The sequence below is a fragment of the Coffea eugenioides genome, unplaced genomic scaffold, assembly GCF_003713205.1.
Source record: "Coffea eugenioides isolate CCC68of unplaced genomic scaffold, Ceug_1.0 ScVebR1_2084;HRSCAF=3048, whole genome shotgun sequence".
In the NCBI taxonomy this organism is placed as follows: Eukaryota; Viridiplantae; Streptophyta; class Magnoliopsida; order Gentianales; family Rubiaceae; genus Coffea; species Coffea eugenioides.
In genome coordinates, this window is record NW_020862538.1 from 102,760 (window position 1) to 166,506 (window position 63,747).

The 63,747-nt window shown below is 38.1% G+C and overlaps 1 protein-coding gene across 1 annotated transcript; it reads right to left on the reverse strand.

Moving 5' to 3' along the window:
• Positions 1 to 29,657: 29,657 nt before the first annotated feature.
• On the reverse strand, positions 29,658 to 59,489 carry LOC113756217. The gene is made up of 3 exons (XM_027299981.1): positions 58,140 to 59,489; positions 30,201 to 30,397; positions 29,658 to 29,805 (listed from the first exon to the last, which is right to left on the reverse strand). The coding sequence occupies exons 1-3, from the start codon at positions 59,487 to 59,489 to the stop codon at positions 29,658 to 29,660; spliced, it is 1,695 nt and encodes a 564-aa protein (XP_027155782.1).
• Positions 59,490 to 63,747: the final 4,258 nt, after the last annotated feature.

The following is a 63,747-nucleotide window of genomic DNA, read 5'->3' on the forward strand; positions in this document are numbered from 1 at the left end:
GTGGCAGTTAAAAGTGCTAGCATAGCCTAGCAACTTCGACAATATCCTAACACTTTCGATTGTCAAGAAAAGAGATTTGTGTTGGCAGATGGGATGTTATAATAACATAGTTTTCCAGACATATTTGAATGCTTCGAGCCTATCCCCACATTGGAAGGGACGACACTCATCCGAGGTGTGAGGAAAGATAAAGTGTCAGTTTAGATTATCTATACTGACATCTTTGAATGCCATTAAAGGTCATTTTTGTTGTAGTGATTGTACAATTTTCATTTATCTTAAAGAAATCAAATCTAAAAGGGTCAAAGACAAATTTTGAATTTTTGTGAGAATTTTTCCTTTTTTAGAAATTTAATGCAAAAATACTTTAAAAATGAAAATGATAAACCAAAAATAAACATAAACAAACATTAACTATCATTTAATTAATAAAAATAAAATAAAATAAAATAAAACAAGAATAAAGCTAAACTTGAATAAAATAAATGAAATTTTGGTGTCTACATAATGTTCAAGAATTTAGATCTATTAGAAGGTAACTTTCATTGCTCAACAATTGTCAAATCATTCATAGTTATTTGCCAAACAACTATAAAGCATAAGCACAAGTTATCAAACTAACAAATTATGAAAATGCATAATCACCCCCTAACTACTTCAAATCAAAACTATAACAAGTTCATTTTCACTATAGGATATGAAGAGTTTAGTTAGACATCATATTAAGAACATCTGAGCATGAAACAAACTTATAATAAAGCATGGCAAATAAGAGCAAGACACAAAGTTTAGGAAGAATAATTCTTACTTAATGTCTTGAAGTTTGAATCCTTGAATTCCTTCACAAGTTGATCTCTCAAATAAGATTGATACAAGAGAGTTTTCTTCTTCCTCTCAAATCTCTTAAACTAATTTTGAAACTTACAATATGAAAGTACAGTTGAAACTATTCCTATCTCTACTTCTACTCTATACTATAAGGTGTTTCAAGCTACTACAAGGTATTACATGATTCTCAAATGAATGACATAAAAGGGGTATTTATAGATATTTTTGGATGAGAAGATGTACTCATAATGTGGTCACAGTGTTGTTTTTCACTTCTCCAACTGAAATTTAGCTGGTTTTAGCCAGATTTCTTGCAGACAAATTGGTCAAAATGTTTGTGTGAATAGAATGCAAGTTGCAGAGCAACTTACAGAAGCGACTTAGGAACCATAAGGTGTGCCTCACAAATCTGTCTCGCGGTTCTTCTTTAAACTTATTTCTACACTTTCTGCTCAAAATTCAACTTTGCTCTATTTTTTGACCAACTTCAACTGCAATTTTCTTAATGATGGAGGCCAAATTAGTTCTTGCACACAATATGAAAGTTGTAGGTTTTTGAGTTAGCTTTCAAATGCACCAAGATCTTCTCATTTGGATCTTTGTAGGCTAAAAATGACCAAAATACCCCTGACTGGTAAATGCTCTATTTCAGCTTTTGACAAAAAAAAATTTCCGACTATATTTCGACTTTTTGACTAGGAAACTTAATGAACTGGATTTTGATGTCTTCGTATGAATTGTAGAGCTATGTCTTGACTTCAAAATAGATCAAGAATCACCTCAATCTGATAATTGCAACTCGGGATATTTCCAAAATATCAAAGTATGTCAAAATTGTCAAGCATTCCTTCATTTGAATCAATTCATAAGCTAGCAAAACCTACAAAAACAACACAAATTTGCATATTAACCCACGCTTTTGCATGTTTTGGTTAAGAAATACTACTTGTATGAAAAATGACTTATAAACGAATTCAAATCTTCCATTTTAACTTAAAACACACCAAAAACTTAAACTATAACCCAATTAAAAATAGGTAAAATAAATGCTAATCAAACTCCCCCACACTTGAACTATTGCTTGTCCTCAAGCAATGAAGAATTACAAACCATCATAATAGTTCAAATATATCCCTTTGTGCTTATATATCTTTCAAATTCACTTTCTCAATAATAACGTAAACCACCATTATTCAACCATTCATTACACCACAAATACTCATCATACCAAATAAAGGAGAGATAGTTATAGCAAGATTTAAGACTTGTTCGACTCATTTCCTCCCCGCAACTGACGGGTTTTTGATACAAGTGCAAGTTAAATATAAAATATACTTGTTTTGGCTACAAGTATACATGTCAAATAGTAGTTCAGGGCATATATCGGATTGATCCCATGAGGAACTATTAATGCAAGTACTAGATCCTTTCTTACTCTATTATTTAGACTAACTATCAATAAAAACAATAGAAATTACTATACTTACTAACTAACTAACTTAACTAGATAACTTGCAAGATAACAATGGAGAAAATTCACTAAATACTTGAATCTAGGGATATAGAGTCCATTTATGGCACAATAGATATAAGTGAATAGATTTATCTCTTGTTACTACTCTTGTATAACCGGGGATAAATTTTCATATATACTAAAACTCATTCTCATGATGTGTTGGCTTAGACTAGACTAGTTTTCCCTATTCTCATGGTGAATAATTGGATCAACCCTTTTGTTCTTCATGAAATGCAAAAACAATCCACTCAAGTGTACCTCTAATCTCATGAGTATACTCCCTAAGTTCCATTTATATTGTTCCATCATTATTACCAATTTTCATTGAGTAACAACAACTAAAAACTTATTATTGGTGATCAAGCAATAACAAGTGATAAGCATGCATAAATGGAAGAGTTAATACTAGAGGTAACAAGTTCAATTCATATCAAATAGCCATATGCTTCATCTACAACTTAGATCTAGGAATTTAGCTATTCAAATGATATAAAGCAAGAAAGAACATAACTTCATTGCATGAACACATATTGAATCACAAGTAAAAGACAGATAAAGAAAGCTTAGCCAAGGTGATGAACAAGCTCCCAAGATCTTCTATTTCTTCAACCAAATGAGTTGTACAATGAAGTCTCCAAGTGTTTCTTACAAGTTTCTAGCTAGAGAGAATGAGAAAAAGCTATAACTAAGCTCTTGAGTTAAAAATTAAGAATTCTTGTTAACAACTAATCATCCCCTCTCTCTTCAATTATTCTTATATATATAATGTTAAGAGAGTCAAAAAATTACTAAATGATATAACATAAAGCTCCTTTTCACTTCCTTAAAGATTCTTGAGCATGTGCAGTCGAAATTCTATGCTAGAATTGAGTTAGAAAATTGCAGAGAAATAGGGGACAATATGTGACCTCCGAATACGCGACCTGAGCTCGCATATTAAAGGTCGCGTATTCAATTCAAGTTCATTTTCTTGCTTCTTTTCTACTCCAGTTCACCACTAAAATCACAAGCAAGATATCCATGTTGTTGTTCATGCATTACACCAATAATACTTGCATGTGATGCCCTATTTCCTTTCCAATTTGTCATTGAATCATGCACTCATGGAGTTTAAGCGGCATGATCTCAATCTAATGTTTATATTATGTCTCAAATCCTGCAAATATAACCAACTTTGCACATTAAATTGCTCAAATGAATCTCACAAAATTTAGAGACTTAGAGAGCAAGTTACACTATAAAAACCCTAATTTATAAAAAAAATAACCACAGAATGCTGCTAATAAACACATATAATAAACACTTATCAAATTACCCCATAGCTAAATTATTGCTTGTCCTCAAGCAATAAGAAAACTCATCCAACAATGATTTAAGAAGTGAAATAAATCAAGTGAACTCAAAATTCAATCTCTCTCAACTTAGCAAGCTTTCATTATGCAACCATTTCTATCACCCAGAATACTCATCATACCATATAAAAGAGAGATAATTATACCCAAAATTCAACCAAACAAGTTTAACCTCTCTATCTCCCCTTAATACTGGACGAAACTCCCTGCCAGCAAACCCAAAATTCAACAATTTCAAGCACAAGATAGGTTATCATCATCAAGTCCAAGAATATTAAACCATATATGCATAAAAGTAACCACTACTTAGCACCATTTCCTCCCCCACACTTAACATACACACTGTCCTCAATGTGTACACAAAGAAAATAACAAAACTAAAAACAAGTTACTCCCCAGTTCAATGGCTTAAATCCAGTTCAACCATGATTCACGAGCCATTTACGAATCTACTATCAACATCTACTAATACTGCCACAAGTACCAGATGCACAAGTATAAGTCAAAGTAAACTTGTACAATAAAAAGAGTTAAAATAAAATTACTAGGAAACATGGAAGCAAAAGAAAAATGGAACAAGAAGTCAGCGCTTCAGCTTCTCATGCAACACGTCGCTGTCACTCTAAATGCTCATCTATACGATGTGTGCAAGCATCAATTTGAGCTAGATGAGTCCCTATGTCATTGAGACGATTGATTAGTCACTACCAATTGGTTTGTGAAGAAGAAGAAACTCGTGGAGCAAAGGTAGAAGGTCCAGCTTGTGAGGACTCATGTTTTATCTCTTAATTTAGTCATTTTTACAATTATTTGCCCTAGTGTTATTTAATTATACTAGCATTGCATGAATTTTCCCTTAAATTTCGCTTTATCGCGTGCGCGTCGAAAGTTTCTCGAAAGTTGTGTCGGTACGACTAATTGGAGATTTGAAGATTTAATAGTAGACTCGTAAGTATGAGTAATTAAAGTGTTAGAGGAATTACCTTGGAGGATTAGTGTATAAGTGTGTCAAACAAGAGAGGAAGTGGTAGTGCACAACACTATTGAGCACTATTGGAAGTTGACTTTCTTGCACAACTTAAAGCTACTTTTCTTCAATCTTCCCACACAAGATTCACAACTCAAAACACTCCCTCATACTCCCTCATTCGGCCGAAACAAGAAAGAAATAAAAAGGGAAGAGAAATCTTCAATCTTCTTGCTCCAATCTTGCTCAAGTTCTTCATCCAACCATCGAACCACTTGGAGTTTCACTCTAGCTTGAAGGAAGGTACCATCTTCGAGTTGTTTGGTGAAAAATTGGAGGAAACCCTCACTTACTACTAGGGTTTAAAGCTTGGAGAGGATAACCATTTCATCTCCTTTAACCTTTCAAATTTTGCTAAGATTGATGGTTAGTTTTCATGGGTTTGAAACCCTAATCAAGTTTATAGGCTAGCGGACTTGAGGAAACTTTTATCTTGCTTTAAATCCTAGGCTAGCGGTCTTGAGGAGGCATTTAGGTAGCTGACTTGAGGTCTTATTGCTTGATTGTTGTTGTTTATGTGGATTATAGCTTGATTATGGTTTGATAGTGGAGAGAAATTTGAAGGAATCCGTGAGAGTGAGCTGGCCGAAATTCTGCTCTTGTTGTCCTGCTTTTAATTCAAAATTTTGTTGCTTATTTGGCTGCTAAATTGATTGATATATGTTATATTATGTGTGTAGAAAGTGTCTTTCAAAAATCATCTGAAATGGTTGCACATAACCTGAGTTTTGGAAAAGTTTGAAATCTGGAAACTGGTTACCAGGGTAGCCAGATAGGGGTACATTGTCTGAACATAACTCTTTGTACAAAAAAAAGTCAAAATTGAGTGTCGTTTGTGGTATTTAAAACTAGACATTCAAAGCTTTCAAACGGTATAAGAATCTCCTGCTAGTTCTTTTTGGGGAAACCGTAGCGAATCGGCAAATTGGACTGTCCTGCTTTGCCTGTTTGTCCGAATGAAACTGGGAAGCTGCATCTTGTAGCTCGATTTTGTTCCAGTTGTCAAAATATTTTGAAAATGATGTCTACTGATAAATTGTAGTATTTTGAATCTAGTTTCTAACGCCATAAACCATTCTCAATTTGGATTTGTGTAGAGTTAGGTATGGTCTGATTTCAAAACTGTGTTGAGGCTTGGTGACTAGAAATCTTATGAACAGGTTGCCAAAACCAGTCAACTTCAAACTGTTATATGTTGTTACTCAAAACTCCGAATTTAGTTCTGCTTATTGTGTTTGAAACTTGATTTGGAACTCTTGTTGTGTTACAAATTTCAGAGGCTGATTCACTTTCTGTGAATTTTACCGAATTTCCAAACATTGCTGAAAAACCAAGACTGGTTCTGTCCTGTCTTCATGAAACTGTGATTTTGATCTGAAATTTGAATGCTTTATGGTTGGAATCTTGGAAAAATGTCTTCAGGGAAGTTTTAGTACTTTTAATCTGATTTTTCTAAATTTGTCGCATAAAGCTGAAAATTTTCGATTTGTTAGGAAATGAACTTCTGAGAACTTTCCACCTTCTTTTGATATTGATAGACCATTTTAAAATTGATTTCATAGGTGATAGAAGTTTTTCCTTATGACTTTAAATTCTCACTTTTGAACCTCGATCTTCAATGGATTAAAGTTCTCTTTTAAGACATTGTCTTAAATTTTAAGCGAGTGTACTTTCTTCCTTGAATGACAAGTAGTTGTAAGTATATGTGAGTGATGATTGGTTGCTATTTCTTCAAGCGCTCAAGAGGATTTTCAAGGGAATCTTGGAGCGAACAACTAAAGACCTTATTTGCTCACTTACTCACTTGTTTTGAATTGGTGAGTGTCAAGTGCATGAATCGTGCTAATTACTTGAATCGTTTCTTGTTAATTTAGTGAGTTGGAATTGTCGAGACGAGTGTGTACTTTATCGTACTCATTCTCTTTTAAGTGAATTTATAATTGAATTGTTTGAAGTGAATTGATAATTGAATTGAGTGAATTGTTGCAATTGTAATCGTTCATTTGGGGACGCCCAAAACTCATCGGCCAACCTTGCGACTCGAGCCGGCATGGGCTTGGTCGAGAAGCCTGGTAAACCATGAGAAAAATATAAGTTTGATCTTTTGAGATCTTGCTTGGCATGCTCGAGTAGTATCGTCCACCCAATGACTGTTTGGTTACGGATCAGAGAGGGTGAAATGATGGATGGGGGAAGTAAGTGGAGTTTCTACGGACTTAATATCTACCTGATTGACGGAGTGTCATCACGTGGAGGTATTGCATCGAGCCTTGGCAAAGCAAGTGAAAATCAGCTCCTAAAAGCTCCGTATCCTTATTGATTGTGTTTTATTGTTAATTGTGAATTACCTGAACCTTCTAGCTTTATTTCTTGTACAAGTGTTATTGTTACTTGAACTATGTGTTTGCATACTTTTCTTGGCCTCACTGAGCGTTAGCTCACCCCATTAGTTTGTTTTCCTTAACAGGAGCTCGGAATGAAAAGATTTTGGAGAAGCCGACTTGATTACTTTTTGATTAGAATTTTGGATATAATTGATTAGTTGACTTTTGGTGGTTGTATTTTTGGGAAAGTTGATGTCCCTTTTGGTAACTTGTGATGTAAGATTTGAATATTTATTTTAAGAAAGTGGCTTTTTTTGACTTCAACCTTTATTATTGGTTGTTATCGTTAAGTTTAAATTTGACTTGTTTCGAATCCTGGCGAGAGTTAGGTAGGCGATTCGCGGATATTCTTGGGTTCGCCCTAGGGAGAAGTGGGGGTGTCACAGTTGATATCAGAGCCTAGGTTTAGAGATCTATTTGGGAGATGTTTTAGAGGCTTTACTCTCGAGAATAGGAATGAGATAATTTAGTTATACTTTAAGTTGAGTTTTGAGTAAGTTAGTGACTTTAAGTTTCTAACCTAGAATCTGTTGTTGTTTTGTAGGAATGGAGAACAGAAATGGAGGTCATGCTGCTAATGGTAATGGAGAGGCTACTGGTTTTGTGGAGCCTCTTTGGCCTATCCGATACTAAGTACTGGGTGGAGGACCTCGCGTCTAATACTCATCTTCCAATAAGTTCCTTCGTTGTCCCTGTAGGGAGACGCATGCCTACCCTAATGATCTTGTATTATCTATTGATGATGAGCGCTGACAGTTGGTGGCTACTAATGGGGCATTATTTCAGGAGATCGAGGATCTGAATGCTATGGTAGATGCCCAGGGTCCTAGGATTTTGGAGCTCGAGGGGACAGTGATAGATAAGCGCACTAGGGTTGAGGCCTCTAGTGACGAGATTCAGAGGTCTAGGGCTCGACTGGGTAGGGTAGTCGAGGAGGTCCGGAATCGGGCCGCTGGAATCTTAGCTGACACCACCATGTTGATAGAGAAGGTGATAGATGCCGTCGAGAGCCCAGTTCATGAGGGCACTCCTGAGAAGGAGCCTTTCGATGAGGATTCGGAGGAGGAGGTCCAGACTGGTAGTTCGGATGCGAACTAGGCTAGGATTGATGAATCTTTTGACTTTTGTAACTGGGATTAGTTGGGGTGATGCTGTAAAACTCTTGACTTGCACTGCATGACTAATTATACTTTTGTGGCAGATGTGTGCTATTTTTTGTAAATGTCCCATGACTTGCTGATTATGTATGAACCTTTAAATGTTAATATATGCCAGTTATTGTTATTTCAAGCGTTTTTCATGTTGACTTTTATTTTTGAGTATTCTCTCACGTAATTCTTTTTATTCTTGTATAATAGACATAATTTAGATCATGGACGGCCGAAAAAGTGGTAGGGGCCGAGGACGTGGGGTCAGGCAACCCCAAACTGAAGAGGATGATCAAGGATCGGCTACTGGACCGAACCAAGGGCAAGTAAACGAAGAGGATAACCAAGTAGCTACTGCTATCAACCGCATGATGGATATCTTAGAGCGGTTAGCAGAGCGACAGGATCCAAGACCTGTTAACCAACTCGGGGCTTAGGATAGAGGGAAGGATAGAGCCTTGGAGCGATTTTTGAAATTTGCTCTGCCTAAATTTATTGGAGGACCTGACCCTGAATTAGCGGAGAACTGGCTGGAGAGAATGACTAATATATTTGCCGCCTTAGATTATACTGAGAAGAGGCGACTGACCTTCGCTGCCTTTCAATTTAAGGGTGCAGCACGTGCTTGGCGGAATGTGATAAGGAAAAAATGGGAAAGAGTACAAACCCCTTGGACCTGAAAAAACTTTATAAGAAAGTTTAATGAGAAGTTTCTCCCGCCTTTGATTCAAGAAAAACGGGAGGACAAATTCATAAAGTTGAGACAGGGGGCCTCTAGTGTGGCCGACTATGAAGAACGATTTACTAAACTTTCTAAGTACGCTCCAGAATTGGTGGTTAATGAATGGAGAAGGATAAGGTGTTTTGTACCAGGACTTAATGTGGAGATTCAAGAGGGATTAGCAGCAACCCAAGTCTCTACGTTCACTAAAGCTCTAGAGAAAGCGCAGAGAGTCGAAAGCGTAAGGCTGCAAGTTAGAGACTTTTATACCAAGAAAAGAGGTGCTCCTAGTCATCCTTCTGGACAAGCAAGTAAAAGCGCCCCACCTCCCAAGATGGGAAGAGGAACGGGATGAGCAAGGACTGCTGGAGTTCTAAGAGGGGCTTTATCAAGAGGAGATCGTAATGGGTAAGGTCAAGCGAGAGGAACACCTTCTAGTGGTCAGGCCTTGACTCCTCAAGTTGGTGGTGGCTACTGTGGCAAGTCCAACCACACGGAGAATGATTGTTGGAAGAAATTGGGGAAGTGCCTGTATTGTGGCAGTACCGAGCACCAGATCTCAAAATGTCCAACTATACCAAAAGAAAGAGGTAGTAATCAAAGGCCAGAGAAGTCAGCATCTAAGCAGTCTAGTGCTGGAGGGAGTCGACCTAAGCTGTCGGCTAGGATTTACGCGTTGGACCATCAATAGATCCCCGATTCCACTGAGGTGGTTGAAGGTACGATCCCTATTTTTCACTGTTTAGCTAAGGTTTTGATTGATTCGGGTGCAACACATTCTTTTGTAAACCCTAAATTCATGAGTGGGGTAGATGTGAAGCCAATTAAGTTACCTTATGATTTGGAGGTTAGAACGCCTACTGAGGATCAAATTTTAATTGCTAACTTGGTGTATAGAGATTGTGAGATATGGGTTCGAGAGCGGAAATTACTGGCCAACCTGATGAGCTTAGCTATTAAGGCGTATGATGTCTTCTTAGGTATGGATTGGTTAGCTCGTTACCGTAAGTTGAATTATAAGACGAAAACTGTAGAGCTGTGTATTCCAGAAGAGGCAACCCTAAAATTGGATGTAAGGGATAAACTAGCCTCATCTGCCCTTATTTCAGGAATTCACGCTAAAAAAATGTTGAGTAAGGGAGATCAAGGGTATTTGGCTTTTCTTATAAATACTCCTAGTGATAAGGTAAGATTGGAAGATATACCCGTGGTAAAGGAGTATCCGAATGTTTTTCCCAAGAAACTAGAGTTTTTGTCGCCGGAAAAAGAGATAACCTTTAAAATTTTTATGTAACTCCAGCAGTAGCACATATCTCTAAGACGCCCTATAAAATGGTCCCAACCGAATTGAAAGAGTTGAAATTGCAATTACAGGACTTTCTAGAGCGAGGATTTATAAGAGAAAGTGATTCACCGTGGGGAGCTCCGGTGTTATTTGTTGGAAAGAAAGATGGGAGTTTAAGGTTGTGCATAGACTACCGAGACTTGAATGATGTTACCATTAAGAATAAGTACCCTTTACCCCACATTGATGAATTGTTTGACTAATTGCAAGGGGCGGTAGTATTCTCAAAGTTGGATTTCAGATAGGGTTATTATCAGTTGAGAATTTTGAAAAAAGATATACTTAAAACTACCTTTAATTTGAGGTACGGACACTTTTAGTTTGCAGTAATGCCGTTTGGGTTGACTAATGCACCTGCAACTATTTGTGGTGGTATTCATTGATGATATATTGGTGTATTCTAAGACTTTAGAGGATCATGAGAAACATTTGAGGATTGTTTTGCAAATCTTGAGGGAATATCAGTTATATGCTAAGTTTAGCAAATGTGAATTTTTGTTGAAGGAAGTGACTTTCTTAGGTCATATAATTTTCAAGGACGGAATTAAGGTGGACCCGACTAAAGTTGAAGCAGTTTCTAAGTAGAAGCAACCAGAAATCCCTACTGAAGTTTGAAGTTTTTTAGGGTTAGCAGGGTATTACCGGAGATTTATCAAAGATTTTTCTAAAATTGCGGGACTCATGACTGAGTTGACTAAGAAAAGTGAGAAATTTATATGGAGCCCTAAGTGTGAAGAAAGTTTTCAGGAGTTAAAGAAGCGTTTAACAAGGGCACCTGTTTTAGTTTTATCCAATGGAAAGGATAGTTTTGTGATCTATACAGATACTTCAAAAGAAGGCTTGGGGTATGTATTGATGCAGAATGATAAGGTGATTGCGTATGCCTCTAGAAAGTTAAAACCTCATGAGAGAAATTATCCAACTCATGATTTGGAATTAGCGGCTGTAGTATTTGCATTGAAGAAGTGGAGACATTACCTATATGGGGTGACGTTTGAGGTTTTTACCGACAACAAGAGTCTTAAGTACTTGTTTTCCCAAAAAGAATTGAACTTGAGATAACGTAGATGGGTGAAATTTTTAGAGGATTATGATTGCATGATTAATTATCACCCAGGGAAAGCTAATGTGGTAGTTGATGCTTTAAGTCGTCAAGTGCAAGTAGCAGGATTGATGATCAAAGAATTGCACTTGTTGAAAGAGATTAGTATTTGGAACCCTCATCTCAAACAGAGAAAAGTAATTCTTGGGAACATTGTCGTGAAATCCATTTTGTTAGATCGTATCAAGGAGGCATAAGAGAAGGATTCCGAAGTACAAAAGTGGATGGAGAAAGTTAATAAGGGGGAAAAGTCGAATTTTAATTTGGGAGTAAATGGTGTACTAAGGTTTCGAAATCGCATAGTGGTGCCAAAGGATGAAGGATTAAAAAGGAAAATCTTAGAAGAAACGCACCGTTCTAAGTATACGGTACATCCTGGAGGAAATAAAATATACCAAAACTTGAAGAGTTTGTATTGGTGGGAGAACATGAAAATGGAAAGTGCTCAGTTTGTCCAGACTTGTTTAATTTGCCAGCAGGTTAAAGCCGAGCATCAGAAACCGTCTGGCCTATTGCAACCTTTAGAGATACCCGAGTGGAAATGGAAAAATATTACCATGAATTTGTATCTGGATTGCGGACACAAAGAAGTCATGACGCCGTTTGGGTGATAGTAGATAGATTGACCAAATCTGCTTACTTTTTGCCGATTAGTATGAAGTACTCACTGGAGAAGTTAGCTAAGTTATATTTGAATGAGATTATAAGGCTACATGGGATATCTGTAAGTATTGTATCTGACCGAGACCTTCGATTTGTTTCTCGATTTTGGCAGAGAGGAACTAAATTGAATTTAGCACTACCTACCACCCACAGACTGATGGACAGTCAGAAAGGACAATTCAGACCCTTGAGGACATGTTGGGAACATGTATTTTGGATTTTGGAGAGAGTTGGAGTAAATACTTGACATTGGTGGAATTTGCTTACAATAATAGTTTCCATTCATCCAATGAAATGGTTCTGTATGAAGCTTTTTATGGCCGAAAGTGTAGATCTCGGATTTGTTGGGATGAAATAGGTGAAAGAAAGATTTTAGACCCAACTGCAGTACCATGGATTGAAGAGGCGCGAGAAAAGGTGAAGTTAATATGCCAAAATATTTAGACAGCTTAGAGCCGTCAAAAGAGCTATGCAGATAACCTGAGGAAGGATTTGGAGTTTGTGGTTGGAGATCAAGTTTTCCTTAAGATCACTCGTTTAAAAGCAAGTTTGATGGCAGGGAGACGAAAGAAGTTGCAATCTAGATTTGTAGGACCTTATAAGATTTTTCAACATGTGAAAAACGTGGCATATAAGTTGGAATTGCCAACGAGTTTGTCTCGAATTCATAATATTTTCCATGTGTCTATATTCAAGAAATATCACCCAGATCCCTACCATGTACTGCAACCAGAAAATATTGAGATCGACGAGGCACTGACTTATGAAGAGAAACTAGTGAATCTTCTGGATTGTAAGGTGAAGGAGCTAACCAATAAGCAAATCTCTTTGGTAAAAGTTCAATGGAGGAACCACGGAGTAGAGGAAGCAACTTGGGAAGTAGAAAAGGAGATTCGAAAGAAATATCCAGACCTATTTCCAGATCAAGGTATGAATTTCGTGGACGAAATTCTTTTAAGGGGGAGAGGATGTGAGGTCTCATGTTTTATTTCTTAATTTAGTCATTTTTATAATTATTTGCCCTAGTGTTATTTAATTATACTAGCATTGCATGAAATTTTCCTTAAATTTCACTTTATCGCGTGCGCGTCGAAAGTTTTTCGAAAGTCGTGCCAGTGCGATTAATTGGAGATTTGAGAATTTAACAGTAGACTCGTAAGTATGAGTAATTAAAGTGTTAGAGGAATTACCTTGGTGGATTAGTGTATAAGTGTATCAAACAAGAGAGGAAGTGGTAGTGCACAACACTATTGAGCACTATTGGAAGTTGACTTTCTTGCACAACTTAAAGCTACTTTTCTTCAATCTTCCCACACAAGATTCACAACTCAAAACACTCCCTCACACTTCCTCATTCAGCCGAAACAAGAAAGGAAAAAAAGTGAAGAGAAAGCTTCAATCTTCTTGCTCCAATCTTGCTCAAGTTCTTCATCCAACCATCAAACCACTTGGAGTTTCACTCTAGCTTGAAGGAAGGTACCATCTTGTGGAGTTGCTTGGTGAAAAATTGGAGGAAACCCTCACTTACTGCTAGGGTTTAAAGCTTGGAGAGGATAACCATTTCATCTCCTTTAACCTTTCAAATTTTGCTAAGATTGATGGCTAGTTTTCATGGGTTTGAAACCCTAATCAAGTTTATAGGCTACCGGACTTGAGGAAACTTTTATCTTGCTTTAAATCCTAAGCTAGTAGTCTTGAGGAGGCCTTTAAGTAGCTGACTTGAGGTCTTATTGCTTGATTGTTGTTGTTTATGTGGATTATAGCTTGATTATGGTTTGATAGTGGAGAGAAATTTGAAGGAAGCCGTGAGAGTGAGCTGGCCAAAATTCTGCTCTTGTTGTCCTGCTTTTAATTAGAAATTTGTTGCTTATTTGGCTGATAAATTGATTGACATATGTTATACTATGTGTGTAGAAAGTGTCTTTCAAAAATCATCTAAAATGGTTGCACAAAACTTGAGTTTTGGAAAAGTTCGAAATCTAGAAACTAGTTACCAGGGTAGCTGGACAGGGGTACTTTGTCTGAACATAACTCTTTGTACAAAAGTCAAAATTGAGTGCCATTTATGGAATTCAAAACTAGACAGAGCTTTCAAACGGTATAAGAATCCCTTGCTAGTTCGTTTTGAGTAAACCGTAGCGAATCGGCAAAGTGGACTATCCTGCTTTGCCTGTTTGTCCGAATAAAACTGGGAAGCTGCATCTTGTAGCTCGATTGTGTTCCACTTGTGAAAAGATTTTGAGAATGATGTCTTCTGATAAATTGTAACATTTTGAATTTAGTTTCTAACGCCATAAACCATTCTCAATTTGAACTTGTGTAGAGTTTGATATGGTCTGATATCAAAACTGTGTTGAGGCTTGGTGACTGGAAATCTTATGAACAGGTTTCCAAAACCAGTCAACTTCAAATTGTTATATCTTGTTGCTCAAAACTCCGAATTTAGTTTTGCTTGTTGTGTTTAAAACTTGATTTGGAACTCTTGTTGTGTTATAAATTTCAGAGGCTGATTCACTTCCTGTGAATTTTGCCAAATTTCCAAGCATTGCAGAAAAACCCAGACTGGTTCTGTCCTGTCTTCGTGAAACTGTAATTTTGAGCTGAAATTTGAATGTTTTCTGTTTGGAATCTTGGAAAAATGTCTTCAGAAAAATTTTAGTACTTTTAATCTAGTTCCAACGGTATAAAGTTTTCCATTTTTGGACTTACCAAACTCAAGATATGATTTTTCCAAGTTTGTCGCATAAAGCTGAAAATTTCCGATTTCTTAGGAAATGAACTTTTGAGAATTTTTCACCTTCTTTTGATGTTGATAGACCGTTTTAAACTTAATTTCATGGATGATATAAGTTTTCTCTTGTGACTTTTAATTCTCACTTTTGAATCTCGATCTTTGACTGATTAAAGTTCTCTTTCAAGACATTGTCTTAAATTTTAAGCGAGTATACTTTCTTCCTTGAATGATAAGTGGTTGTGAGTATATGTGAGTGATGGTTGGTCGCTATTTCTTTAGGTGCTCAAGAGAATTTTCAAGGAAATCTCGGAGCGGACAACTAAAGACCTTATTTGCTCACTTACTCACTTGTTTTGAATTGGTGAGTGTCAAGTGCATGAATAGTTGCTAATTACTTGAATCGTTTCTCGTTAATTTAGTGAGTTGGAATTGTCGAGATGAATACACTTACTCACTTGTATTTTGATTGCACTTGAGATAAGTTTTAATGGTAAAAGTCAAGGCGCGGAAGATTCTAACACTTGACCTAGTTATTGGACTGATTGAGGGAATGGATCTCGGATGTTATCATGGATTAATTTAGAAATAGTCTGTTAGGGTTTCTATAGACGGTGCTAGATTGTAGCGTACGTCGAAAAATTTGCACTGAATACCTATTTCCTTCTCCTATGACTGTGAAGACTTGATAAGTGTTTATTTCGAATGTGAGGCGGTTTGATTGCAACTATATGGATATTTCTACCCCTCTTGTGATATCCTTTCCTATACTTCCTTGACACCTATCCATTAATGTCTAAGTATGGACTTGACTCGATTATTATCGTGGCGAGATTGTGAGTTTTGTAATTATGCATAGGGATTTGAAAAAGGAATTGGGTTCTATACTTATATGTAAGAGCTTGAGATAGGATGTGGAACTTTCGACATACAAAGTACGCTTTAGGGATTCGTTATGTATATAAGTGGCAATGGTACTCCTTGTGTTAAGACTCCAGAATAGGAATAAGTGACACAGTATTTTGAAATATTGTCCCACTTGTGTTCTACTTTCCCATCTATCTCATTTGAGAATAGCTAAGTTTAATTCCTCGTGGTTGGATTGGAAATGAACGAACTTAAAAGTTATATGACTAGAGCTTCCATGAAGCCAGTCGTAATTAGAGTTGCCTGGCAAGCTATCATTATGTTAAGTAAATTGGCAAGGTGACAAATGTGATTGATCTGCAAAAGAAAATAGAGATTATTTGAAAGGAAGTAGAGTTCCGAAAGAGAGTAACTGAGCACTAGGAAGGACGAAGGAAACAAGAATACTTGGAGAAAATTGAACTACGGCACCAGAACATAGAATTGAAAAAGAAATATGAAGGGATTCCAAAAGGGGTACGCAATAAGTTTGAATTAGTGCATTTGCCTAGTCGAATAGCATCTCAAGACATCCCTTGTCACGTTAGCCCTTAGTGAGTGGTTGGGCAGTATTGGATCCTTGCCCATGAGTCTATTGCTTTAATTTAGTCTTTAAGTTAAGTGAAGATTTTCGTTTGTTGTTCCAAAGGAATAAACTATTTAACGTATAGTGTATGGGTTTGAGAGCTAGCAAGAATAGTAGCCAAGTTTTAACTCTTCTTTTATCGAGATTAAAGTTTGTGTCACATTCTTCACCTTGACTAAATCAAAATTTGACCAAATTATTTTCATTTTCCTCTTGCTTGGCTGAACAAATGGAGAAGAAAAAACCAAAGAGAGACCCTCAACTCTAACCTCAAATTTGTACTTGAATCTTGAGTTTCAACCAACTAATTTGCAAACTACTTCATAGAAATGATAATTAAGGTAGATTTTAAGGTGTTGGTGGGGTGATTTTGGAGGAAGAAGCTCTAAGTTTTCATCTTTCTTGAGGTTACAGGGTAACTTTGGCAATAAACTTTCCTCTACTTTAAATATATGCAAACTGGTGGTTTAGGGTTTCAATTTCGGTTGTTTTATGAGAAAATATCATGGTTTGAAGTTGTGTTGTGAAAATTTCAGTTTTATGATACTTTTCTGTCCACACATGATACTTAAGTGTTGGCTATGGTTTAGTAACTTTGCTATGTGAAATATCTAGCTTTTATATGCTAGTTTGACTTGCCTAAAGAAACTTCCAACTTGTGATTAGGAATTTCAGCTTAGGGTTTCATTTTCTAACTTGAATAGGTGACAGTTATATGCTTGATGTAGTGAGTTGTTGGCTTGATATTTATATGCTTGAGTTGAAGCTATTTCATGGGAAGAATGAAGTCTTGAATGGGTTGGAAAAAGTTAGTAAACACAAAGGAAGTGCCGCTGAAAATTTTTTCGCAGGGAACCTTGGAAAGTTTTACGAAATCTGTTATATCTTGATGTAGAAAAGTCAAAATTGAGTTTCGTTTATTATGTTTGAAACTAGGTTCAGAGTATCAGAATTGATCTCAATTCCCATGAATATCTACAATTTTTCAAAGTTGACTGAAATTGTATACCTGTTCTGTCTGTTACTGGGTGAAGCAGCAACTTTAGGTTGGAATTTGACTAACTTGTAGATTGGATCTTACAATGATACCTTCTAGAAAGTTGTAACAATTTGAATCTATATTCTGACGGTATAAAGTTTATAAATTTTGGACTTAAGAATCTCGAGATATGATTTTCAAATGAGATCACGTAAAACTAAAAAATTTCTATTTTCCTAGGATTATTCCTACTTACATTTCCAACTTTAGGATTGGAGTTGGTAAACTATTTTGAGGTTGGTTTATGAGTGGATTGAGGCTTAAATAAAAAGAAAATGAGTTCTTCAAATCATTTTAGGTCAGACAGTTTACAACTTTGCATTTTGAACGTCTTTTCTACTTTCTCCAAACGTTTGGCTATAAGTGATACTTTTCTGCTCTAAATGACTATTGCAACATTGATTAGTAAGGACATGAGGATTATTCCTCGATTGGAACAAGCTAGTATTATATTTTGATAGGTTATACGAGTATGAAACTTGTAAATTAATACATGTTTTAAATAAAGATTTGGAGCCTCAATTCCTATATAATATGGCTTTGTATTGCTGGTCTTTTACTTAAGCATGTGCTCACAGGACTCGAGAGAGTTAAAAAGGATATTCACCGAAACTATTTTGAACTACTCAGTAATCAAGCTGAGAATTTCGAGGGCGAAATTCTTTAAGGGGGAGAGAGTGTGAGAACCCTCATTTTTACAATACAATTTCCCCAAACTACATGCCTTGCACCAAGATTTAAACCACCTCTTATATGCCCTAGCATTATATTTTACAATGTGTTACAACAAATCCCTTGTATTGACCTACACTTTAAAACATAATTTTCTTATTTACATGCTTTATTATAAGATCTAAACCATTTAATATATGCCCTTACAATATATTTCCTATGTATTATAATAATTTCCATGCATTTCATTTCAATTCATTTTACTTGAAGTAAAATATTTCCTTGAGCTAGGTAGTAAATAATTCACCACTTGTAATTGTCCAAGTGCTCTTTTATTAGTGGTAGAGACTTTATGTGAGAGATTAGAGGTGTTGAATAATTATTGGTGCATTTGGAAAGGTGAGAATGGCATTAGTCAAAGATTAAGAAAGGTTAGGACAATAATGGAGCCATGTGGCAAAACCCTAGCCATGGGTTTGGTTGACTAAGGATTAGAAGACAAAATAAAAACTAAACATGGCTCTTTTCTTCCCTTAGATGGCTGAATTCCTTAGCAAAAAAAGAGAGAGAGAGAGAGCTCCATACACTTGCTTTTAACCCTAGTAAATCAAGAACAAAAATCCAAAGGAGACAGATCTAGAGTTGTGAGACAACTTTCTTCAATCCTTGAGGTTATTCCAAGCTTAAAGTTTCCGTTGTGGTGGATTGATTGGTGACTTGGGCGACTTGTAAGTGAGGTAAGTAATCTTTAAATTAGGGTTTTATGATGTTATATCATCCATTTTAAGCCTTAATGATGAATTGCAAGTTATTGTGGTTGATATTTGGGGTTAGTCCCATGAATCAATCAGGTAGTGGTAAACCTTGTTAGTATGCACACTATGTGTTTGATGAAATGCCTAGCCTTGTTCATGTGTGTATGAGGTATTAACTTGTTTTTGAACCCCTTTTTAGTAGATCTAATACTTGTTATGTGATTGGAGTACAAATCATGAAAGGTTGAAAGTTAGAAAACTTGGGGAGGTGCTGCCCGAAAATTTCAAGGGCTTGCTGCCCTGTTTTGCTTTGATAATTTCGTGCTTAATTTGGCTACAAGTGTGAGGGATATATGTTGGGTTATGTGTGTGGAGGTTGTCTACAAAAAATTAGCCAATTTGGTTGGATAAATCTTGAGTTATGAGCAAAGAGGCAAAACTGGACTAGGTCCAGGAATTTTCTGGCCAGTGATCTTGTGAAGGTCATAACGTTTTACTCAATGATCGGAATTGAATGTTGTTTGTGCCATTTGAAAATAGACTCTTAGAGCTTTAAAATGATACCAAGCTCATTTTCTGGTTCGTTCCGAGCGATTCGTGGCGAGTCTTGAAAGTTGGCTGCCCGGTTGTACTGTTCATCCGAGACTGTCCAGAAAATTCATTTGGTTGCATAATTTTGAACTACTTACGTTTGGATTTTGGAAATGGTTTCTTCTACACAAATATAGCCTTGTGAATCTAGTTTCTAACGGCACCAACAGAACCTAATTTTGACTTTTCTACAGTGAATTATAACCATTTTCCCGAGACTGCCGGGCAAGACTGTTTAATCCGAATAAGGAACCTTCAAGTCTAAATGAAACATTTCTTTTGCCGAGCTTTCATGTACACATTAAACTTATTTGCTCATGAACTTTTACCATGGTATGGACCTCATTGCATGCCGGATTAAGTAGCCTAGACTACTCACTTAGTTTCTTAATGAACCTATAATTTAGTGAGGAATAAATCTAATTGTTAACAATTTCACTTGTTGCCCTAGGTTTGGAGAAACAAAGGTGACCGTAACTGAGACGTTTGACGTTGATTACTACTTTTACTTGACAGGTGAGTGTTCCACTACCTGCTACCTATTATCTGAATACTTGAAATACTTGATTTATGACTGTTGGAGCCAAATACTGTTTTGATAAAATGGAGGCGAGCGTGTACTTTATCGCACTCGACCTCACTTGTTTTCCAATGAGGTTCTGTATACTATTATTATGAGATGTGATTTCTCTATATATGACTGTGTTTAAGTTGTTTGGGTGATATCCTATCAACTACTGCTACTGTTTGGGTACCCAACCTCTTAGGTGAGTCAGTTGTATCGAGCCAGCAAGGGCTTGGTCGAGAAGGCCGATAAACCTTGGGGACTGATGTTTGGAGGTCCCTGGCGAAGTATAGCCGTTGTGCTTGCTTGTTGTGTTGCCCATCACCACCAGTGGTAAAATCCTCGACTTGATCCTGTTTCTTTTGAATCTTGAATTCCTGGTATACTCGAGTATTACCAAACTACTGTTATGAAGTGCGGGCCCGGTAGGGGGTTGATTGGTGGACGGAGACTGGTGAAAGTGGTGTTCTACGGACCCTTTTATACTATGCATACAAGTGTTGACGGAGTATCAACAGGAGGCAATTATGATCAAGCTCAAATGGATCTTTGGCTTTTGGAAGCCACCCGTATCCTTGAATTGAACTGTGATTAAACTGTTATTCTACTGTACGGTTTTTATTTAATTATTTTGTGACCTTATGTGACTATGTGTTCACTTGTTTTACTTGGAACCTCACTGGGCTTTAGCTCACCCCATTCCCTTTGTTTTCCTTAACAGATCAGGGATGGATTGATCAAGAGCTTTCTTAGTTTTATATTGTTCTGAACTTGTATTTTGAGATTGTAACCTTTTGTTTAAGGAGACCTTACTTTTGACTTCCGTAAGTTTGAATCTATAAGTTCGACTTATGTCATGTAAGTTGTGTGGAGTGATAAGTTGACATTTAATTATGTGTATGCTAAACTTTTAGATTGTTGATGTAGTGTTTATATTTAATTGGGGTTACACTTCCATGAATGGAAGAGATCTCGTCCGCTTCATTTGAGTTATTAGTACTTTGATCGACTGAGCTCCGGCGAGAGTTGGGTAGGCAGTCCGCTGATACCCTAGGGTTCGCCCTAGGGAGAGGTGGGGCTGTCACACACTTGGTCAAATTAAGAGGTTTTACTATCACTCGGATAACCCTCACAAATCTACACTATTGAAGTATTTTCTCACACAAGAAGAGTTTACACGAAATTTACACAAACAAGAGTACAAATCTTCTTTGAAGAGTATTTTCTCACTAAAATCACTCTAGATCTATTGTAGTCTCAATGTGCAAAAGTATTTGGAAGTGATTGACCATGCTCTATTTATATGAGACCAAAAAGTTCATCTATTAATGTTTCCAACGGATAGAAGGCAGATGAAGAGTCAACTAGCCGTTGGTGGTGTCGGACATCTGGTAGACCTGTTTCTTTCGTCCGACAATAGGCAGTGAGCTCAAGAAGTTTTCTTCAATTCTTTCGGACGTCCGGTACCTTCAATGTTTGCGTTCGAAAGTAGATAGTGAAATTGAGAATTCTTTTTCAATTCTTTCGGATGTCCGGTGCCTCCAATGCTTTGTGTCCGAAGTGTCGCAATGTTTGTCGGACGTCTGGTGCTCTAATGTTGTATGTCCGATCGAAGTCAGTGAGCTTAGAAGGAATGACTTAATTTCTTCGGATGTCCGGTGGTGGAGTTCTTCATGCATCCGAAGTTGCGCAATGATTATCGGACGTCCAATCCAGTCTTCACGAGCATCCGACAACTTTCATCACTCTTAGTTTCTTTCAGTTGTGCTTAGTCTTTGAACCTGATTTGCTTCATTGCTGAAAAAATCTTTGAAGAGATATTAGTAACATCCATTTGTTTTGTAAACATCAAAAGCTAGGGACTAAGATTAACACACTTACTTCTCCCATCCATCATTTCATCCTTTCGGATCCGTAACCAAACACGCACGAAAAGGGCGATACTACACGAGTATGCCGAACAAGATCTCAAAAGATCGAGTTCTGTTTTAATATTGTCGTGGTTCATCGAGCTTCTTGACCAGGCCCACGCCGGCTCGAGTCGAAAGGTTAGCCAATGAGATTTGGGCGTCCCCCACGAGTACACGTATAAGTCGATGAAATTCACTCTAATTGACATTGAGTCAAACACAAGTATAATTTCACGTATGAGCAAATTAATTATATAATCAAGTAAAAGAAAACGAGTGCGATAAAATACACACTCGATTCAAAAAGTCATGTTCACGTATACACGTAAGATTAATCAAGTAAACACAACAATTCATGCACTTGACACTTACCAATTCAAAAGTAATTGAATGAGTAAAGTCTTTAGTTGTCTCCTCCGAGATTCTCTTCAAGACTCGCTTGAGCACCTGAAGAAATAGGGACCGTATATCACTCACGTAAACTCACGGCCACTTATCATTCAAGGAAGAAAGTGCATCATTTAAACGTAGAACAATGCCACAAGAGGGCTTTACTCTATTGAAATTCAAGATTTAAAGTCACAAAAAAAACTTGTATCCTCCATGAAATTGGGTTTAAAATGGACTATCAATATCAAAAGAAAGTGAAAAGTTCTTAAAAGCTTATTTCCTACGAAATCGGAAATTTTCCGCTCTGCGTGACAAAACTTAGAAAATTAAATCTTGAGGTCGATACATCCAAAAATGGAAAAATTTGTACCGTTGGAAACTAGATCCAAAGTACTAAAAGTTCCTAGAAGACACCCTTCCAAGATTCCAAACAGAAAGCATTCATTTTTTAGCTCAAATTTGCTGATTCATGAAGACAAGACAAAACCAGTCTTGGTTTTCAGCAATGTTTGGAAATTCGGAAAAATTCACAGGAAGTGAATCAGTTTCTGAAATTTATAACACAATAAGGGTCCCAAATAAAATTTTAAACACAACAAGTGGAACTAAATTCGGATTTTTGAGCAACAAGATATAGTAGTCGGAAGTCGGTTGATTTTCGCGACCTAATCAGTGGATTTCCCAGTTTTGAGGAGTAATCTTTGGGGCACTATTTGGGTATCGAAATGGTATTGAAATTATGCCAAATTTGGTACACATAAACTTCCATATAGGCATTACCGCTCTATCAAAATTTAGGCAAAAATTCACATAAAAATATAGTTAATGAAACAACCCAAGTTTGTGAAATTTCTCAAAGCTAATTTGCCAACCCTATCTCTCTTTCTTTTTCGAAAGTTTTGTCCAACAAAATCAGCCCAATTCGTTCCATTTTTGAAACCAAGGTTCCACAAATTTAATGAGAAATTTATGGGTAATTGACACTAAAATTTTCAAAATATAACACTCCAAAACAGAATTGACCATTCGGTCAGCAGGGAAGGGAAAAATTTCCAGTTTCCAGCTTTGTTACAGTTTCGAAATCAAACCATATCTAACTCTATACAACTCCAAATTGAGAATGGTTTATGGTGTTAGAAACTAGGTTCAAAATGGTACAATTCATCAGAAGGTATCATTTTCAAAATATTTTCACAAGTAAGACAAAATCGAGCCACAAGATGCAGCTTCCCAGTTGCTCTCGGACAGACAGGCAAAGCAGGATAGTCCAATTTGCCAACTCACCACAGTTTGCTCAAAACGAACTAGCAAGATATTCTTATACTGTTTGAAATCTCTGAATGTCTAGTTTTGAATGCCGCAAATGGCACTCAATTTTGAATTTTGTACAAAGAGTTATGATCAAACAAAGAACCACTGTCCGGTTACACTGCTAGCAAATTTCCAGATTTCAACTTTTCCAAAACTCAAGTTTTATACAACCAATCAACATGATCTTTGAAAGAAACTTTTTCCACACATAGTAAAACATATATCCATCAAAATTTTGAATTAAAAGCAGGACAACATGGACAGAATTTCGGCCAGCTTTCCTTTCACAATTTTTCTAGCTTTCTCTCCACTTTCTAACCATAATCATCTCATTCATCACATAAACAACAATAATCAAGCAATATAGCCTCAAGTCAGCTACCTAAAGGCCTCCTTAAGACATCTAGCTTAATATTTAAAGCAAGATAAATGTTTCCTCAAGTCCACTAACCTATAAACTTCATTAGGGTTTCAAACCCATGAAAACTAACCATCAATCTTTGCAAAATTTGAAAGGTTAAGGAGATGAAGTGATTACCCTTTAAACCCTAGATGAACACCAGATTTTTCCATCAAAATTACCAAGCAACACCTCAAGCTTTCACCTTTCTTCTAGTTGGAGCAAAAACCTGAGGAATTGTGAGTTGGATGGAGTGAATCAAGCAAATTTGGAGCAAGAAGTTGAAGCCTTTCTCTTCCCTTTTCTTTCCCTTTGGGTCGGCCGAAAGTAAGGAGAGAGAGAGAGTGAGGGTTTTGTGGTTTGGTTTCTTGGAGAGAGAATAAAAAAGGTAGTCATAAAGTGTGCACAAAAGTCAACTCTCAATAGTACAAAATGGGGTTTTGTACTACCACTTTTCTCTCTTGTTTGGTACACTTATACACTAATCCTCCAAGGCAATTCCTCTCACACTGTAATTACTCACACATACGAGTCTAATACAAATTCCTCACTTCTCCAATTAATCGGACCAGCATGACTTCCGAGAAACTTTCATGCAATGTGCGAAAAAAGTGAAATTTAAGGGAAATTCATGCAATACTAGGATAATTAAATAACACTAGGGCAAATAATTTATAAAATGACTAAATTAAGAAATAAAACATGAGTCCTCACACTTAACATAAAAAACTTACTCAGCTTGGGAAGCAAATACAAATGGCTGGTCCGAATACCATGTTCTTGACATGTTGATGCTAGTGATGTTATATTGTTTGTCTACTTTGATTCTCGAACTATTTCTCGAGTCCCACCAATCACATTTAAACATAATTACTCGATTTTAAGTAAATTAGTACCCGACCTCTACTATTTCAATAATCACACCATAGAAGTTTATTTCTTTAGTAGATGCTTCCCCTTGACCATAATTCCATTATTTTGCATCTTTCATTCTTTTTCACGGGTTTTGATATGAAATCTTAACCCATTAACATTATACCCAGGAAATGTATTCACTTGAAAATGAAGTCCTTTAGCCAATGACAATAACTCATCACTACATCCCCCAGGTGCATGCATATCGGTAACCTATGTTAACCAATTAAGACGTGTTAATAATTTAGTGAACTAAGAATTAATTGAAGCTGACAAGTTTTTGAGAGGTATATTGTATACTTATGCATTCTTCAAATCATTTTGAAAAGTCTAAGTCTTACCTTTGCAGTACATTTTATACAGTTTGATTTTCAAGAAATTCTTTATGCTCCCTATGCAATAGTAGCACTAGTTATGTATGTATTATGACTGTTCTTTAATTATGACTTGTAAGACATTAATGATGGAACTCATAAGGGATTTAGGATCAAAAAATGCTATTATCTCATATGCTCATAAACTTCTTCACAATTTTTCAAGATGAACAGGTGTATGTTCAGCAATGCCGATTCACTTAGGCAACCATATATAGATAATTTTCCAGCAACTTCAAACCTCTCCATATTTCATTCCATTTGATCATATTTAGTAGGAACATTGTGTAAATATCTAGAAATGAATGTAAGACATTCATCATCCAAGTAGCACTTTGCAATACAACTTTCTGGTCTAGAACTATTATGCATATAGCCCTTGTATTGACCCATTTTCTTGAACAGAAAATTTTAGTTCATGTTGTTAACAACTAATGGATTTAAGGTAAAGGAAACAGACTTTGAAAAACACATGTAACAATACTCTCAAATGGAAACATCCACCGGTATTGTACTAGTCCAACAATCTTGGTTTCAGCTGGTAAATGGACCATTACACCAAAAATATTAGAAGGGAATAATTTGTCAAGTTTTTACAGTATAAGAACAATGTTTGTCTCCTACATTTCCAAGTAACTGATCTAGATGGAGAGTTTTAGAGCAAATTTTTCTAAAAAAATTGCTGATCTTGATTAAAAGTTGAGATACATCTTTTGACAACTTTCCTCTTATTGCTAGTCGAAGAAGCCGTTGTAAGGACCATTACACCAAAAATATTAGAAGGGAATAATTTGTCAAGTTTTTACAGTATAAGAACAATGTTTGTCTCCTACATTTCCAAGTAACTGATCTAGATGGAGAGTTTTAGAGCAAATTTTTCTAAAAAAATTGCTGATCTTGATTAAAAGTTGAGATACATCTTTTGACAACTTTCCTCTTATTGCTAGTCGAAGAAGCCATTGTAAGAACACATGATACTCCTGGCTCTTCATCCCCAAATGTTGACATTCTTTTGTCTTAACACATTGGGGTATGTTTGAAGCAAAGCCATTCGGGAACTTAATTGAGCTCACAAATTGGCAAAAAAAATTTTCTCTGCATATTATAAAGTGTAGCATGCCGGTGACATAACTTTTGATGTACCCTCCCCATAGGTTGTAGATGCAATTCTTCCTTTAATCCCATTTCTTTCAAATCTTCTCGAGCCTGCCAAGTATCCCTAGTTTTTGAAGAGATACTCAATAATGTATCAATCAAAGCTTCACAAATGTTTTTCATAATATGCATAATACCAAGGTTATGTCTGGTTTTGTTAGTGCTCCAATATGGAAATTTGAAAAATATGCTCTTTTTCATCCAATTTGAATTGCTTTGCATTCATTTTCTTCTTTTCTTCTATTGCAGCAATTCAAGAGCCTTGCCAAACATAGCTTGGTCAATATGAAGAAGCTGTTATAGGATTTCATCACTGGATAAAGTTTTAGGGGGCTGTCTAAGTCTTCTTTCTCCAATAAATACCTTCTTTTCACGATGCCATCTATGATCACTAGGCAAAAACTTCCAATGCCCCATGCAACAACATTTGTGACAATTTTTCAAGTATAAACTACTAGTCTCATCTAAACAGATAGGACATGCATTTTAACCTTTTGTATTCCAGCCAAACAAATAGCCAAACACTAAAAAATCATTAATTGTCCATAGAAGTGTTGCATGTAGCATGAACTTCTCTCCTGTGAAGGCATCATATGTCTCCATACCAGGAGAAAAGAACTCTTTCAATTCATCAATTAATGGTCTAAAGAGCATATTGATATCATTTCCCAAGGCTTTAGGACCAGGAATAATCATCGACAACAGAAAAAAGGAGCCTTTAAGCATTTTCATCATGGCGAATTGTAAGGAGCAAGGATTATAGGCCATATACTATATGAATTGCTAATGTTTCCAAATGGTTTATGTGACAGCCCCACCTCCCCCTAAGGCGAACCAGAGGGTTCGGCGGGCCGCCTGCCCGGCTCTCGCCGGGACTCAGTCGTTCACTACAGTCCTCAAACAAATACAAGATAAAATCTCAAATAGAAATCAAATATTCCAACATTGACATATCAAAAGCGAAGCGTCCACGCTTCCACTGCGCCACTCTGATCCTTGACCAACTATTATACAGGAGGAAGTCCAAACTAGACAATTACACATCCAATCAATTCTAAACTTTCAATACAATCCCAATATGAATGATTACACAAAAGGAAATCCAAATTCAATCCATACATGATAGAATCCATGATAAACACTACAAGCCACTCCTTCGCCTTGAGCCCTGTGGAGGGGAATAAAACATTTTGGGGTGAGCTAGAAGCTCAGCGAGTAACCAAGAAATTCAGTTATCAAATCAGTTTCACAATCGTTCATTTCAATAATGTCATGCTTCAACAATCAATGCACTTTCACTTCTCTCATGAGCCAGTGAAATCATGGTACTTAGACGTCCAACGCTCCAAACAATCATTTAACATTGAACATTAACATTGAACATTGAACATTGAGCCCATTGGTGCTCTACAGGAACATTAAACGGTGGAGGAGACGTCGGAGTCTAGCACACGAATTCCAAGTACTCATTTGAGCCAAAACATGTCAAGAACTTATATGCCGGCACACAGGATATGCAATCAAAGAAACGATGCAAGAAACATTTTAAAGTAACGTAGCAAGTAGTTTAAGGTCACTCACCTCCACGGCTCACAATCCTCGTCCAATATAGCCAATTCCATCATTCAAGTCCAAGCCTTTCACATGAAACTTAAGGTAACCAACGCTATTAAAAATCGGACAGCATTTCCCCATAAATTCATCCTTTCCATCCTACAATCAAACCCAATCACATAGCAATTAACCACAATTGCTCAAAACCAGAAAACAGTTTTGACGTCCTTTTGCGGTAATGGCACCAAAGGTACTACGAGTATCGGATGGAGGTCCAAGACCCACTGTTTCGAAGCTAAGAACCAGGGCTACAACAATGTAGAAGGCCACTCAGTCCAAATCCTAGCACAACTAGGTCAAAAATGCAGAAAACCAACCCAGAACCGTAATTGCAGGTTCCCAAATCACACAATGCTGTAATTCGTCCAACTCAGTCTACACAGGTCCAAATGCATTGATTCCAAAGGAATATGATAGCTAAGACATCAACATACATTTCATCAGAAGACACCAACATCCAAATCCAAAGCAATTCCAGTCAAAACAGACGATTACAATCACAGTTCGCACATTCTGATCACCCAGAACAGCAACAGTAAAAACGGCATAACTCACTCTACACTAATCCAAATACCCTGAAATTTTGCAGGCACTTCAAACTCATCAATACCTACAACTTTCATGTTTTAAGCAAAGGCCAATTCGGCCTCTATCTATGACCTAAAATTTCGGACAGAATGAAGAACCAAGAACCCTACTTTTCCAGAAATTCTTCCAAATCCAAAATTGATTGCAATTGCCAATCATTTACATCCACTAGAGTCATAACCCCTTATTACCAAGCATCATAAACAACCACAAGACCATGATCACATTAAATCAGAAAATTCCTCAAAAAAATAAAAACTTCACCATATCACTTCAAATCAAGAAATAAAGCACAAAATCCCTCACTTAAGCCACCATTAGGCATAAATTCAACATCATTAGGTGTAAGAGGATAGTCAAGCACTACTTACCAAGTAAACAAGAAAGAGGAAGTGGTAGACCACCTTAGCTTCTCCAAAAACTTCACCAAAACACTCACTAGCACCAAATGGAAGAATTTTATGGAATAGAAACAAGTTTAGAAGGTTAGATGGTTTGATTGAAGCAAGATGAAAGCCAAAACTTGAAGAGTTTTTCTCTCTTTTGAAGCTCAAGAAAGTCGGCCAAGAGGAAGACAAGAATAAGAGATTTTTGGTTAATTTTTTAGATATTTAACCAATTTGGTCAAAAGTCAAAAACCATGAATAGTTGCCAACAAAGTCCAACCAATGGTTGTGTGACACATGTCACTCCATTAATGCAACTCTATCCTTTTGTCTCTCCAATAAAAATATCTTAACACTTTGTAAAATAATATCACTTCATATCTTGAAAATACAAAATTCCAACAAGTGGTTAAAAATATAATGCATTTACCGCACTAGCGGGTCCCACGTCCAAAATACGCTTTTAATTTCTCAAAAACTAACCGATACTAGAAAAATCATTTGAAAACTATATTTGCTCATAAACTTGATCTGGGGAATTTTTCTAATCAAGAAAATGTAGAAAAGGCGGGCGTTAAAAAAATAAACCCTAGAAAATTAGAAAATTTTCCGGGTTCTCAAACTCAGTTTTTTTTCGGGGCATCACAGTTTATAACCATCACTGCAAGCCTGAGCCTTACGTTTCAAGGATCTTTAGCAAATGATTTATGATTTCTATCAAACTCCTTCCAAGCTGATGAATCAACTGGATGTCGCACTATGTCATCATTATCTACACGTCTCTTCTTATGGCACCTCATATCATGAGCAATCTCTTTGTTTATAAGAAGCCTTTATAACCTCGGCGTTAATGGAAAATAACGCAGTACCTTTCTAGGTATTTTGGAGTTTGGAGATTTATACTGAGATACTTTACATTTTTCATTCAGACAATGATCTAGGCCTTCATTTTTGTTCCAATAAAGTGTACAATTATTTTCACAAGCATGGAATTTTACACAATTGAGCCCTAACTCATGAATCAAAATTTTTTTCCTCATAATATGAACTAGAAATTGATGCCATGGGAAATACATTACTCAAGAATTTCAACAGCATATCTATGGATTTACAGGCCCACCGAGTCATGTTTTTAGGTGGAGAATATGGACAACAAATGAGAGGTTCGAATACTTTTCACAATTGGGGTATAGACTTTTTTAGCTTCGGATAATAATCTAAGGAACCTACTAGCTTCAGCTTCTTGCTCGCCATCAACACCTCTATTAGGTTCTACTAAATGTCTCCAATTCTCACCAAAGTTAACAACTCCAATGTCATTTAATAGCTCCTCAATATCATCAGACTCACTCTCTTCTTCATGTATAACCATTTCACCATTCTTCTCATCATTTGATTCAAAATTTTCCCTATGATAATCTAGCTAATATAACCATCAACAATTCCCCTGCACAAGTGATCACCCATGACTTCCATATTTTGGTCATCAAAGTTATTGCATACGTTGCAGAGACATCGAAGCTTACAATTAGGATCCTTATCTTCAAAACAAACCTAATAAATTCACTGACTTTGTCTAAATATTTAGAGTTTGGGTAATTCTTGACATCCATTTCTTATCCATATTTCATCAACCCTTTATCCTAACATCAAGAATAAGAACATAATAGAATACTGAAGACAAGCCACTAAGCATGAAAACTTAGATTTGCCAAATACTAGTAATGGAAACCCAATCAGATAAAATTCATTTTCATCAAAGATCATGTCAAGTACAAATAACAACAATTCATTGAAAACAAAACAAATTATGTGCCATTAAAAAATGCAAAATAAATCTCCAATTAACTTAAGCCAGTCCTACAATTATACATCTCAAACTATACAACACCAACCAAAGGAGATTTCAACTCATGAACAACCCCTCCATATGACATGCACCCAGCCTACTCAATCAAATTCAATTTGAGGAAAAAAATTGGTTTAAATCAAGTACACAACATCCCATCTTTTCCAGTTTTGCGTACCCATACAAAAGCCCCAATTTAACTTGTTTGATAAATTAAATCAACCCCAAAAACCAGTGGCAAAACACATCTAATTCATTTATGTTTTCTAAGTTTATTAGGTAGGTTTGTCTAATGAGGGGAAGGAGCAAAAAGTATGGTCAACATGTAACACTACCAATGACAACAACCAAAATTTTCCAACCACTAGTGAATTTTTGCCCAACTCTCCTCTTGCCAAGTCTAGCTGTCACAGGGTTCTGTACAAAAAAATAATTGGGAAGTAGCAAGTCCTTTCCAAGTGGGCCAAGAGGCAGAGGATATAATTAATCCAAGGGAATCATGATGACTAGGCAAAAATTCTTTCCCTTGAGTTAAAAATTAGGGCAATACAATTTCTAGGGATGAAAAGATTAATCATGTAAATAACCATACAATTACACCCTAAATGCAGCTTCAACAAGAATGTAGGTAGTGTCGCGCCCCACTTTTTGAGGTGTGCAAGTAGTGTGATATGTATGTGAACGTGTGTGAAAGTGAAAATAAAAAGGCCGTGGGATTGTGAAATGCGACGGTTTGGCCAAACAAAGGGTTTTTGATAGAAAAGGAGTCGCTACTTGGTATAGAGTTAGGGTGTACCAAGTCACCCAAAAAGTGATTTTTTTTTTGGAAAGAAAAGTAAACAAACCCTTTTTAAAGAATTTTTAGGTCTACGTAACCAAAGAAAGGGATCGGGGGTCACATTTGATAAGGGAGAAGGCAAAGGCAAAGCCTAAGGCACTCCCTTACCCTAGCCAAAGCTAGTTGCGTGACTTAGCCCTTCTTTTCCTAATTCTTCTACCCAAAGTATGTGTTGCATGTTGGATATGACTAATGGATGCGAAAAAAATGCAATCCTAAATCTAAAATGTCTCTTATGAGGCTTTTTGGTCCCAATCACATGAATTGTGATGGCCAGTAAGAAAAGCCCTTATAGAGGTCACGAATAATGCAAATGAAGACTCAAGTAAGTGTGCAAATGTAAGAAAAGTGCAAGTGTGCCAATTGAGAAAAATGAAGGTGTATGTGTGCAAGTGGATAAAAATATGGTATAATGGTAGTAAATATATAAGTGCAATTGGGTGCAATTTGTGAGGTAGAAAATAAATAAGTGATAGGGAAAGAAGAAAAATGTGCGAACATGGCATGTGGATTGAGAAAAATATAAGTAGTGAGAGAATGTGGATAAAGAAAGTGAGGAAGTGATATGATAAAAATGAGAGTGTATGAACCTAGAGGAATGCATCAAGTCGGGTACGGGAATGACTTCTAACTTCATGATTTTAATTTTCCCTTTGATTAGAAGGAAGAACTAGCGTGCTAAGGCTATTTTGTAGCCACACTCGCTCGTTTCCCTTACCGAAAGGGGACTCTCAAGCAAATGTACCCTATAACTAGCATGAGGATGCAAAAACCTAAAATGAAGGGGAAAGGATTGGAGGAGCATGCCAAATGCTAAAAAACTAAGAAAAATGTATGAAATGTAGTGAAACATGCAAGTATGTACTAACGAGAGGGGACGGCCTATTGGGTCTAGCATTGGACTAGCCCTTTTCTAAAATTCTCTCACAAGCATTGGACTTGCGAGAGCTCGGGGGAAAAACCATAACCAGCGTTGGACTAGCCACGGTGACGCATTCATCCATCACGTTCATCTATGACTATAGAAAGCAAGTAGACATGCCAATCACCTATAAACACGTAGCACATAACACTTAGCATGCTCGACTAAATGCAAGAGCCTAATAAAGCAAATTAACACATAGCAACAAAAGCAAGCAATCAAGCTAATGAACCTATTACATTTGCTAACTAAAACAAATGGGGAAGAGGAAAAGTGAATAAAAATGCTCTCCAAGCCCTATCTATTACAAGCAAAGAGGTGTACACATACCCCATAAATAAATAAAAGCAAAAGTAAATGAAATAAATGAAAGGAATTAAGGAAAAGCAAGGAAAGCAAAGTAGACATGCAATTCTCACTTAGCACGTTGGATCACATAGGGTCAAATAAGGTCATAAGGGATAGAGTGTACCTCCCTTGAATCGATGCCCTAACGAAGTGAAATTACTAATTTACCCTCCAAAACAATAAAATGGTCAGGGTACCAATTTAATTAAGAACGTTAAAGAAAATATGCAAAACACAAGCTCACTTGGTCATAAAGCTCCTAAAATCACAAATTAAGTGCAATTCAAATAAAGCATGGTAATTACTTGAAGTAAACAAGCAATAACAATCACAAAATTAAGGTTGCCAAGGACCAAATTGAGGGCATTATTCAATTGGTTGGGTCATGGTGAAATGAAGGGAGACTTGGGGGGGTTAAGATGCAACTTTTCCTTTTTAACATGCATGTAGATTACGTAGAAGAGCCTTTCTTTTCTGCACCAATTCAGCCGCAATCTTCTTTCCATTTCATCATGCAAGCAGATTCAACAAGAAACCAGAATTCTACCTATCCATCATCGACTAAACATGCAACTTCATAGCAGGATTTGAAACAGAGAAAATGAAGTTGACCAGCAACGATGAAAGTAAACAGCAAAACAGCAATAGAAGGAAAGACAAAAAGCGCCGCAAGTTTTCTGCAATTTTTCCCAGCCGCGGCTTTTTCATTTCATCACGCAGACCAGATTTTTGATTCAAATACACAACTTTGATTAGATATTTTTCAACCCAACATCACAACTTTAACTAAGCAACAAGCTGCTTAACTTTAAACTCCAAACAAGCAAGAAACAATAAAGGAACTGATGCAACAAAGAAATTCTGAACAAGACATTCATGTAAAATGGTTTGGCAACCTGAAATTCACTCTTTTGGTAAGTGTTTGAACATGACTCAAGCGTTCCAGCCCCCAAAAATGCAAACCCAACACCCCTTATCTAATTCCTCTTTCCAACATATAGGTCAACCAGCAAACTGGATGGCCGAAACTTTGGTGAGTAAATGCAGGTAAGAAAACAGCAAAGAGCATGCGAGACCTTTTTTTTTTTTTCTGCTGCAAATTGTTGCAGCTTCAACTTATTGTCATGTAACATCCCTAAGCATAATCCTCTAACCCCCATAAACTAAATGAAACAGCAGGGCATGAAATGCAGCAAAAGAGAGAGTGAAACTACGCCTAAAGCTACTGCCAAATAGCACAAAACTTCAGCTAATGTTTCCAAAAATGCAGCGAAAGGTATTGAACAAGTGCCATGTCGCGGCCTGTTGTTACGCCGCACGTTTCTGCTTTACATACATGGGATACCAACAAACTCAACAAGCAAAACCCAGAAAGGGATCCCAAGCCATTCCAGAAACTTCAGCAACCCGAAAGATCAGATTTTTATCAAGATTGCTGCTAAAAAGTTTTAATCAACAGAAAAATTCTAGCTTTTCCCACAAAACCCTTGACAACGGAAACAAGAAAAGAAGGAAAACAAAACAAAACACAAGATTCACAGTTCATCCCTTCCTCAGCAGATTTACGGAAAAGAAAAACAAACCAGACTTCATCCAAGAGCTTCAAGTAAAGATCTAAAATATAGCTTTGATGGGGAACTTGGAAGTATACCTTAAAGGGTCGATAGAAACTAATGCTGTCTATGGAAAAAAATCAGCCGATGAAGAAAGTTTCCAGCAGTTCCTCCTCCTCTTTCCTTTGGTTGCTGTTCCCTTTCTCTCTTTTGGTGTCTGTTTTTCCGCCCGTAGCCTCTCCCTTTTCCTTCACCCGATCCTTCTCTCTTTTCTCACTATCCCGTTACTCTTTCCCTCAGTCTGTCCTGGTTCCCTCGATCTCTTTCTTTTTTCCTTTGATTTCTGTTTTTCCTCCTCGTCACCAATCTCAGATTGCTATTTCCCTACTCTCACTCCGCCGTCATCCAGAACCTCCCCTCCTTTTCTGAGCCTTTTGCTTTTCTTTTATATCCTATCCAAACCCCTTAAACCTCATCTCAATGGTTCAGAGGCAGCTTCAAGTCTCCGTTCCCCTCTCAGCCATCGGATAAGCTTCCATTTCTAGATTGTCCTGGGCTTGTAGATGAAAGCCAAGTGTAACAGTACTGTGATGATCTAACGGAGCCAACCTAAGGCCAAATGGCCGAGAACCGCGGCTGCAATTCTCTTCTGCTGCAGCCGAGACCAAATGTTTCCCTTTTTTTTTAATCACTTAATTAATAATACAAAAATGACAATTTAAACAAACTTAAATAAAATATACCAAATTAGTAACCAAAAGATAAAAAATTTTCCTCTTTTCTTTTTCTTTTACTTACTTTTTTTTTCAATAAAAAGAAATAAAACATATTTTTCCCCAATTTTCTCTCTTTTTGGCAAAAATTTATGCTAAAAGTCTTATAATAATAAAAATAAATAAATAAATAGCTAAGAGAGCCCAAAATGAATACAAAATACAACTAAAAAATAAAATAAAATAAAATAATAGATAATAATAATCTAAAAAATACTAAAGTGCTATATAAATGCTAAAAGTCTAAGAACCAAAAATCATGGAATTAAGAGAATTATTACTAAAAATAAAAATAAAAAATTAGGATAACAATTATTTAAAAATTTGGTGTCTACAGTTTGCCCCTCTTTGTCTGAGTTTTGGAAAAACTTGAGACAAAGAAGTAGACACCAAATGCTTACCTGCAAACTGGCCGAACGACTGTCATTTTTGAAATGAGGACTGCCCCTTTTGATGAGACTGACTCGGACGAGAAATTTAAAATCGGGACTGACCCCAACACGAAATTAAATCGCGGACTGACCCGGGGACTAACCCGAACAAGAAATTTAAAACGGGACTGACTCGAACAGGAATTTAAAACGGACTAACCCGAACAAGAAATTTAAAACGGGACTAACCCGAACAAGAATTTAAAACGGGACTTGACAAAAACAAAATCCGAACAGGAAATTTAAAACGGACTGACCGAACAAAGGAATTTAAACTTGACCGAACAAGAATTTAAAACGGAATGACCGAAACAGAATTAAAACGAGACTAACCCAAACAGGAAATTTAAACGGAATGACCCGAACAGGAATTTAAAACGGGATTGACCCGAACAGGAAATTTAAAACGGAATTACCGAACAAGAAAATTTAAAACGGATTGACCCGGAACAGGAATTTAAAACGCGGAATGACCCGAACAGCGAATTTAAACGGAAATGACACCGACAAGAATTTAGAACGAATGACCCGAACAGAATTTTAAAACGGGACTGACCCGAACAGAATTTAGAACGGAATACCCGAACAGGAATGTTAAAAACGGGACTGACCCGAACAGAAAATTTAAAACGGGATTGACCCGAACAGGAATTTAAAACGGGACTGACCCGAACAGGAAATTTAAAACGGGACTGACCCGAACAGGAATTTTAAAACGGGACTGGCCCGAACAGGAATTTTAAACGGGACTGGCCCGAACAGGAATTTTAAACGGGACTGGCCCGAACAGGAAATTTAAAACGGGATTGACCCGAACAGGAATTTAAAACGGGAGTGACCCGAACAGGAAATTTAAAACGGGATTAACCCGAACAGGAATTTAAAACGGGACTGACCCGAACATGAATTTAAAACGGGAGGTTTAAGCGATGAATCGAGTTTTTACCTGGGAGTGGTTCAAACTTTTGTACCAAGAGGGAGATTTGATCTCTGGGGCTGAAGCGATAGCTAATGTTGTTTCTTACGATCAAACTTTGCCAATAACATTATCACTTCGTCTTTGCTTACTGGGGAGCTTTTCCTAACATCGATTTTGGAGCGAAAAGGAGAGTGGTTGTTTTTGTTTGTGAATGCAACGTTCCTGCAAGAAAAGAAGAAATAATGGACTTGCCACCACCATTTGATCCGGTTTGCCTTGAGAATCGTGTAAACATGAGTCCTGTGATGCTTTTGCTTCTGTTCTGCGGCGTCTGGCTTAGTTGAACTTGTAATTTTGCAACCTTTCAATTTTCTGAGACTGATAAAATACGTATTTACCACGTCACCAAATCGATGTAGCAGCTTTGTTGCGCTTTTACCCACTTTCATAGATGATTGAATCCCTTATCCTTGCACAAACCCTAGGGTTTATCATCCATTTGAATCCAATGGCGAAAGAATGATGCATGAAAATTTGTCATATAAAAAAAATCAATGATATATGCAAGATGATTTCCTATGTCAGGCAAAGATGAGCATGCAAAAGAATGCAGACAACCACAAACAGTCGAACGCAAATAATCGAGAGAAACCAAGAGGTTTATAAAGATACATTTTGCAAAAGAATATTCGTAAAGAAAAATACAAATTTGGCCAACGAATATCATATTCAAGACTTTGGATGTATTTGCTTCGGAATTCGATACTGGCAGAAGTATCACAAACGTGAGGAAAAGTCTAAATGAACCAGGTCACCAGCTGTTCCTTCTCGTGCTCGTCTGTTGAGAAAACCTGCCTTGGCGCCCTTTCGGGTTTTCACCAAGGTTGCCCCCACCCTTTTTGTTTGTTTTTTTTTTCCTTTTCTTTCTTCTTTTTTTTATTTCTTTTTTTCTCTTTTTTTCTCTTTTCTTTTCTTTTTTTCTTTTTTCCGAGGCGCCCTTTCGGGTTTTCACCTAAAGAACAATGAAATATCTCGACCATGATCGAGTCAGAAATATGAGTTAAAGATTTCTGGCATCAGTAAAATGCACTTCCCTTGTAAGATTAGGCGAAGGCATTACGGACATCACTTGCCAGTTGATTAACAAATTTTCTAATAGAAATACAACAAATGATGAAAGCCAGGACTTTGGGCTTTGTAATGAGGTCAGGTGGGGTGTTTTTCAAGAAAAGTTGAGGCCTGAAAGCAAATTTTGAGGCGAGGTGTGAAATAACTTGAGATTGCACTATTTTGAAATCGTTTCCGATTTTGAACGAAATCGAGGAAAATTTGCCCCAGTTTGATCGGATTTTCTCTCTTTGCATTTTCTTCATTGCATTTTCCTCACTTTTGCATTTTTCTTTAAAAACTAAATTTGCCCCAGTGTGGGGTTCTCTTTTCTTTTTGATCATCTCTCTTTCAAAATAAATTTGCCCCAGTGTGGGGTTTGCAATTCTCAGGGGTTATCAAGCGAAAGTTTGTCAATTCTGATGGCTCAAAGGGGACAAGTAGAGATAAAATGTTTTAAGTGTAAAAGAAGATGGCCTGACTTGCATTTCGCCGTTTGCATGAATTTCTAAAGAAAATTTGCATGATCAAATGAAAAACTTCTTGCACATGTCTGAGTTGATGGGTTGAGGGAATGTTCGTCCATCCATTTCTGCCAAAATAAGTGCTCCGCCAGGTAATACCTTTTGGACAATGAACGGCCCTTTGCCAATTTGGAGCAAATTTGCCTTTAGCCTCATCTTGCATTGGCAAAATCCGCTTTAGTACTTTGTCACCTTCTTCGAATGCACGCCGATGGACTTTTTTGTTGTAAGCCCGGGCCACACGTTTCTGATAGCACTGACCATGACAGATAGCATTGAACCGCTTTTCATCGATCAAAGTCAATTGCTCATGGCGCTGCTTTATCCAATCAGCCTCCTCCAATTTAGCTTCCATGAGGATTCGTAGCGAAGGAATTTCAACTTCAGCTGGTAATACAGCTTCCATTCCATACATGAGTGAATATGGCGTTGCCCCAGTCGATGTCCGGATAGAAGTCCGATATGCCATTAATGCATAAGGCAACTTTTCATGCCAATCGCGATGTCTTTCAGTCATTTTACGGATAATCTTCTTCAAATTCTTGTTTGCGGCTTCTACAGCTCCATTCATCTGAGGCCTATAAATGGCAGAGTTGCGGTGTCTGATCTTGAACTGCTCGCATAGTCCATCTACCATGTCATTGTTCAGATTCTTGGCATTGTCTGTAATAAGCGTTTCGGGTACTCCAAAGCGACAGATGATGTGATCTCTCAAGAAATTGGCAACTACCTTCTTCGTTACATGTTTGAATGACTCCGCTTCAACCCATTTGGTAAAGTACTCAATTGCCACCAATATAAATCGATGTCCATTTGAAGCGGGAGGATCAATTGTACCAATCACGTCCATACCCCACATTGAACAGGGCCATGGGGCGATCATACTATGCAATTCAGTGGGTGGAGCGCGTATAACGTCACCGTGCATTTGACATTTTATACATCTCCGGACAAAATCTATACAATCACGCTCCATAGTAAGCCAGAAGTATCCGGTTCTCATGATTTTCTTTGCTAGCAAATGGCCATTCATGTGAGGTCCACAAACGCCACTATGCACTTTTTTTCATCATATATTGAGCTTCGTCTTCATCAATGCACTTTAAAAGGTTCAAATCTGAGGTTCGTTTGTACAAAACTTCTCCACTCAAGAAAAATTTTGAAGCCATTCTACGCAGAAAACTCTTGTCCTTTGTACTAGCATGCAGAGGGTAAGACCCAGTTTTGAGAAACTCTTTAATATCATTATACCAAGGAATATTGTCAGAGGACTTGTCTACAACCCAACAGTGGGCAGGCTTGTCTTGAAGTTGAATCTGGATTGGTTCGATCCTCAATTTATCTGGATACTGAATCATAGAAGCTAAGGTGGCCAAAGCATCAGCAAATGCGTTTCGGGCTCGCGGGAGATGTCTGAACTCCAAATTTTGAAATTGCTTGGCCAGAGTGAGCAGACTACAATGGTAGGGCAAAATTTTTGAATCTTTGGTTATCCACTGCTTCAAGGTTTGGTGCACGAGCAAATCTGAATCACTGAAAGCTATCAACTCTTTGATTTCCATTTCTAAAGCCATTTTGAGACAAAAAATGCAGGCTTCATATTCAGCCATGTTGTTTGTGCAAGCAAATTGCAATTTGGCAGCGGCAGGGTAGTGCTTCCCTTCGGGTGAAACCAAAACAGCTCCAATTCCAGCTCCGAGAGAATTCGAAGCTCCATCGAAGAAAAGCCTCCATTCAGAGCTTTGCTCACTTATATCGTCTGTGGCGCCTACAAATAAGACTTTCTCATCAGGGAAATAAGTATGAAGTGGTTGATAATCATCATCCCTTGGATTTTCTGCCAAATGATCAGCTATAGCTTGCCCCTTGACAGCCTTTTGTGAAGTGAAAACAATATCGAACTCTGAGAGAATTATCTGCCATTTAGCCAGACGTCCAGTTAGCATCGGCTTCTCCAAGAGATACTTCAAAGGATCAGATCGAGAAATAAGATAAGTGGTATGGCTCAACAGGTAGTGTCTCAGCTTTTGAGTTGCCCAGGCCAATGCACAACAGCTTTTCTCAATGAATGAATAATTAGCCTCATACTGCGTGAACTTCTTGCTTAGATAGTAAATGGCTTGCTCCTTCCTTCCGGAGTCATCATGCTGCCCGAGGACACAACCAACTGCTTCTTCAAGCACAGATAGGTACATGATTAATGGTCGACCCGGCTTGGGTGGCACCAAGACTGGCGGATGTAACAAATAATCCTTGATCTTATCAAAAGCTTGTTGGCATTCTTCACTCCAATACAATGGCACATTCTTTCTCAACAATTTGAACAACGGCTCGCATGTGGCAGTTAGCTGTGTAGACACCAAATTTTTACTCGTTGATTTATTTACTATTTTTGTTTTAATTATCTCAAAATTTTATCTTAGACATTTTTTTTTAAGCATTTTGGACATCAAATCTTTTAATTTAGTTTTATTTGTTAATTTTATTCATTTTTGCTTATGTGTCTATTAATTTCAAGACTTTTCGAAAAAGAGAGAATTGCTCACAAAAAATATTCTTTAAATTTTTAGATTCAAATTAGGAAGGTTTGTTATTTATTTTGTTAAAAAAATAAGAAAAAGGGGGGGGAACCCGAGAGCGGGTTTTAGGCAGTTTAAGAGATTCTGATTGAAAAAAAAAAAGGGGAAACCCGATAGCGGGTTTGGGCTGTTTAAGAGATTCTAAAAAAAAAAAAAAACGTTTTGTTTCAGCCGCGGCAGAAGAAAAGTGCGGCTGCGTTTTTTTTTCAGCTATTTTCCTGGTTTTCTTTAGCTCCCTTCGATCATGTTAGTACTGTTACACCTGGCTTTCATCGACAAGCCAAAGAAAAATTTAGAAGTTGAGGCCAATCCGATGGTTGAGAGAGGGACGGTGATCTGAAGTTGGTTATGAACCATCGAGATGAGGTTTTTTAGGGTGAGAGTCTGATATAAAGAGGGAGCTAAGGGTTTAGAGAAAAGGGGGAGGAAGACAGAGGCGCGGCGGCGGAGTTAGAAAGAAAATGAGGAGAAAGAAAGACAGAAAAGGAGAGCAAGAGTGAGGGAGTTAGGGAGTTAGGGGGAGTTTTATGACGGCTGGAGTCTTAGAGAGGAACTAGGAAGGCGGCAGATGAAAGAACAGCAAAGAGTGAAAGGTGAGGGCGAAGGAAAAGAAACGAGGGCTGAGAAAGAGTGAAAGAGAGAGCGAGAGAGAGGGCTGAGTTTCTGTGTGAGATTGGAGGGGAAGCCGCAGATAAGGGGAGACGGCTGGAAGGGAAAACTGAAAACAACCGAGAGAGAGAGCTGAGGGGCCTGTGAGGAGGAGAACAGAAAACGGGAAAACCGCGAGAAAGAAAGCTGAGAGTGACGAACTAGACAAGCAAGGAAGGAAAAACATAGGCCGAGAGCTTGGGAAGGAGGAAGGAGGCAGGCTTCGGACCTGAAGATCGGAGCTTGCAAGCTGGACTCGGTGAATTTTGCTCATCCCAGCATATCCATGGTGATTCGGCTCCAAAAGGCAGGAAAAGAGGTAGTCTTAAACCCTATTTTTGTTTTGTTTCTTCTAAAAACTAGACGTGGGCTTCTAGTTTGATTAGCATGACTAGTATCTGGGCCATTAGAATGCATTGTTTGTCTGCAGAATGCATTGTTTGTTAGCATAACTTCAGTAGTTGTGTTTTGAGCGTGTTTGATTGGGGATTCGTCAACTAAAAGCTATCAGCTTTTACGTTTTCTTTCCTTCATGAAAATGAAATGGGTTGATCCATGGGTTTCCTTTTTTAATGATCTCTGATGCTCCAAGTTGTTTGTCTGCTGCCGGTCAGGTGAAAACTCAGGAATTTGTAGGAAGGTCATGAATGAATCTGGGCAAGTTTTTCCCCAGTTCAGATTTTCTTTCCTTTTGTGTGTTTGTTATTACACCTTGATGATAAACTTGGAGTTAGATCTTTTTTGTTAAAAATTTTTGCTGTCAAGTGAGATGGGTTAAGATGTTAAAGCTTCAGAATATGGTTAGAGTTTTTGGCTTATTGCAGCGAGGTCGGCAAGACTGGTTCCCTTGGGTGATTAAAATGCTGTTTTGGTTCGATATTTTTCTGTTGGGTCTGTTCGTTGTTGGATGGTGATACCATTGTGTGCGTTTGTTGTAATAGCAGGCCACAACCTAAACATGGTTTATAGAATGAGTAAATCAGTCGCTGCCCCAAGTTCCTTTTCTTTTGCTGATTCTATGCTCGGTTTCCTTGTTGATTTCAGTGAAGTAGACAATGGTATTTGGTTGCCTAGCTTAGAGGTTTGATGTTTGGTGCAAAAGTTTAGATCAAAGTCATGCATTCGAACCAGAAATATGTGTTGGTAAACAAAAATGCAGCAGGTTTCATCTTTGGTGGCTGAAACATACGCTTGTTTTCCTCATGGTTTTCATAAGAACTTGCATAAAATGCTTCCAAGAATCCATCAGAATTTGAACCCAACATGCTAGAATTTAGTAGAAGCAACAAAAGGTGTTTTTTTCCGGTCTTTACGAATCTGTTGGAGAGAAGAGATCTTGAATCCTTGATCTTGTGTCATTGTATGATTTGTGTTGAGTTGAATTTTGTGGAATCAGTTGACAAGCTTGCATGTTTCATTTAATTTCGTGTTCATGGCTGTTCTCCTGCGTAAATGGAAGCCGAAAGTTGCAGAAAGTTTCAAGAGTTGCTGAATGGTTTCCGTTGCAGAAGGCTTCCTCGTTACATTTGCATGCATTTTGCATGAACAATTTCCAGAAAATTTGCACTTTGGCTCCCCAAGTCTCCCCTTGTTCCACTATGACCCAACCAATTGAATGATTTTCTCAATTTGGTCCTTGGTAGCTTTTAATTTTACAACTTCATTGCTTGCTTGCTTCAATTGACTACTATGCTTTGTTTCAATTGCACTTAAGTCATGACTTTAGGGGCTTTATGACCAAGTGAGCTTGTGTTTGCCTATTTTCTTTAATTTTCCCAAATAAATTGGTACCTTGACCATTTCTTTTATTTTGGAGGATAAATAAGTGATTTCACTCCATTTAAGGCATCAACTCAAGGGAGGTATAACTTCTTTTATTTTTTTGTCTCTCTCCTATGTGATCCAACGTGCTAAGTGAGAATTGCATGTCTACTTTGCTTTCCTTGTTTTTTCCTTAATTCCTTTCATTCATTTCATTTACTTTTGCTTTTATTAAGTTATTCTTTTATGGGGTATGTGTACACCTCTTGGCTTGTAATAGATAGGGCTTGGAGAGCATTTTTATTCACTTTTCCCCTTCCCCATTTGTTTTAGTTAGCCAATGTAATAGGTTCATTAGCTTGATTGCTTGCTTTTGTTGCTACATGTTAATTTGCTTTATTAGGCTTTTGCATTTAGTCGAGCATGCTAAGTGTTATGTGCTACGTGTTTATAGGTGATGGGCATGTCTACTTGCTTTCTATAGTCATAGAGGAATGTGATGAATGTGCGTCACCGTGGCTAGTCCAACGCTGGCCATGGTCTTTCCCTCGAGCTCTCGCTAGTCCAATGCTTGCGAGAGAATTTTAGAAAAGGGCTAGTCTAATGCTAGACCCAATGGGCCGTCCCCTCTCGTTGGTGCATACTTACATGTTTCACTACATTTCATACATTTTTTTAGTTTTCTAGCATTTGGCATGCTCCTCCAATCCTTTCCCCTTCATTTTAGGTTTTTTGCATCCTCATGCTAGTTATAGGGTACATTTGCTTGAGAGTCCCCTTTCGGTAAGGGAAACGAGCGAGTGTGGCTACAAAATAGCCTTAGCACGCTAGTTCTTCCTTCTAATCAAAGGGAAAATTAAAATCATGAAGTTAGAAGTCATTCCCGTACCCGACTTGATGCACTCCTCTAGGTTCATACACTCTCATTTTATCATATCACTTCCTCACTTTCTTTATCCATATTTTCTCACTACTTATATTTTTCTCACTCCACATGCCATGTTCACACACTTCTCTTCTTTCCCTATCACTTATTTATTTTCTACCTCACAAAATTGCACCCAATTGTACTTAGATGCATTTACTACTATTATACCATATTTTCATCCACTTGCACACAAACACCTTTATTTTCTCAATTGGCACACATTGCACTTTTCTTACATTTGCACACTTGCACTTACATTTGTTTTTGTTTTGTATTCTTCTCACATTTTCACACTTGCACTCATATTTGGGTCTTCATTTGCATTACCCGTGACCTCTATGAGAGTTTTCCTTATTGGCCATCACAACTCATGTGATTGGGACCAAAAAGCCTCATAAGAGACATTTTAGATTTAGGATTGCATTTTTTTCATATCCATTAGTCGTATCCAACATGCAACACATACTTTGGGTAGAAGAATTAGGAAAAGTAAGGGCTAAGTCACGCAACTAGCTTTGGCTAGGGTAAGGGAGTGCCTTAGGCTTTGCCTTTGCCTTCTCCCTTATCAAATGTGACCCCCGATCCCTTTCTTTGGTTACGTAGACCTAAAAGTTCTTTAAAAAGGGTTTGTTTACTTTTCTTTCCAAAAAATCACTTTTTGGGTGACTTGGTACACCCTAACTCTATACCAAGTGGCGACTCCATTTTCCATTCAAAAAACCCTTTTTGAACTTTGTTTGGCCAAACCGTCGCATTTCACAATCCCATGGCCTTTTATTTGCACTTTCACACACGTTCACATACATATCCCACACACTACTTTCACATACCCAAAAAGTGGGGCGCGACAGTTGGCGACTCCACTGGGGATTTCCTAAGTGGGTCCAAGCATTTGATTTAGCTATTCTTTTCCTTTTTCTACCCTTTTATGCATAGCATTTGGATGCTTAGGATTGTATTTTTTCCTTTTTAGGATTTTTGCATTTTGCGCGTATCAACTCACTTCCTCACACATTCGCGTACGATTGATTTGATGGATGAATGGCTTATGTATGTGATTCCGCGATTTGCATTGCATTTGGGTGGGGGATATTACCCTAGAGCCTCGCGTTGGTTCTTAATCCCTCCCCTCCAAACAAGCACTAGCATACGTGCATACGCTTTAACTTTTTACCCCTCATTTATTTTTCTTTTAGTGGCTTGTCACGCCACTCCACCCTATTAGGATTTTAGGCGACTCACTTGGACTTGTGATCGCGACACGATGTGTGCGTAGCTTGATCCGAGGGGTCACTCAATCTTCCATTTTAAGCTTTGGGTTCATAGCCTTTAGCTTTTAGTCGAAGGTTGAGGATTTTTGATAGATTCACTCATGACATGTAGCCGTGACACGATGTGTGCGTAGCAATGTCTGGGGAATCGCTCGAGCCACCGACAAAGAACCTTGGGATTGATGACCCTTGGTTTCCAAGTCTGAAGGCTCGGGGACCTAAAGTCTATCGAGTCTAGATGCATTAGTGAGCCAATACCTCATGCATCTATGATAGTTTACCTAGGGTAGAGTCTGCCTTGCCTTCTTAGGGACACTATTCACGAGGGGAGGGGTCCAACCCTTTTTTCCCTCCTATTGCTTTATTTCTTTGTACTGATTGCTTTATCTCGTTGCTACAATGTGTTATGTGTATTTATCTGGCTGAACTAACTTTTCTTGGTTTTGTGTCTCCATTGCATTCCTAAACCCTAGAAAATAAGAGGTCTGACATGACCTTCTTTTAGAATCTACCTTTGTAGATAGGCTATTGCACGTTTAAGAAATTTCGATATATTTTTCATATATTAATGCCATATCATTTTAGGCTTACCCTGGCAAATAAAGGGTCCCTTAGGTCATATTTCATTTCAAACCGCATGTTTTATCGCTTTAATAAACTGGCATCATGCATAAACCCTAGAAGGGAATGCCATTTAGGCGATCCCGTGCTAAGAATAAACTGCCCTGTGTCTCGGATATATAATCCAATGAGACTTGCACGTTTATATTTCCTGTACCATCCAAAGGGGTAGTGCACAAGGTAAGGTGGGATCCGATCATTTTCATGGGGCGATCTTTGGAATATGAGCGTCTAACAATCACCTTTTGGCCACTTTATCAAAATTGGTAAAAATCCCTTGCAAAAAGGACATTAATTTGAAGAAATTCACAAATCATTCCTCGCTATTGAGACGATAAATAAACTGAGGCCAAAATTTGATTTTAGAAGGCTCATAGACTAATGCATCGCAATAAGCCGTTAATTCCATTCAGTCCATTGGATCATTTTATTCATCAATTTCATCTAGTCCATTTTATCAATTTGTGCATTTTTAGGGCAACCTAGTCGATTTCGAATTCATTTGACTAGTTTATCCATTTTAGGGCAATCTAGTCGATTTTTGAATAAGATCACCAATTTCATTCAATTCATTTGATTAGTTTACCCATTCTTGGGTCAACTCAATCAATTTTGAATAAATTCAAATCATCAGATTCGTTCAATTTCATTTGACCAGTTTACCCTTTTTAGGGTGATTTAGTCAAGTTTCCGATCCATTTGACCAGTTTACCTATTTTTAGGGCAATTCGGTCGATTTTGAATAAATCATCCATTCACTCGATTGGTTTGATCAATTGCTTTTATTTGATTAGTTTAATTCATTTTTAGGGTTATCCATTCACTTTTCAATAAATAATCAAATTTCATTCAATGAATTTGACCATTTTACCCCTTTTGACACATCATGCGTCGATCAAAATAAGCAATTCATTCGGACTTTGTCCTCATTTTTTAGGACGAATGTTTCTTCTCACTCCAAATTGGCCAAATTTTTCAAATCATTTTTCACTCAATCAATTGATCGGATTCATCAAGTATGGTATAGTGCCTACCTTAGAGGATTGCATTTTCATGCTAGGCCTACCCTTGGCATAAAAAGGGTTCCCCCCATAGGACATGCATACCGATTTTTTATTCTTGCTTACTGATTCTGGGTATTTTTCCTTTTATTTTCCCCCCTTCCCCCAGCATTCATAAAAATATTTCAATAAGGAGAAAATATCTTTCTATATCTGATAACAATTTTGATCTGGTAAAGTTTGAAAATTACTTGATTCTTAGGCAGGCCCTACAACGTGAATTTGAAAATTCATCTGAAAGCGCTCGTGCAAAACATCTAAGGGATTTCATTGCTCAAAGAAAAAGGGGATATTAAGAGAGAAAATGTGTATACATGTGCAAAGGAGTTTTTTTTTAGAATTTTTCTCATATGCATTGCTTTTAAAAATTTTCAAACATTGGCAATAATGAAGCTTTTATTCAGACAATTATTTGTTTTGTATATACTCGTGTACATTTCATTCTTTATTGAGCTCATTAAGAGATTTCATGATGAATTTTAAGAAATAAGCTCAAATTGAGATTTTTCAACCTCCAACCTGAAAATTCGCAAGTGTATGCTTTCTAAAATCCTTGTGTACACTAGATTGGTGATCCGAGCTATACAATAAGAGTGCTAAAAAATTAAAAGAGGTCACTCAAAAGACCCAATGCAATACCTCTTTCTCTTTCACTGTACAATTGATATTTTGCCCACTTGTATTAACCCCAAAATAAAATCAGTCACATTGATTGATAAATTGCAAATTGGGGCGATCTTTGTTTGAAAAATGTCCGCTGTGTCTAATTATATTCAATTCACATCTAAGTGAAAGCAAAATGTGCATTATTCTTGTTTGTTTTGAAAATTTGGAATGATACTTCGAGCATTCGTTTCTCTACCTATACAGATTTTATCATTTGCTCTCCCATTTGAGCCTTTGAAAGAATAATTTCGTTTCAAATAAGAGATTTGATGATCACTACCCTACATTGGGAAGATTTTCAAAAGGGAATGGATTCTCAACGAGCAATTCGTTTACTTGGTTGTCATGAGGTGTAAGAATGATACTTTGGCCATTGTTTCTACAACCTAAACACCATTTATCCCTTGCATCCTCATTTGAGCTAAAATTGGTGGTTCTTTTCAAAGCATCTATGATCGCACCCCACATTGGGGAGGAAGATTGGAGAGTTTTCCAAAACGGAGAAAAGCAAAAATGGTAAAATTAAAAGAAAAGAGGGAATCCCAAATTGGAGACATTTGATTCCACTTGGGTTTCAATTTTGGGAAAAAGAAGAAAGGAAAAGAAAAGGAAAGCGTTTTGTCCGGCGGATCACCTATGTTTCACAGATATTGATGAACAAGGGCCTTCCTCAGTCAATTAATTCAGATACATGCAAGAAATTTCGCATTAAAGAAAGTTTCCTTTCAGAGTTATTGTAAGGAACGAAATAAAAGTCAGGCCCTCTTCTTTTCCAATCAAACATTCTATCCCTAGTTATCCCTTTTGAGCTTTCAGAATAAATTATTTCGTTTGGTAGCCCCTGAGAATCGCAAACCCCACACTGGGGCAAGTTTGAGTTGAAAAGGAAAAGTTTCAAGAAGTGAAAAGCGATAATGCAACAAAATCAAAAGACAAAAGAAGAAAAGAGAACCTCAGTTTAAAAATAAACTGGGGTAAATTTTGTGAAAAGTTCAAAAATGGCAAAAGGCCGAAAAATCAAAAGAAGAAAGAAAATGAAAGAGAAAAAGCCTCAATTGAGCATAAACTGGGGCAAATTCTGATTTAGCCCTAAAATAGGTTTGACACAATAATGCGATCTCAGATTCTTTAAACCACTTTAGAAATCCGCTTTCAAGCCTTAACTTTTCTAAGCACCCCACCAGACCCCATTACAAAAGCCGAAAGTCCTGACTTCTGTTCTTTGCAATGGCCCTGTCAAGAAAATTTCTGATGTCGAAAAATTTTAGCTGTATTTCTGAATTGATTAGATGTGAGGTTGACACTGCTCTTCATGTGAAACCCCGCGAGGGCACTTTTGAAAAAAAGGAAAAGAAAAAAGAAAAATGAGCGAAATGAATGCAAAAGAAAATGCAAAAAGATTTGATGCTGAAAGACCCTGTTGAGTGACGATAAAAAGTCAAACAAAGTCCAAGATCTTGGAGTCCAAAATGAGGGCAATTTTGAGAAAAAATGCGATCTTCGGTGCAATGTCCTTGAAAATTATTTCTTTAACTATCGTCTTCAAGCCACATTACAAGCCCATAAAAGTCCATCGTTGACTTATTCCTTCATGACAACTCAAAACAAAGGTCATGCTTCTAAGGAGTCCATCAATCATTTGTGATCATAAGGGTATAACCAGTTTCGCATGCTTAGCTATAGTTTCTATCCATATTGTTGCAAGCCTATAAAGCTCATATGTGGACTACGTTTTCTTAAGAAATAAGGGTGACAAACTCTTTGCTTTCACTAAGACGTGGAATTGAATGGATTAGATGCAATTTGGGCACAAAAGTAAGACAAATCTTGACCTCCCATTTCCTGTAACCACCTCAAATTCAAAAATAGCACTCACTTAATTGGTCCTGAAAAATGAGCTAACGAGAAGTGGTGACCCATTACTCTAAGCACAGATGCTAAAAGTGAGGAAGAAATCTTCTGTAATTTGGTGTTATTCTGAGAGATTCATCATGAAATTTCTGCATGAGTTCAAACTCAACGTTCACATTTCTTCACGTTGTATATATGATTACTTTCTAAGTTTTGGAAAGTACGATTTCTCTTTGTTCAAATAAATGGAGGCATCCAAATCAATTTTTGCAATCAAATGGGCCCACACTGGGGCAAAATTTTTATTTGTAAGATTTCGCAAAATAAGCCCACACTGGGCAAATATTTTTATAGTCCATTTGAGGATTTCATCAAAGAGTCAAGCAAGACTTTCAAATCAATCACACTGCTCTTTCCATGAGTAGTAGTTGCAATATTTTAAAATAAGGTGCATGTCATACTTTGGTAAGCCCCCTGTGCAGGTATTCATAGTTGAAATCGACGAAAGAGCATCTGGTGATGTGGAAGGCCGATGCCGAAGAAAGGGAAGAAAGAAAGAAGGGCCCTACACTGGGGCAAGTTATTTTTGAAAAGATTCTCTCGAAAAATTTCAAAAATCGATCAAAGGAAAAATCCAAAATAAAATCAAAAATCAAAAATCAAATTCGTATTCTTGTTGAATTCTTGTTGGCAATGTCTCAGCATCCGCCGCGTTCCCTTCTATTCCCCTTTTCTTGACAATTACGCTTGATTTCTTGACCAATTGGATGGCAGGACTGGGTCTTATCCCACTGACCATTCATCAACATCACGTTGGGTCTGGATTTTGTGCCGCCAACTTCACAAAAATCACGTTGGGCCTGGATTTCGTGCCGCCAACTTCACTTCATCACGTTGGGCCTGGATTTTGTGCCGCCAACATCACCAACATCACGTTGGGCCTGGATTTCGTGCCGCCAACTTCACGAACATTACGTTGGGTTTGGATTTTGTGCCACCAACCAAGGCAGGCTCGGGTTTAATCCCACTGACCGATTCATCACACTAGGGCAAATTTTTGGATGGTTTTTCAAGTAAATTTTATACAGTTTCTGTATACATACTCGCATTTTATTTTGCATCGCCACTAGCCGTGGGTCAGTCCCACTAGTGAGCATTTTATTTCCATTGCCACTAGCCGTGGGTCAGTCCCACTAGTGCGCATTTCATTTTGCACTGCCACTAGCCATGAGTCAGTCCCACTAGTGTGCATTTCATTTTCGTCGCCCCTAGCCGTGGGTCAGTCCCACTAGTGTGTCCCATGATTTTTAAATTTTATTCGGGTCAGTCCCATGATTTAATTTTATTCGGGTCAGTCCCATGATTTTTAAATTTTATTCGGGTCAGTCCCATGATTTTAAATTTTATTCGGGTCAGTCTCATGATTTTAATTTTATTCGGGTCAGTCCCATGATTTTAATTTGTTCGGGTCAGTCCCATGATTTTAAATTTTGTTCGGGTCAGTCCCATGATTTAATTTTGTTCGAGTCAGTCCCATGATTTTAAATTTTGTTCGGGTCAGTCCCATGATTTTTAATTTTATTCGGGTCAGTCCCATGATTTAAATTTTTGTTCGGGTCAGTCCCATGATTTTTTGTTCGGGCCAATGATTTGTTCGGGTCAGTCCCATGATTTAATTCCGGGTTCAGTCCCATCGGGTCAGTCCCATGATAATTTTAAGTCCCATGATTTTAAATGTCGGGTCAGTCCCATGATTTAATTTTATTCGGGTCAGTCCCATGATTTTTAAACTTTATTCGGGTCAGTCCCATGATTTAATTTTATTCGGGTCAGTCCCATGATTTTAAATTCCTGTTCGGGTCAATCCCATGATTTTAAATTCCTATTCGGGTCAGTCCCATTTTAAATTTCTGTTCGGGTCAGTCCCGTTTTAAATTCCTGATCGGATCAATCCCGTTTTAAATTTCCTGTTCGGGTCAGTCCCGTTTTAAATTTTCTGTTCGGGTCAATCCCGTTTTAAATTTCTTGTTCGGGTCAGTCCCGTTTCAAATTCCTGTTCGGGTCATTCCCGTTTTAAATTCATGTTCGGGTCGGTCCCGTCTTAAATTTCTGTCCGTCGGAACCATTTTGTGGTCGAATGACACAGGTAAGCATTTGGTGTCCACTTCTTTGTCTCAAATTTTTTCAAAACTCAGACAAAGAGGGGCAAACTGTAGACACCAAATTTTTACTCGTTGATTTATTTACTATTTTTGTTTTAATTATCTCAAAATTTTATCTTAGACATTTTTTTAAAGCATTTTGGACATCAAATCTTTTAATTTAGTTTTATTTGTTAATTTTATTCATTTTTGCTTATGTGTCTATTAATTTCAAGACTTTTCGAAAAAGAGAGAATTGCTCACAAAAAATATTCTTTAAATTTTTAGATTCAAATTAGGAAGGTTTGTTATTTATTTTGTTAAAAAAATAAGAAAAAGGGGGGGGAAACCCGAGAGCGGGTTTTAGGCAGTTTAAGAGATTCTGATTGAAAAAAAAAAAGGGGAAACCCGATAGCGGGTTTGGGCTGTTTAAGAGATTCTAAAAAAAAAAAAAAACGTTTTGTTTCAGCCGCGGCAGAAGAAAAGTGCGGCTGCGTTTTTTTTTCAGCTATTTTCCTGGTTTTCTTTAGCTCCCTTCGATCATGTTAGTACTGTTACACCTGGCTTTCATCGACAAGCCAAAGAAAAATTTAGAAGTTGAGGCCAATCCGATGGCTGAGAGAGGGACGGTGATCTGAAGTTGGTTATGAACCATCGAGATGAGGTTTTTTAGGGTGAGAGTCTGATATAAAGAGGGAGCTAAGGGTTTAGAGAAAAGGGGGAGGAAGACAGAGGCGCAGCGGCGGAGTTAGAAAGAAAAAGAGGAGAAAGAAAGACAGAAAAGGAGAGCAAGAGTGAGGGAGTTAGGGGGAGTTTTATGACGGCTGGAGTCTTAGAGAGGAACTAGGAAGGCGGCAGATGAAAGAACAGCAAAGAGTGAAAGGTGAGGGCGAAGGAAAAGAAACGAGGGCTGAGAAAGAGTGAAAGAGAGAGCGAGAGAGAGGGCTGAGTTTCTGTGTGAGATTGGAGGGGAAGCCGCAGATAAGGGGAGACGGCTGGAAGGGAAAACTGAAAACAACCGAGAGAGAGAGCTGAGGGGCCTGTGAGGAGGAGAACAGAAAACGGGAAAACCGCGAGAAAGAAAGCTGAGAGTGACGAACTAGACAAGCAAGGAAGGAAAAACATAGGCCGAGAGCTTGGGAAGGAGGAAGGAGGCAGGCTTCGGACCTGAAGATCGGAGCTTGCAAGCTGGACTCGGTGAATTTTGCTCATCCCAGCATATCCATGGTGATTCGGCTCCAAAAGGCAGGAAAAGAGGTAGTCTTAAACCCTATTTTTGTTTTGTTTCTTCTAAAAACTAGACGTGGGCTTCTAGTTTGATTAGCATGACTAGTATCTGGGCCATTAGAATGCATTGTTTGTCTGCAGAATGCATTGTTTGTTAGCATAACTTCAGTAGTTGTGTTTTGAGCGTGTTTGATTGGGGATTCGTCAACTAAAAGCTATCAGCTTTTACGTTTTCTTTCCTTCATGAAAATGAAATGGGTTGATCCATGGGTTTCCTTTTTTAATGATCTCTGATGCTCCAAGTTGTTTGTCTGCTGCCGGTCAGGTGAAAACTCAGGAATTTGTAGGAAGGTCATGAATGAATCTGGGCAAGTTTTTCCCCAGTTCAGATTTTCTTTCCTTTTGTGTGTTTGTTATTACACCTTGATGATAAACTTGGAGTTAGATCTTTTTTGTTAAAAATTTTTGCTGTCAAGTGAGATGGGTTAAGATGTTAAAGCTTCAGAATATGGTTAGAGTTTTTGGCTTATTGCAGCGAGGTCGGCAAGACTGGTTCCCTTGGGTGATTAAAATGCTGTTTTGGTTCGATATTTTTCTGTTGGGTCTGTTCGTTGTTGGATGGTGATACCATTGTGTGCGTTTGTTGTAATAGCAGGCCACAACCTAAACATGGTTTATAGAATGAGTAAATCAGTCGCTGCCCCAAGTTCCTTTTCTTTTGCTGATTCTATGCTCGGTTTCCTTGTTGATTTCAGTGAAGTAGACAATGGTATTTGGTTGCCTAGCTTAGAGGTTTGATGTTTGGTGCAAAAGTTTAGATCAAAGTCATGCATTCGAACCAGAAATATGTGTTGGTAAACAAAAATGCAGCAGGTTTCATCTTTGGTGGCTGAAACATACGCTTGTTTTCCTCATGGTTTTCATAAGAACTTGCATAAAATGCTTCCAAGAATCCATCAGAATTTGAACCCAACATGCTAGAATTTAGTAGAAGCAACAAAAGGTGTTTTTTTCCGGTCTTTACGAATCTGTTGGAGAGAAGAGATCTTGAATCCTTGATCTTGTGTCATTGTATGATTTGTGTTGAGTTGAATTTTGTGGAATCAGTTGACAAGCTTGCATGTTTCATTTAATTTCGTGTTCATGGCTGTTCTCCTGCGTAAATGGAAGCCGAAAGTTGCAGAAAGTTTCAAGAGTTGCTGAATGGTTTCCGTTGCAGAAGGCTTCCTCGTTACATTTGCATGCATTTTGCATGAACAATTTCCAGAAAATTTGCACTTTGGCTCCCCAAGTCTCCCCTTGTTCCACTATGACCCAACCAATTGAATGATTTTCTCAATTTGGTCCTTGGTAGCTTTTAATTTTACAACTTCATTGCTTGCTTGCTTCAATTGACTACTATGCTTTGTTTCAATTGCACTTAAGTCATGACTTTAGGGGCTTTATGACCAAGTGAGCTTGTGTTTGCCTATTTTCTTTAATTTTCCCAAATAAATTGGTACCTTGACCATTTCTTTTATTTTGGAGGATAAATAAGTGATTTCACTCCATTTAAGGCATCAACTCAAGGGAGGTATAACTTCTTTTATTTTTTTGTCTCTCTCCTATGTGATCCAACTTGCTAAGTGAGAATTGCATGTCTACTTTGCTTTCCTTGTTTTTTCCTTAATTCCTTACATTCATTTCATTTACTTTTACTTTTATTAAGTTATTCTTTTATGGGGTATGTGTACACCTCTTGGCTTGTAATAGATAGGGCTTGGAGAGCATTTTTATTCACTTTTCCCCTTCCCCATTTGTTTTAGTTAGCCAATGTAATAGGTTCATTAGCTTGATTGCTTGCTTTTGTTGCTACATGTTAATTTGCTTTATTAGGCTTTTGCATTTAGTCGAGCATGCTAAGTGTTATGTGCTACGTGTTTATAGGTGATGGGCATGTCTACTTGCTTTCTATAGTCATAGAGGAATGTGATAAATGTGCGTCACCGTGGCTAGTCCAACACTGGCCATGGTCTTTCCCTCGAGCTCTCGCTAGGCCAATGCTTGCGAGAGAATTTTAGAAAAGGGCTAGTCCAATGCTAGATCCAATGGGCCGTCCCCTCTCGTTAGTGCATACTTACATGTTTCACTACATTTCATACATTTTTTTAGTTTTCTAGCATTTTGCATGCTCCTCCAATCCTTTCCCCTTCATTTTAGGTTTTTTGCATCCTCATGCTAGTTATAGGGTACATTTGCTTGAAAGTCCCCTTTCGGTAAGGGAAACGAGCGAGTGTGGCTACAAAATAGCCTTAGCACGCTAGTTCTTCCTTCTAATCAAAGGGAAAATTAAAATTATGAGGTTAGAAGTCATTCCCGTACCCGACTTGATGCACTCCTCTAGGTTCATACACTCTCATTTTATCATATCACTTCCTCACTTTCTTTATCCACATTCTCTCACTACTTATATTTTTCTCACTCCACATGCCATGTTCACACACTTCTCTTCTTTCCTTATCACTTATTTATTTTCTACCTCACAAAATTGCACCCAATTGTACTTAGATGCATTTACTACTATTATACCATATTTTCATCCACTTGCACACAAACACCTTTATTTTCTCAATTGGCACACATTGCACTTTTCTTACATTTGCACACTTGCACTTACATTTGTTTTTGTTTTGTATTCTTCTCACATTTTCACACTTGCACTCATATTTGGGTCTTCATTTGCATTACCCGTGACCTCTATGAGAGTTTTCCTTATTGGCCATCACAACTCATGTGATTGGGACCAAAAAGCCTCATAAGAGACATTTTAGATTTAGGATTGCATTTTTTTTCATATCCATTAGTCATATCCAACATGCAACACATACTTTGGGTAGAAGAAATTAGGAAAAGTGGGGCTAAGTCACGCAACTAGCTTTGGCTAGGGTAAGGGAGTGCCTTAGGCTTTGCCTTTGCCTTCTCCCTTATCAAATGTGACCCCCGATCCATTTCTTTGGTTACGTAGACCTAAAAGTTCTTTAAAAAGGGTTTGTTTGCTTTTCTTTCCAAAAAATCACTTTTTCTTGGGTGACTTGGTACACCCTAACTCTATACCAAGTGGCGACTCCATTTTCCATTCAAAAACCCTTTTTGAACTTTGTTTGGCCAAACCGTCGCATTTCACAATCCCACGGCCTTTTATTTTCATCCTCACACACGTTCACATACACACTACTTTCACACACTCAAAAAGTGGGGCGCGACAAGCTGGGCAATGAATCTCCCAATAAAATTGATCTTTCCTAAAAAACTTTTCACGTCCTTCTGAGTTTTCGGCACTGGCATATCTCGAATTGCTTTGATTTTTACTGGATCTATCTCTATGCCTCTTTTACTAACAATGAAGCCCAACAATTTACCAGTTGGTGCCCCAAAGGCGCACTTTGCAGGATTTAGTTTCAAATTGTACTTTCGCAACCTTTCGAACAGCTTTTTCAAATCAACCAAATGGTTCTCTGCTCTTTTAGACTTGATTATGATGTCATCCACGTTGACCTCCATCTCCCGGTGAATCATATCATGAAACAGGGTGGTCATGGTCCTTTGATAAGTAGCTCCGGAATTCTTTAAACCAAATGGCATCACTCGGTAGCAAAATGTGCCCCAAGGGGTGATAAAAGCAGTCTTCTCCCTATCCTCTTCTGCCATCAAAATCTGGTGGTATCCAGCGAAACAATCACAAAAAGATTCAATCTCATGTCCAGTGGTATTGTGCAGGAGAATGTGAATATTTGGCAGAGGAAAATCATCTTTAGGACTGGCCTTATTGAGGTCTCTATAATCTACACAAACTCGCACCTCTCCATTCTTTTTTGGAACAGGGACTGGATTCGAAAGCCAAATAGGGTAATGGGAAACAATGATAATGTTGGTTTTGAGCTGTTTTTCAATTTGCTCTTTTATTTTGAGGCTCATATCTGGTTTGAATTTTCGGGGTTTTTGCTTTACGGGTGAAAAAGTAGGGTCTGTGAGCAACTTATGCACTACCACATCAGTTGAAATACCAGTCATATCATCATAGGACCATGCAAATACATCCTGGAACACAGTCAAAAATTCAAGCATCTCCTTTTTCTGCCTCTCATTCAAATGAATACTAATTTGCACCTCCTTAACTTCATTTTTAGTGCCAATATTAACCTTTTCTGTTTTTCCAGGTTCGATTTCGGTTTCTCCTCATATTGTTCAAAGTCCTTTGCAAAAGAATCGAATACCTCCTCATTATCACTCTCGCTTTGGAGCTCGGATTCCCAGACCTCCAAGTCGTGAGTGATATAGAGATTGTCATTATTGAATTCCAGAATAGTGATATCCAAAGGGTCGAATAGTTTTATTTTTGGCCATCTGAAAGAATTAACGAATGTGGGATAATAAGCAAACAAACATACAACAAACAAATGAACAAGCAATATAACAGAAATATAAACCAACGAACAAACAAAACAACATGACAAGAACAACTTGTGTATTTTCATAAAACCTTTGATTGAAAGCGAAAACAAAAAGAAAGCAAGTGGAAATGAAATGAAAATTTAACAATATTTACATGTGCAATATTTTAGTCAAAGGTAAAGATGCTTTCATTAGCTATTTACAGATGCAGAAGTATTTTCATGAATTCGCATGAATGACAAACCCCTTTAGGTTTACCGAAACTCCTTCTGAATGGGCAGGAACTCGGCTGTCCAATTGGAAATTGATCCTTCAGGGATGTTGGAAAACTCGGCCTCTGGGAAACTGTCTTCAAATGTTGCCCCAACGAACAATTGGGTCAAACTAGTTTCGATTTCGTCAACTGGGTTAATCTCTGACGTGATCACCTCGATTGGTCGTGGAAAAGTATAATGTAATGGTGGAATATCAAAGGCCTTTTGCCTGCCTTCTTTCTCTACTCCCTTGCATTCCTTCATTTTTTTGATGTTTTTAGCGGTTGGTCGGAAACCCAAACCGAATGAATCCTTTTTCTCCACAATTTTTACTGGTTTCAGAATTCCTTGTAGATCACGTCCCAGCCCTTTGTCAAACTCATATCCTCCGCGGATCATTTCCTTAGCCATCATGACACTGGCCTTTGACAGAGCTCGTTCCTCTTTTGTTATCCAACTTACGGAGACGATATCAGCTGTGCTATGAGGGGTCACTGTGGCGTTTCGGCTACCATCTTCTTTGGACCCAGAATTAGCAATCACGAGGCAATCTTCCTCGGCAAATATAGTTATCAATTTGTCATTTACTATGAATTTCAACAATTGATGCAATGAAGAAGGCACAGCTCCGGACTTATGAATCCACGGCCTTCCAAGCAAAACATTGTAAACACTAGGAAAGTGCATAACTTGGCAGGCTATTTGAAACTGTGCGGGCCCCATCTCGACTACTAAATCCACTTCTCCTATAGGTTCTCTTTGTGCTCCATCAAAACCTCTAACTATGGTCCCTGAAGGCCTCAGGTTAATATCTTGCAACCCTAGCTTTTTCAAGGTACTCCAAGGACAGATATTAAGCGCAGATTCATTGTCAATCAACATCTTTGGCAACATTTTTCCGTTGCACCTCACAGCTATGTACAGAGCCTTGTTATGTCCAATGCCTTCTGCCGGTAATTCATCATCAGAGAAAGTGATTTGTTTTGTAAATAACACACTCCCAACTATATGTGAGAAATTAGCAACTGAAATGTCCTTAGGGATTTGAGCTTTAGTCAACACTTCGAGCAACGCATCCCTATGCATATCCGAAGAAAAGAGCAGATCCAACATGGATATTTGGGCGGGCGACTTGCTTAGCTTCTCGACTACATTATATTCGCTTCTTTGGAGCCTTTTAAGAAAATTCAAGACTTCCTTCTCAGTAATTGTTGGTTTAGCGGGCAGCTCAGGTTTATTTGTTTGAATCGGAACGGTAGCTCCAAACGGACTTGCAATCCTCCCTGATCTAGTGACCACTGACACCTCTTCTTTGGCAACTGACTTTTCTCCAATTTGTATGATAGGTTTATCGTAGTTCCATGGCACTCGCTGCAAACTTAGAACAGGCTCCTGCTCTGGGAATTCGATGACCACTGGCTCCAAAGTCTCGCTCTCAGCTAGAGTAAGATCCAAAATAAAAGACCTTTTATCCTCCTCAAATGACACATCTATTACAAATGGTTGGTCTGTGACCCCAAACACCTCAACTTCTCTTGCCAATTTTTGGACTTGCTCCTCATACTCTGCGTCGTCCAGAATGACCCCAATGATATTAGTATGTTCCGGCAAGGGGTTCCTATTTATATTCGGCCCTTGTGCCTCCCTTTTCCTGATTACAATCTCTCCGGCTTCAATCATATCTTGAATTCTATGCTTAAGAGCCTTGCAATCAACAGTTGAATGTCCGGGTGCCCCTGAATGATAAGCATAGACGGCTTGTGGGTTATACCTAGCGAATATGCCATATGGATAGGTCGGAGGGGGTGCCATACCAATTTTTTCGGCGGCCTTCAACTGGTCATACAATTGGTCTAGAGGCCTGCCTAAATCGATAAATGTACGGCTACGGGCTTGGTTGTAAGGTTCAGGAGGTTGAGGATGGCTATAAACAGGTCTATTTGGGGGAGAAAATCTTGGGTTATATGGAGGGCGAGGTCGGTTTTGGGGTGGATTTGGTTGAGAAATTTGAAAAGGGGCTAAAGGTGGGTTAGGATAGCTTGGGCGAGATCGAGGGTGATGGATATTGGTAGTATATACATGGTGCGGGTTTGAATAATAAGGGTAATGTGGTTGGTAGGTTGGATTGTGTTGGTATCGGGGTTTGGGTGAAGGGTTCTGGTTCCAGATAAAAGTTGCATCCTCCTCTTTCTTTTTAAACTGCGGCTTCTTTCCACTGCTCCCTTACCCTTGCAAAGTTTCTACTTGTGATTTTAGGGCAGAGACGTTAACAATTTTCCCGACTCTCACAAAATCATCATACTCTTCGAGTTTATTCACAATCGCAGCAAATGAACACTCGGTCATACATAAGATTTCTTCGAAGTATGGAGGATCATGCGCCTTTATGAAAGTGCGAATAATTTCATCTTCGGTCATCGGAGGCTCAACCTTGGCAGCTATCTTCCTCTATCTTTTGGCGTATGTCTTATGATCCTCAGATGGTCGCCTCTTGGTGCCTTCCAAAGTAGTTCTGGTCGGTGCTAGCTCGCAGTTATATTCGTATTGTCTGATGAAGGCGTTGGACAGATCAAGCCAAGTCTTCATCTCCTCTGGCTTTAAGTTTGAATACCAATTGAGGGCGTCTCCTTCTAGACTCTCTGGAAATAACCTTAATGGCAAGTTTTCGTCATCCACCGGTCTGCCCAACTTGTTGGCAAACAAACGCAAGTGTGTCTTAGGGTTGCCTGTACCATCATATTTATTGAATTTCGGGGTCTTGAACCCCGCGGGCAGCTGTACATTTGGAAATAGGTACAGATCATTGTAGTCTAACACCCCTTGTTTGCTTAAACCTTGGCTTTTCCTGATGAACTCATCGAAACGATCCAACCGCTTAAGTAACTTCATATCAACTGGGGCAGACGACTCTCCCATTTCTGGCTTGGTTTGAACAGTGTGCTCTGGCACAACAGGCTCTGCGGTAGTCTGATAAAAAGCTTGTGGATCCAGAGGCATGTTTGTACCACCTTGAGGCTGAAATCCTTGCTCATAGGGAGGATAGAACGGAGGATTTTGAGTATAAGTATACTGCGGGTTGAAAACTCCTTCAAAAGTGGTTTGAATTGGAGGAATGACAAATGGTTCGGATTCCGGTTGTTTGACGGGCGCAGACTCGGGCTGCACTCCGCTACTAATGAGCTCGTCGATCAACTTCTTTTGGGCGGCCATCTCAGATGCCATTTCCCCAAATTTGGTGAGTAATTCAGCCAACTGAACCCCGGGACTTGTGGCTTCCGGCTGGGTAGTTGCAACAGTTCTATCAGACGATTCTGGCTGAGTACTCATGTCTACACGATTCCTTTGGGCTTTACTTCGGGATCGCATAATAATGGAGCTTTTTCGAGAAGCTATTTTGAAACTTTACCTGAGGATGCAAAAGACATCTTTAGATAAACCAATCGTTACTAGATTTCTGCAACTGATTCAAAGGAGAAAAAGAAAAAGACATGAGTTAGTGATTATTCAAACAATTCAGATGCATGTCCTATGGGGGGGACCCTTTTTGTGCCAAGGGTAGGCCTAGCATGATGCAAGCCTTCGGGGTAAAATCTCATTTCCAAACCTGTAAGTGAATTTAGAACTTTGAAATGGAAAGCTTCTCATAAAATGTGGAAGAGTTCAATCTTTCTTTACAACCTCGTCAATGGTCTTAGTAACCATGTTTACAAAATCCCTATGTCTCAAGAGACTTGTACTTTGTGATTCTCTAGATCTCCCTAAACTGAGCTTACGAGCTCCTTCCCTAATTCTATCAAGGGCGTCTATGACTTTCTCTAGTTTCTCATTCTTCTTCTTCTCCCTCCTCAACTGCACTTGGGTATCTTCTAAAACTTTGTTGGCCATTATAAGTTGGGTTTGAGATTCCTCTAATTCTTTCCTTAGCTTCTCCATTTGTTTTTCGGGATTGGCTGATGCTGATTGTTGCCTTGCCCTATCATGTTCCACCCTTTATTTGATCCATTCATTGTACCCAAGCATAACTGCAGGTGCTACCTTGTTTACCAATTCCAAGTGCAAATTCTCAAGACCTTGCAAATTTTCCCAAGTCTCTAATACCATGCTTCGACTCTCGGTCACCGTACTCAATCTGAGATCTTCAACCCCTTGTACCATAGGAATGCTTTGCGGGTATCCAAACTGTCTCATAACCCTTTGTGGAATATAGGCGACTAAACCATTAACTCCAACTAGAGGGATGAAGTCATGTTGAGTGGTCCTAAAAGTTGGGTGCCTAACCTTGGTCCAATCTAGAACCCACTGCACCTTTTCTGGTGTCAAATTGTTGAACTCCTCAATAAACTGGCTTGACGACATCACGCGGTAGTAGTGGCTGACTCTTTCGATGTGAACCAATCCAATTCTCAACTGAGAGACAAGAACCCAAAGGGTTAAGTGATCTCTTCGCCAAATGTTCCATGATCCACATTTGAAGTATCAAATTTGAAGCATAGAAGAAACCCCCTTTCCTTTGACAATTGGTAAGGGCTGAGAAGATGTCCGCTATGACAACGAGTATCAAAGTTGGTGTTGTTCCACGAATTCCTAAAAAAAGACTTTGAATCATGTTGATTGTTGCAAATGTCACCTTTCCATGCCTTTGAGGGAATATCAATAAGTTGATCAAAACCAAACCAAAAGCTTGCACACGCTTCTCTTCCCATTGCCCCCTTGTTATAAAGAAATCGATCTGATGGCGCTCAAAGGACTCCTTTTCCCCAAACCGGTCATATAAAAATCTCGGTGGACAAGATCTAGCGTCGGGGTGTTGGTCTAAGCTATTGTTCCTCAATCCCAAAAATCTGCAAAACTGCTATCTCGTTCCCCCGCTCGGGTATATCATAGGACTGACTTTTCCCGATAGTTGCAACAATCCCTCTAACTCTTTTAGGGTTAGGGTGAGTTCGCACATTCCAAACCGAAAAACTAAGGCATCCGGATCCCAATAATTGATCAATGCTTGGATAGTAGACACGTTGGGTATTATGTCGACAAGGCTTGGTAGATGCCCCACATATTGGAATAGCCCCCCAATCTCATAAGATAGGTTATTCTTCCATTGAATCAGCTCTCGGGGGACTTGGTTGAGCATTCGACACTGCGTCATTTGGATGGGGAATTCACTTAGATACTGTTACCTTGGGATTTTACCCTTTAGGTTATTTTGCAAAAAGGGTAAACGTGCAGATCCCAAAAATAGGGTTAAATACCCATGGGATTATAGGGTTGGCTTATCCCTAACATGAAATTGCCTAAATGGCGTTCCTTCTAAGGTTTAATGCATGATGCCATTTATTAAAGCGATATAAATATGTGACAAATATGGCCTAAAGGACATAAATAATGCATCGGGGGGAAAAGGTCTAAAATGAAATGTACTTATTGAAAATTAAGTGTAATGACTGAAATTTAAACATGTGAGTTATCTAGTGGGTAAGTCACTAAAAGAGTGCCAAAGAGGCCTCTTATTGCTAAAGCACATGAATGCAGGCCAAGAAAACAAAGAAATGGTTAGTGCAATTGATAGTACACATAACATATTGGAAACAATTAAGAAAAGAAATACAATAAAAGCAAGTAAAAGGGGTGGAACCCCTTCCCTCGTGCCTAATGTGCTTAAAAGGGTGAGGCTGACTCTAACCTAGGAAAACTCTAACATGGATGCATGAGGCTGGGGTTTACTAATGCAACTAAACTCGATAAGGTTTAAAAAGGTCCCTAAACCTTCAGACCTAAGGGAATGGGTCATCAATCCCAAGACCCTCGGTCGGTGGCTCGAGCGATCCCCTAGGTACTGCTATGGGCGCAGAACACACCATCCACATACCTAGAGAAACCATTCCTAGTCCTACAAGGCGGTGTGGGAAAGAGCCCACGAAAATAAAATAAAATCGGATAACAGTAAATAAACATGCACGTATGAAGTGTTCCCTATTTTGAGGGAAGGGGTTGAGAACCAATGCGAGGTTCAAAAGGTGACACCCCCCCCAAATGCAATGCAAAGTGCGAGATAAAACAAGTACAACATACA

Bases quoted from the DNA above. Each gene is read 5' to 3' on its own strand.
- LOC113756217 (XM_027299981.1), bottom strand. From the start codon at position 59,489: ATGGCACCCCCTCCGACCTATCCATATGGCATATTCGCTAGGTATAAC. The intron at 30,398-58,139 runs GTAAGTTGGATA...TGGTTATATTAG, and splicing joins GCACAGCTGATATCGTCTCC to CTAGATTATCATAGGGAAAA. The intron at 29,806-30,200 runs GTTCCTTAGATT...GAGGTTATAAAG, and splicing joins CAAGAAGCTGAAGCTAGTAG to GCTTCTTATAAACAAAGAGA.